The 72,089-nt window shown below is 42.4% G+C and overlaps 3 long non-coding RNA genes across 3 annotated transcripts; all 3 read right to left on the minus strand.

The window, feature by feature from the left end:
* Window positions 1–4,417: 4,417 nt before the first annotated feature.
* On the minus strand, window positions 4,418–25,097 carry LOC125933874 (uncharacterized). The gene is made up of 2 exons (XR_007461134.1): window positions 24,342–25,097; window positions 4,418–10,250 (listed from the first exon to the last, which is right to left on the minus strand). It is a non-coding gene; the product is annotated as an uncharacterized LOC125933874 (long non-coding RNA).
* A 27,308-nt stretch (window positions 25,098–52,405) lies between these two features.
* Window positions 52,406–63,267, minus strand: LOC125933875 (uncharacterized). The gene is made up of 4 exons (XR_007461135.1): window positions 61,963–63,267; window positions 59,108–59,193; window positions 54,512–54,868; window positions 52,406–53,780 (listed from the first exon to the last, which is right to left on the minus strand). It is a non-coding gene; the product is annotated as an uncharacterized LOC125933875 (long non-coding RNA).
* Window positions 63,268–65,696: 2,429 nt separating this feature from the next.
* On the minus strand, window positions 65,697–71,122 carry LOC125933876 (uncharacterized). Its single transcript, XR_007461136.1, has 3 exons — window positions 67,401–71,122; window positions 66,987–67,213; window positions 65,697–66,156 (listed from the first exon to the last, which is right to left on the minus strand). It is a non-coding gene; the product is annotated as an uncharacterized LOC125933876 (long non-coding RNA).
* Window positions 71,123–72,089: the final 967 nt, after the last annotated feature.

Below are 72,089 nucleotides of genomic sequence, written 5' to 3' on the forward strand. Positions count from 1 at the left end.
AAGGAACAATGACACAATGAAGGAGGGTAGACAACACACAGCAGCATTATAGCGGACAAGGTTGGGAAAGCAGACTAGGACTGTGAATGCCAAGCATGGAGTTTAGACTTAATTCAATGAGCAATGGAGGCTTTTTAGCAGTAGAACAAGATTATAGCAGTTCTCTTGGAAAACTAAACTGCTCAACGAAAAGACTCAGATTCCCAAAGGTTAAATAGTAAACACCTAGTTAGCGTCAGCGGTGAATCTAATATGCAGGTGTTTGGACTCCTGGTCTGTTCCTTCAGAGGAGGAAGTTTTCTGGCTTCTCAGAATTCTAAGTACACACTCCTCTCCCCACGAAGTCTTTGCCCTTATTGACTCCTCCAGCCTTTACATTCAGCTTGGGCCCGACATTCAGCAGGCCAAGAGGATGGATGGCTACTTCCCCTATTTCTTCAGTCCACTATTTATTAGATTGTTCTAATCACAAATACTCAAAAAATACCCATAATTGCTAAATGTAGATAATGGTCATGCTCTTTAAGACTCCTTCAAAAGTAGGAATCTAATGGGAATTAAAAGCATGTGGAGTATTGTGGAAATAACAAAATGACTTCCAAACACAAGTTAGTATTATAATAAGAAAACAAGAGTAAGAAATAGATTTTACTAAAGTTTTACGCTGTGCTAGCAATTATTTCAGACATCATTTTGTCTTCACAAACAGCTACCTGATAGGTAAGGAGACTCAACAAACCTAGTCTCCTCACAGACACATGGCACAGTCAGAATTTAAGGACAGATCCAACTCCAGACATTCAGCTTTTAAATAGTCTGCTATTCTTGGGGCAGGGGAGGGCGCCTGGGTGGCTCAGTCACCTAAGTGTCTGACTTCAGCTCAGGTCATGCTCTCATGGTTCATGAGTTCGGGCCCCCAATCGGTCTCTCTGCTGTCAATGCACAGAGCCTGCTCCAGATCCTCTGTCCCCATCTCTCTCTGCCCCTCCTTCACTAGGGCGCTCTCTCTCTCTCTCTCTCTCTCTCTCAAAAATAAATAAAAACATTTAAATAGTCTGCTATTCTGCCCTTGTCAATCATTTGCTAGAGAAAGTTCAAAAGAAGCTAGAAAGAGCAAGAGAGCTTATTTCTGTACAAGGACGACGAGCAGTGATTTTCTTGTGGCTGTGGAGGCCATTATAGCAGATAGTTGCCTGTTACCCAGAGCCACAGTGAGAACCCACCACCTCCGATAACGTTCTCACTGCAATCTTCCCTGCTATCTGGAAGAACAGGATTCTATTACACTGGAAATAAAGATCTCGGAGGAGAACAGAATGAGAGGGGAGTGGGCTGCCATTCATGTCGCTTATTTTAAATAAGCTCTTTGATGAGGCACCTGGGCAGCTCAGTCGGTTGAACATCATCTGACTCTTGTTTTTGGCTCAGGTCACGATCTCACTGTTTGTGGGACTGAGACCTGCGTCGGGACAGCCTGCTTGGGATTCTCTCTCTCCCTCTCTCAAAATAAATAAAGAAACTTTAAAATAAATAAATAAATAAATAAACAAACAAACAAACACTGTGAGGAACAAAGATAACCGGGAAATTCAAGTCAACAAACGTCAACTGAGCACACATGCTTTATGCACACCTGGGCTTGCATGCATGTATGTGCTGGCACAGAACTTGAGGGGAAGGACTGGAAAAGCAAACGGCCAGAGTCAACACGAAGCAGTGGGCTTTCCTGTTAACTTCTCAGGGCTGTTATATTCATGACATCAAATGCTGTGTGTTGGCTCTTTCATTTTACCAAGGCCCTTGGGTAGATTTTTTTTCTTTATGAATGGCATTATTTGCTAAAGCAAATTTAATCAAGAAGTTCCCATGGGAGCAAAATGATGAGCTTTTTAAGCGCACATTTTGTAATTTAACGTTGCCCCTACATCTCTCTTTACCATGTTCATTCATGACCAGGCAATGAACTTTAAATCCACTCCTTTCATAATCCATCTCTAGAGAGGAATGAAGGTTGGGTTTAATGAGAGGTAAGGCTCAAAGGAGAAAGCTCCTCCACTGGATTAAGCATTCATGCTAGCTGGGAAGGAATTATGGAGAAAAGGAGCCATAAGAAATACCTAATCAAGCGGGGCACCTGGCTGGCTCAGTCGGTTGAGCGTCTGACCTCGGCTCAGGTTCATGAGTTCGAGCCCTGCATCAGGCTCTGTGCTGACAGCTCGGAGCCTGGAGCCAGCTTCTGATTCTGTGTCTCCCTATCTCTCTGCTCCTCCCCTGTTCACACTCTCACTCTCTCTCTTTCCCTCTCTCAAAAATAAATAAACACTTAAAAAAATAATAAAATTTAAAAAAATAAAGCAACATGATAAATCCCAACAATGTGCCAACCCTTAGAATATTTTTTTTTAGGTAGAGATGAAGACTTAAAGGTAGCTTATTCCAGGATACTCAAACCTAAAAGAAAAATTATTTATTGACATAACAGAATTATCTAAGATCATATGAACAATGTTCATTTTTTTAAGTGAGACACAGATCTTTAACAGAAAAATTAAAGAATTATTATCATCAGTATGTCAAATGAGTTGTTAAAAAAAATAAAAAACATTCGGTCTAGGAATCACCAAAGATACTATAAAAAATGATTTACAATACCTCTTCCTTCCCTGCTTTTTCTATAAATAGTACTTTTACATTGGAAAGTTGGAAGGATTTACTATAGAATCATAGATCTGGAAAGAACCTGTCTAAAAATCCACTTTCTTCTAAACAGTAATGATTGCAGACCAGGCAAAACTCATTCCTATTTAACCTTTTCTTAGGAGACTCAGAAAAGGAGATACTACAGTCTTGAAAATGCCTATCAAGTCTATTCCCAACAACCTTGAAAGATCATTTTTAACTCTAGCGTGAGACCATTAAAAACTCAATAATCAGCTTTCAGAAAAGACATTTTTCCTAAATATTATCTTTGGAAAATATATTATTTTTTTTACCTTCCTCTTCCGGTTTAAAAAATACAAATTAAGGTATTTGTAACCTATTTTTCTAAAGCAAAAGAAAAAATTTTTTAGGTAAGTAAAGAGGCCAGCCAGTCCAAAGAAGAGCTTGAGAAAGACTCAGACAAGCATCAGTCTGGCTCCAAGGAGACCCTGTGTCTGCAGGAAGCAAATTAGGAAAGGACTAACTCACCTGGTGAATCACCACAGCTAATCTGCATCTGGAAATGGCAATGCAGGAATACTTAACACTCCTGTGCCTGATCTACAGTCAGGACCTTCAGCCTTAGACTTGAAAAAAACCCTCCACAGCCCAGCTTCTTTGCATCGGAGAAGAAGAAACACGAAGAGAAACCTCCCACTCTTCAGTGCCTCAGTGTGAGGCGATGCATGTTCGCTAAACTTAGTGTGAGTGTCATTTCGCGATATGCACTTCTATCAAATCATTATGTCGGATGCAGAAAACTAAGACAGTGGTACGTGTCAATTACATCTCAATGAATAAACAAATAAATAAATAGAACTGCGCTTCACCAAAATAGGTATTTCAAGAATCTTAACAATAGAAAAATTATAATATGAATAATAATTTTTAAAAAACCAGAAGACAGGGAAAGCTGGAGGACACGTGCTCGTTTTCTAATCTGCAGAGCCTGGAATCCATCAATACTGTCTAAAATTTGACTCTGTAGTTTTAAGAAATGACTACATTCAATTTTTTTTTTTTAACAAGTTTCCCTGAGAGCCAATTTTCCTTACAGTAAACATTTATCTCAGCTCCTGCCCCCCCTTCCCGTGCCCGCTGTCTCTGACGGCGCGAGAAGCTTGGCAGGCTGGAAGTCGCCCCAGAAGGAGACCTCAGTGAACGAGGGGCAGGGGCCGGTGGATAATACTGGGCAGAAGGAAGATTCTCAGTTGTGTCCACAGTCTTTCAGAACCTGCTCGATTTCTCACAGTCCCGGTCCACTCGTTCTGCATGTTTCGTTGGTTTTTCTGCCTCTTTGCCTCCTTTCCCCCACTGTCTCCCCATGCTCCTGGGATCATACCTCAAAAAAACAACTTGTACTCAGGGTGTCTGGGTGGCTCAGTCAGTTAAGTGTCCGACTTCAGCTCAGGTCATGATCTCACGGTTCAGTTCGTGAGTTTGGACCCCACGTCCGGTCTGGCACTGTTGTTGGCAGCTCAGAGCCTGGAGCCTGCTTTGGATTCTGTGTCTCCCTCTCCCTCTCCCTCTGCCCCTTCTCCACTTGTACTCTGTCTCTCTCTCTCTCTCTCTCTCAAAAAAAAAAATAAATAAATAAAACTTAAAAAAAAAAAAAAACCTACTTGTACTCAAACCCTTGTCTCAGGTTCAGCTTTTGGGAGAAGCCACTTGTATGGGTCTGCTCAGGTGGCCACAACAAAATAACTACAGACTGGGGTGGCTTCAACAACAGAAATTTACTTTCTCACAGCTCTGGAGGCTAGAAGTCCAAGATCAAGGTGCCATGAGGGTTGGTTGTTGGAAAGGCTTTTTTTCCTGGCTTGAAGATGGCTGCCTTCCTGCTGTGTCCTCACATGGCCTCTGCTCTGTGCACAGGGAGAGAAAGAAATCTTTTGTGTCTCTTCCTCTTCTTAAAAGGACATTAGTCCTATTGGATTAAGGCTTCACCCTTATGACCTTATTCAACTTCCTCACAGACTTCATTTCCAAATATAGTCACATTGAGGGTTAGAGTTTAAATATATGAATTAGGGTTTGGAGAAGGCACAGTTCAGTCCCTAACCACATTCTAAGACCGGATCTCACAGGGAGGAGACATGTGCTCCATGCTGCTCCCACAGGAACTCTCCATCAGAAGTAAAAGAGCTGCTTAACTTGAATTGGTAGAGGGTCAGGTGAGATGTCCCACTGTCTGCCTACAAGGCTTACCCGAGCTTCCTCAGAGATCACCTTCAGGAGCCACAGGTGAAGACTCAGGATCGCGGGGAACCATGGCTTACAGATCTCCAGCCCTTCTTACCATCTCAGTGAGAGGAGTAGCATCCAGGGAGTGACAATGACAGGAATAACAGGCTATCAATGTACTCTCACCGAAGAGACGAGGTGGCAATTTCTCAAAAGAAAGCCAAGAATAGACACTTAGGCTTCAATCCAAGCCCCAAATACCCAATAAATGGAGGATATAGTTCAAAATATCATGGTACCTATATATTCTTTTTCTCCTATGTGACAAAGTCACATTTTCCTCTTTTGCATAACACTAATAAATAATGACACGTAATTTCGAGGTTATGGTGAATACATGAGATTGCAGCTATTTAAGTGCTTGGTCCAGTTCCTGAGCTGGGGGCATCACTCAACAAGCATGACTTCTCTTTCCCCTTCCACAAAGATGGGTATCCTTCTCCCCCGCTGCACAGGAAACCGGGACTGAGACTGGTCTCTGGCTTAGCCTGAATATCTCATTCACAGGTGTTTTATTGTTGTCACTACCAGTTTTTAAAAACCACCTCTAGGTTCTTGTGTTTCAGATCAAATGTTGTCAAAATGAAAACAAATGAAATGAAAAATGTCCTTTCCCATGGACTTCTTAAACTTCCTGATTTCTACTAAAATGAAATTTGGGATACAAAGCTATCCTTTACCTGATTTGGGGGAGAAATCAAGTCTACTTCAAGTGTGTATCAGTGTGATTGCCCTACCTGGGTCCTGGATTGAACCAAGGGCTGTGTCTACTTTCAGACCTTAGGGTGGGGGTGGGTCAGGTAACACCTGTCATCAGAGAAGAGCCCTGCTTCACAGGGAAGATGAGGCACAGAAAGAAGAGAGGCTGACTCCTATTTTAGATGGAACAGAATTATCTCTACTGCTTCTCCTCTAACTTAGTTAATAGGGATCTCTGTTTCTATAAGTCAATCTCATTTTCTTTCTCTCTTTCTTTCTTTCTTTCTTTCTTTCTTTCTTTCAGAGGGAGAGACAGAGTGAGAGAGGGGCACAGGGAGAGGGAAAGAGAGATTCCCAGGCAGGCTCCACACCCAGCTCAGAGCCCCACACGGGGCTCAATCTCATGACCCTGGGATCATGACCTGAGCCAAAATCCAGAGTCAGATGCTTAACTGACTGAGCCACCCGGGTGCCCTAGTCAATCTCATTTTTTAGTTGATCTGTTAGCATCCAAAGAATGTCTCTTTTTCCTTTCCTATTTCCATGCTTCAAATTCCCATCCCGTAGTGATTTCTCTCCTCCACCTCCCCATACATCCATGTATTTCTCATATATCGCTCTCACTCTCCGAAGCCCACACTTGCCTTTTCTTTTCTTCCTATGGGCTTTGCTACACCAAAGCCATTCCAGGACTAGGCTGTCTCTGTGATGCCTTAGTGACAATATAGTGAAAATCTCCATGACAGCTGACTCCCTGGATGACACACAGATCTTAACTGATGTTTGGTATTCCGTTCACACTGTGCTTGGGGCCTCACTGAAAGGGTCTCTAGCTTTTAGAAGAGTGTTCTTTGGCAATCTCCACAAACACCTTGAACTTTCACCCTCCTCACTTCTCTAAAATGAGCAAGAGGAAACTCTTGTGATCCTAATGGAAGAATAACTTAGGCCTGGTAACGATAAACAAATTCCCCACACCGTCTGACCAGACAAAATATGCGACCCTGACTTGTGACAGTAGCCTGGGTGCTCCTGGCTCCTAGCAGCCCCCTCCCCTGGTGCCTGCTTGCTGACTTCCCTGGCTGTGAACTGGGACCACACCCTCACAGCTCACAGCAAACCGGAAGCAAGGGGAACCACTATGTGAAATGGGGTGAGAGCCCCACGCCACCAGAAAGTCTCAATGCCAGACTGCCAGCTTCGGCCCCGATGACATCCTGTGCTTTTGTCCACTGGGTGACTTGAATTCTCTCCATGTCTAATGGACGGACCACAGATACCATCTGCCCCATGCTCTCACCCAGTGAAAGAATTTTGCATGAACATTCCAGAAGCTTAGTCACCCAACTTCTGCTAGACTATTTCTAGAAGGCCTTGAGGGACAATGGGGACAGAGCCTGCTCCCTTTTTCACATCTCATTTTGATCTCTTCTTCTGCAAGCTGAACAAATAGACGTGGGTCTTTCCCTCACTCCAAGGTATACATGTTTTGTGAGTCCTGAACTCCTGGTTGCTCTATTCTTATTACCCTTGGGTTTCAAAGCTCGTTTCAAAACCAAAGGTGTTCATAACTCCAGCTAATATTATTGATAATATTACCGATACAGTATTACAGATACATTATTATTTGTCTCCATAGTGACAGGCAAACTCCAGGGGCTTCACAAGTGATTATTGACTATTCCTCATCACACACTGGGACACACGTTAGCCCCTATCTAGCTTCCACTTTCTGATTTTTCTCAAATAGCTGGGCAGGGACTGAAAAAAAAGTCACACTCATTTTCTTGCAAAATCAAAACACGCCTTAAAAATGTCAGATTTCCCAGGAACTGTGTTTTTGTTTTGTTTTTTTTTAATTTACTATTACACCATTCCTGAAAAAGAATCATCAGCAAGAACTAAGGAGCACTGAAATTTAATTCAACAAGGACTGGAGGGAAATACATGTTAAAATATGTGGAAAAATCTGTGTGACATAATGAGTCAGACACTACCAAGAATCACATTGAGTGGAGTAAACATGGAAACCAAACATTTTTAGAAGTTTGATTCTGTGTCCATGAGCTAAAATGCGGCTACACAAGTTGATCTTAACGAAAGCAGCAGACCTAAGCCCGTGTCCTTCTTCCTATATTAAGTGGGCAAATACTGGACTCTGGGATGTCTTTATACCTTAGAACCCCTGCATAGCAGGCTGAGAATGGGAGGGGCGGGGGAGGAGGCAAGAAGGAAGGAAAAATAGGAAGGATTAAAATCAGCAACAGAACTAACCAGACCTGCTTGCCTCATATAAATGGCATTTCTGCCAAGAGAACAGAAAATGATGATAGAGCGTTTCCTTTTCGATAATCCATCTATCAACTGCCTCTGTTGTGTAGCCACTGTAATGATTTATGCTGTAATTAGTACAACCTTCCCTAGCTATATTCTCTAATGTGAATTTGCAACAAAGAACATAATGTAAATACCCTAAAATAAGAAGGTTCTATGAGACGTAAGCACACAGCCAAAGTTACCATTGCGCACAGAGAAATAAAAAGACAGAAGAACCACTGTTTTCTCACTTCAGAGCGTGCAGGTTTTACACAGGGAGGGAGGGAGAGTGATCTGTGGGTTTGTGCTGTTTTTGTTTTGTTTTGTTTTCCAGAAGATAGCATCTGCTGAGAGCCTTTTAAAAATGGAAAGGAAAGCCAGAGCAGGTTTAGCCTGGACAACATGAAGAGCCGTTTTTCCTGAATCACAAACAGCAGCAGATAAAAAGGAGAAAAGTAACTAAAGGTCATCGCACACTCACGACCTTCTGAGTTTGAGGCTTTCCTTTTTCCTTTGGCCACTACGCTGAGACCCATTTACATGTTGTTTTCTTTGTCGAATCAAGAAAAACAGGCAAGCGAAAAGCGATGATTTGCCAGAAGCCCTGCTTGTTTAGTGTCATGGGAATTTGAGGTTGTTGTCTGGTACATTTGGAATGATCTTTAGGGTAACAGTAAAACCTCTACAATGTTTACGAATTTTATTTTCTAGTTTGGTGTTTCTACCATCCTCACTCTTCCAGATGACTTTCAGGCACACCTGGCCCCCTTCCCTGCTTACCTGAAAGTATAATGTTCTAATGTTCTAATGTTCACTGTCCAGGATGCAGCCTTGCATTAATCCGAGAATCCTATGAGCAGAGAAATTTTAAAACATAAAGGAAGCAGGGTTTTTCTCAAAGTCTTATTAATCATATTTTGAAAGGAGTCACCTGGGTGGCTCAGTCGGTTGTGCATCTGACTTCAGCTCAGGTCATGATCTCAGGGTTCTTGAGATTGAGCTCCGCATCAGGCTCTCTGCTGTCAGCCAGGAGCCCATTTTGGATCCTCTGTCCCCCTCTCTCTCTGCCCCTCCCCCACTCATGCTCGCTCGCTCTCTCTCTCTCTGTCTCAAAAATAAAAAAATAAACATTTTAATTAAAAATTCTATTTTGAAAGGGATAAAAGACTTGGCAAAATTTTCTTATTTTCTGGTCAAGTAAAAGGCAGGTCTTCGAAACATCAGATAAAATGTATTCAATTTACATCTACTGTGTGCCCAGAACTATAACCAGGCACTGTAAGAGATGTGGCCTTTTAAAACTACAAGACATGGTCTTTGCTCCTACATAGTTAAAAATGTAACTGAAAAAAATTATAGAATAATGAAAAGGCAGCAGGAAGAAGGGAAGTCTCAGGAGGAATAGAAAGTCCAGCAAGACCTTGAACCATTAGGATTCCTGGACAGCTACAGAGAGGGCTGTGGCCTGGGAACAGCGCGATTAAAAGCAGGAGGGAGGGAACGCTGTGAGTTTTCAGGAGTACCGGGTAAAGCTAAGAGGAAGCAAGCAGAGATAGACAATTAACATGTTAAAAGACAGCTTCCATTACTTTAATTCCAGGAAGGTGTCATTCTTCTGCTCACTAAGGCATCTGATGCTTTGAATAGATGTTTTATTTATTTTTTTTCTCATTTACCTCAAGTTCTATTTCCTTTAAGGTACAAATTCTTGGGGTGGGGGCGTTGTTTGGTTGGCTGGTTGGGTTTGGGATGGCAAACTGCCTGCAGGGCCAGAAGTAGAGCTTCCTCATAAGCAACGTGTGACCTCTTTTCCTGCAGAAACCACATGTGAGCAGCACAGGTCCTCACACTGCCCGCCTGCCCACCCTTACTGCCCTAGGGAATCATTATTGGGAGGTGGGGGTAGGGCTAAGACAGCATGAGAGCCAGATGGACTGGGTTTGAATTTTTCCATTTTAGGGATTTGGTGGGGATTTGCTTGTCAGGATTTTATAAAAGGTAACGTTCTATGAATAACTTCAACTCCATTGGAAATGGAAATAGTGCCAAAACCCATACCTGGAGAGAAGGACAATATTTAGTTCATTAAGCTTTGATAACATCCGTGGAACAATCTCCTTCTTTCTTAAGGCAGTTTATCTCTGAGGAGGCATCCTGCTTTTCTGTGTTCAAGTTAGAGCCTGCAGATTATGGCAACACTGTTGCTTCTGTTGTTCGGCTTGGAAATTCAAATTCCCTTTCAATTCTCTTCCTTTAGTGGAGCCAATGTTCAGGTACAGCTGTGAAACAACCTGAAGACAAACAAGGGGGAGGGATTTCTAAATGACAATAGATACTATTTACTGTCCTTCTGTGTCAGATCTCTGCCGAGTGCTTTACCTGCATTATCTCACTTAATCCTGCCCACCACCCTAGGAGGTAGGCATTACAATCCTCACTTTATAAATGAGGAAACTGACGCTTCTGGAGAGGGTGGATGTTTTCCAAAGTCACATTGTAGCAAATGGTGGAGCTAGGATTCAAGGCCTGCCCTAGGCCACCATGCCAATTTCAATATGGAGGGTGGGGGAAGGCAAAGGGAAGAAGGGCCCCAAGGGGTGTGAAATTGACACTTAAGGGAGGCGCTGAAAAGGTGGCACTGGTGTGAAAACAGGTGGCTGAAGAAGAATTACAATCAGAGTTTACGACTGGTGAGAGATACAGTACAGACGAATGATACCCAGAAAGTTAAATGCTTGGTCTCAGCCAGAAATCATTTGGGCCCCTAAATTCTCTACTCTTATAAATTATCTGAGTGGGATCTGCTCTGCATGGCTACAGATGAGCTGGGGAGAGAGGCCTTCTCAGAGAAGCCAAAAGACTAGAAACCGCGGGTGTTGCCCAAGGAGAAATTGTCTCCATTTTTACACGGGGGTGGAGACAACCTCCTATGTGGAAGTAAGATCACTAGAAGAACCAAGGAGCAGACCATCTTCAAAGCACATTAAATATCTGGAATATGTTGTCATTTTTTAGACCAACAGTGTTGAGAAGAAACCATTTAGAAAGATGATAATTTAAATGTGACAGCATGCTTTTCTGGTACATTAAACTGGGATGGTGCTGGGCCAGTATGTGGATTTAGGCAACTCTCCTGAAGTACTTAGGGTCTTTCCTAAAACCCTAAGAAGAAGTATCTTTCACCATCATAGGATGTTCAGGGACATGCAAAAAGGTTCTAGCCACATTTCCGTAAGAAAGGATTTGAACAGTGACAACGATATTCATGTACATTAAATATGTCTGCTGGAGAAGTCCAGGGAAAAACAGATGCTTTAGAGAAAAGCACTGTTAATGAAAGGCTGGTGTGATGAGTGAGACTTAGCACAAGCCCTGACTACTCAAAGGGAAGGTGCCAGCAGGTACAGTGCAAGGCAATAAACTGACACCCACCCTTTAAAACTCAGTCTCTGGGGGCGCCTGGGTGGCTTGGTCGGTTAAGCGTCCGACTTCGGCTCGGGTCGTGATCTCACGGTCCGTGAGTTCGAGCCCCGCGTCAGGCTCTGTGCTGACAGCCTGGAGCCTGTTTCAGATTTTGTGTCTCCCTCTTTCTCTGCCCCTCCCCTGTTCATGCTCTGTCTCTCTCTGTCTCAAAAATAAATAAACGTTAAAAAATAAATAAATAAATAAATAAATAAACAAACAAACAAAACAAAACTCAGTCTCTGGATGGCACGTAAGGCCTTGAACCCAAGCGAAAGGAATTCAGTAAAGAACATCTGGGTATCTCTGTCTCTTGGGATCCAGGACTCAGAATTTCAGCACAATCCATAGTCTTAGATATCTGCTCTCATTACTAGTGCCATTCAAACCCCAGGGAAACTTCACATTCTGGCCCTGTCTTTGAAAGACACAACAACTGTATCCAAATGCCACGAAGGTTGTATGGTCTATGCCACTGCCAGTTTCAGTGATTGACAATGCTTCAGAGCACAGGGAGGATTCAAGCAGCCCAAGTATTTAAGTAAGGGAAAAACAAATTAAAAAACGTGTCATAATCCTCTCTGATACTATGAAATAATGGATTCTTGCATAATAAAGCATATCGTTTCCCACTGCTACTAAGCATCCGTTGTCTTCCTTTTCTTCATGTTCCAAGTTGAGGTTCTGGAGGCACTGGCAAATTAGCACACCACCATTCACAACAGTTGCATGTGGAAGATGAGGGACTTCCTTCCGTATTCAATAGTTCGTGTTACTCTTAAATTATGCATATTTAAGTTTATACTCTTAAGCTATACATAGAGATCCAGACATGACATGCATGAAGCAAAATATCATTTCTTTACGCCCAGCAAGTAGATGGACATTGAACACCAGAAGTAATAATAGTTTTATTTTTATGGTCATATTTAAATGATTTAATTTATATGCAGAAAATTTTAATGCCAGCTCTATTTAAAAGATTCACTGCAATGTATGATAGCCATTAATTCCAATTGGAATTTTATCTAATTTCAGTACATCTTTTTTAATATTTCAGAAAAAAATTGTCCTTTTGAAAATATGAAAAGAGTTTTTTCAGGGTTTACATTTATTTTCATTTATTTTTTAAATGTGTTCAAATCTTTTATATTGTTAGTAAAACTATATTTTATCTTTTTATACTTTAGATCACCGAGGTTCAAAACAAGCTAAAATCATGATAGAAAATATAAAACAAATTCAGAAACATTAAAAGGCTAAAATTTAAAATAGAAGATTTGTTGTAATAAAGAGATATTTGTCAAAATAAAAGGATAAGAGGGACGCCTGGGTGGCTCAAGTCAGTTAAGCATCCGATTCTTGACTTCAGCTCAGGTCATGATCTCATGGTTCATGAGTTTGAGCCCCAAGTCCAGCTCTGCTCAGACAGTGAGGACTCTGCTTGGGATTCTCCATCTCTCTCTCTCTCTCTCTCTCTCTCTCTCTCTCTCTCTCTGCCCCTCTCCCACTTGTGCTCATGCCACTCTCTCTCTCTCTCTTTCTCTCAAAATAAATAAATAAAAACTTTAATATAAAATAAAAGGATAAGATACATTTTATATAACATGTTCATTTGATTTATACTCTTAAGTCTTTAGACTTCTATATGTTAGTCTCCATTTTTACTCTTCCTCTGGGCCACAAAAATGATGGGAGGAGGACTGCTATGCACCCTAAAAAGGAGAGAAACATATAGAAAGACTTTTTTTTTTAATGTGCAGAGTTGTATTTCTAAGACCCTAAGCCTCTCTGCTGTGCAAATTTTGCCAGAAGAACTTGGTAAAATAATGGAAATAGCTGTATCTCTTGGAGTCTCTCTCATGAGACAGCTCCCACACACCCGCATGGCCAAGAACGGAGGGAGGGGCTCTAGAAGGAAGGGCCTTTTACTGTTGACCAAAGGGTGAGATGAGCAAGTCCCAGGGGTCAGGAGGCAGAATTCCCGGCCATGGCAACTCCAAGGATAAATGCTCCAGCTCATGAGAGGTCAAGGCCAAGTCTTGCATGCCAAGTAGAGACACAGAGGCCACTCTACTGGACCAGAGAGGCCAGGACAGCTGGATTCCCAGCAACATCTGGGACTGGCAGCAGGCAGAGCACAAGGACAGCAGCCCCCCAGGCAGTGACTGTATTACAAGGGTCCCTCTCCTCCTCTGTCTTCTGGACGATTCCCTGAGCAATACAATAATCATGACACATCAGGGCTTGCCTCTTGAAAGAAATGGCTGTTAATCCATAGCACCAGAGGATTACTACCAGGAAAGTCACCTGGGTCAGGTGACTCCCATAAGCTAGTGAAATCTAGGAAATATTCAGGTTCTATACACATAGATGAAACTATTTTACATTAAATATTATTAATATATCACAATATCCCAAGGCTGGTCCTCAAGTAATGTAAAACTTAAAAATAAAGACATTATTAAGCAAGATTAATCCATTAAAATTTTTTCCTGAATAAAATAAAATACTATTTTGAGATACATAGTTAAAAATCTGGGCTTTTCAACTTTTTAAAATATGTTTTATTAAGAAATCAAAAAGTCTCAAAAGACAATTTGGTTGGTTAGGTTTTTTAAGACATGACAGATACGTTTTACTCTTTTAGGCTGTAAACGTCACAGGCACTACTTAACCAAAAGGAATAAACACACTTGAGAGAGATGCTGCATGCTCTAAATCAAACACAGCAAAGAAAAAGCAATGGGAAAGGATCCTTCCCCAGAGAACCATAAAATGTGTTATGCCTTGTCGGGGCAGGGGCTGGGGGCGGGGGTGATTCTATTCTTTTGCACCATTCCCTTAAAAATAAACTGGGAACTTCTCTCTCTGCCTGGGATTTTTGCCTCTGGGAGACAATTCCAGTTGAGAACTTGTGTCCAGTCATGAATGAAAGTGTGAGAACTTTCTAGAATAATATGTTCTGTCATTTCCATTTCACAAAGAAGCTTTAACTCCCTCAGCCACATTTAGGTCTGTCCAGTGATGCTGGAGGTCCATGAAGGAGGTGGCTTTTCCCAGATGGGTCCACCCTAAGCACATGAAGGGAACTGAAATAGACACAATCAGTGGAATTGTCTGCATGGTTACTATTTCTCCCCTGTTACAAAGGAATATTTTCATCAGACCATTTAAATAGGCATAATATTTATCACACATGTTAGCTCTCCTAGAACATTTTAAAAGGACTCTTCCAACCTTTTGGAAGACCAAAAGGTCTTCCTGACCTCCTTTAAACAATGATGCCTCTCTACCTAATCCTTAAGAGACAGAAAACAGAGATTCAGAGACATTGCCATATACTCAGGGTAGGCTAATAAATCCCAGTCTGCAAATACAAACAAGCCATCTGTCACCTGTGAGAGCTGGAAGCCAAAGGGACATGAGCTATCACAATCCACTGACGTTGAAGTCCAAACCACAAGGCAGCCTGAGTAAATTGGGGACTCAAGGCCACCCTGGAAGGGCAGCCACACTTGAAGCCCAGGTGACATTTCCTCCAACAGTGTCAGAAACACATGCTGAAGTCTCCACTGAGGATCCAGTAGGGTTCTGTATTAGGGCTCTCCAGAGAAACGAAACCAACTGTTACACACACACGCGCACACACACGCACACACAGAGCGATTCATTTTAAGTCATTGGCTCAAGTGATGGTAGGAACTGGCAGGTCCAGGACGGACTGGGAAGTTCCAGCAGGAGTTGATATTGCAGTCTCGAGGTCACAGACAGACTGCCAGCAGAATTCCTTTCTCTTCCAGGACCTCGGTGCTTTCTCAAAAGCCCTTCAATTAATTGAACGAGGCCCACCCATATCGTGGAGGTTAATCTGCCTTACTCTAAGTGCACTGATCGAAATGTTAATCACATCTAAAAGGTACTTTCACAGCCAGTATTTAGACTCGTGTTTGGCCAAACAACTGGGCCCCATGTAGGCAGGTTGACACACAAAATTAACCTCCACAGGTTCCAGCAAGCCTGGGCTCCCCGCCAAGATGCTCCAAGCTCTGCAACCCATTTGCCAGGTCACTTAGCAAGGGAGCTAATCCATCCTGCACAAGGACAAAGTCACCCCCCACGCCCCCTGGCACCATCCCAAACACAGGCAAGGATCCCAGAGCCCAAGACAGTGCTCAGCCGCCTCAAATCCCAAGGGCAGGTTTCTCCTCCTCAGAGCACAACACCCTGTCTGAACATGGAAAACGGGGTTCTTCTATCCCGTACCCATGCACGGACCCCAACAGCAGACTCTCCCTTCACAACTGCCTTGAACAAGAGTTGAACTGAACAATCAATGCAGTCACACAATCTACCCATCACTTTTAGTCTCTCAAACGTCCAAACAAGACAGTCTTAAATATTTATAAAGCACTCAGATCCCTGGATTGCTTAAAAACTGAGCACTTTCAGCATCCCAACACTTACACATACTAGCAAATATGTTCACTTACTCTCTAAGCCTACTCTAAGTTTTAGAAGTCAAGCCTTTCCCTACTGTTTTTGATAACAGAAATGACAGCAGAGTGAAAACACTGATAGAAGAAGATCCATCTCAGGCTTAGAAGCCACCGTGTGAAATGGGTCCAGGCAGCCACAGGGCTCATCAGGAGGCAGAGAACAAAAAACAAAACAAGAGGGAAAGCACAGAGCTCTCATCGCCTTAGAGCCGGAATCACTTTCACACACACAGGCTTCATGAAGAGTTCTGGAGGCTAAGGGAGAGGAATGTTGGTCAGCAGAGTGAAAAAAAATATGAACAGCATCACCACAAGGGATTACATTTTCCAAATTCTTAGTCATTCTCCAGCAAGACAACTGCAAGCCACTGTAGCATCATAATATGAGTTACTGCAGATCCTGGTAGCACGAGAGAAATTAAATTAGTCCCTCCATTCTTAGCACAATAGATTATTCACAGGGTAATGGACAGTTGCATCACCCAAGGAGCCTTGTTTTAAACAGGGAAGTGGCCATCATTTCTGCTTCTTGCTGTCTCTCCCCTAAGAGGGAAGCTGAACAGCAGGAACAGCTAATGTTGTGTACCTTGTTATCATCATCGGTAACTAACGTCTACCGAGCATTAAGGGGACGCTAAGTGCCTAGGAGAGACTAACGCGGCCAAGAGGGCCCTCGGCCTAATTTTGGCCCCAAAACATCAGCAAAGACCAACCACCAAAATCCATAGCAAAAGGATACAGCAGACTTGCCTCATCAAACCGAAAACTGCCTGATTACACAACAGGAAAAAGAAGTGGCCAGAAAAGAACTTGAAAGAGGAAAGCTGATTTTTAGAAATGTGTCATTTCTTTCCTTTACCCATTGACCTCTGCTGTAGGATGTTTTTAACAAAGGGATAATTATTTACAAAAATGGCCCAAGGCATGCTAGCGAAAAGACCTGAAAATTATTAAAGATTCCTTGCAGGACAGAGGAGGTTTTGATTTCTGAAGAAGGAAAAAGTTCTTCATCTTTCAAGTTGTAGTTAGAGTCCCTCATAAAACCGAAAACTTCTAATAACCCTGTTGCCACATCTTGAATTTGACAAACAAAGGAAATTTCCTTAAAACAAACGGGAAATCCGCATTCCTGTTTTATAGTGGATCATTTTGGCCTGAGTCAAATCCCTTTCATACTAACCATGTGACTTTAAACAACTCACTTAACTTTTGTGTCTCAGTTTCCTCATTTGTAACATGGAGATAACAATGAAACCAGACTCGAAGTGTTACTGGGAGGGTTGCATGAAATCACACAACTACCTAGCCCAGAACCTGGCACCTAGTAGGTACTCAGTGAATGTTAACCATAATTGTATCGGAAAAGAGCGCTTTGCAAGCTGTCAGGTACGACACAAACGCGGGTTACCTTCCATGGCATGAACGGTCACAGAATCAGCTTGTAACTGCTTCCAAATTACATGTTTCCCTTCTGTAAACAGACCCACGGGACAAAATGTGTCCCATCGTGGTGAGTTTCCTGTCTGGCCAGAGGAGGCTGAAGTAACAAGGGGGCAAGGGGGCGCCCTCCAAAGCCGGGGAGGAAAGTGAGGCAAGAGTGCAGCTTCCAAACTCCCTGCATCGTTGTAACTGAGTTGAAGGCCCGTAACCCCTGGAAAGTGATTCTGTCCTGGCTGAATGACATTGCTGGTACAGCCGTAAGTTTCATCTTGCACTGGTTATTAACCCTTAAAGTTTTCAGCCAGTCAACTGACAGAGAGGATAACTTGCTGGTAGCATTAGGTACTTGGGAGCCTACCATGGAACAGCAAGAATGATGGACTCAACGTTCAGCCATCTTTCCCCTTTCTCCCCTCAATACACACACTCTGCTCAAGGCTGTCAGTCCTATACATAGGGAGGCAGCCTGCTGTGATAGTGAAGGGAAGGCCCATGGCCAGACTACATGGATTCAAATGCTGTGTGACTTTGAGAAAGTTACCTCACTTCTCTGAACCACGGGTATAAGCAAATCATGGAAATGCTCATACCAGAGGGTTGTTGTGACGATTAAATGTGATAATATATTTTTTAAAATGTAGGTGATCAATAAACATTGGCTATTAGAATCACCATCATCTTCATCATCATCTGCATGGTTATTACACACATTCCTCCTTCCTGTCAGGGCATCCACCCGCAAGTCTGACAGCCCAGCATCCTCTCTGCAAAACTACCAAACCTTCCGTGGCAACCAGTAACACTAAGTAAGGAGAGAATAGGAGGCCAGGTGCAGACGGGTCACAAATGCACTACACCAGAGGCCTGGATTAGGACAGGTCACATGCATGCAAAAGGCCTAGCACGTGGGCATCCAGGGGGAATGAAATACCATAGCCTTTGAGGCACTAAGGTTTAACACACAGCACAAGAGAACATTCCTTGGGAACGACTAATCTGAGCCTGTTTCACAGATGAGCAAAGTAGGGTGCAGAGGTAAAGGACCTGCCCAATGGGTTTGCATCAGAGACAGGAACCCAAGCCTCCCGAGGTCTGTCTAGTCCAGGGCTCTTCCATCACTCCCCACCAGCTTACTGACAAGTTGTACAAACTCTGATCCAGGTTTAGGCAGCCGAGAAAGGCAGGTTCAGTGCTGAGCCTCACCCCCTGGGGACTCTCGAAGCTACATCTACCAGTAAGCTGACTTTCTTCCCCTCCCTCCCTGTTTCAGGTCAGTTCCGCTTTCCCTCCGAGGTCCCAGACAGTCCTGCCACAAGATGCAGCTGGAACACAGCTTTTGCAATAAAACGCGGGGCCGTGGTCAAAACCTACTCCCACCCGTCTCTTCTCGTCCTTACTCACCCACGGTTCCTCTCCACTCTGGCCCTCACACTGGGGCCTTTTGACCACAAGCCCTACAGACTCTCCCAGGGAGCCCTTATTTCCCTGCTTCTGTCCCCTTCTGCCCCATCATCTTTGTTCTCACCTTCTGCACGAATGCCTTTCTAACCCCCACCCCAGGCTCGCCACTTGGGTATCCCTCCCTTTTCCGGTAAATCTCAATAAAAGCATCCTGAGCTCAGCCTCCTTCTGAATCACTTCCACCCACTGCCCAGATGGGATTCAAGTACCTCCCTTGCTGGTTCCCAAATGTGTATTTCCAGCCCTGTTTTTTTGCACTCGCCACGCTTTTCACATTTCTGCTTGCACAGTACCTACAGCTCTTCGAGGGCAGTGACCATCTGCTGTCACATCCCTGGGACATAGCACGGTGCCTGGATTCTCAATAAATATTTGTTTGAGTGAATATAACACAAGTAAAAATATCTCGACTCTTTCATTTAGCTAAAACGGCCATTGTTTGCATGTTAGTGACTTAAACCCCTTTCACGTTCCTTCACTGATGAAATATGCAACTGTTCTTTTTCCTGTTCGCCTGACTATGATTTCCATACCTCCCCTCATGAGGCATGGTCTCTTCTCCCTTTTTCTCTCCTCCAAAATCCATGATTTCAAAATTAACCTCTCAGCTCAAAGAATAAAGAGAGACACAAGGTCACAAGTGTTGCAGGATGTGGAATATTTGACTACCCGGGAAGTACAGCCCTTGCGACGACAGATACACGGCAGTAATGGTAGAAGGATCTCACTGCATACAGCGTCCGCGCTGTGGCTGAACAAAGGTGCTCTTGAAAGCCCCATGGCCACACTCAGGATCACCCACCCTAACAGGCACTCCCAAGAAGCATGCAAGTCTCCTCTGGGGCATCCCTCCTGGCTCTCCTTCCCACTTTCCCCTTTTTCCTCAAACGTCCAGCCCCACCTACCCACTCTCACCCTCAGCTGCTTGTGGCCTTGCCTACTCTTCCACTGGAAAGACAGGGTCCACCGCAAGAGAACTCCTGCGAGCTCGCACGTCCGCACGCTGCCCTGTGCATCTACGTCTGTACCCTCGAACCCTCCTTGTCTCCTGAGAAAGGCCGGGGCTTCCACCTGCGCGCTAGAACCCAGGCTTTCCTGCCTCTTCTCGGACATTTCTTCAGCTGTTCTTTCCTCTCTCATGCAGCATCCATTTTTCCTTCTTAAGCTAGATGCCTCCGTCAGACACGACATACCCTTTCCTTCCCATCTTAAAAAAGGAAAAATTTTAAAAACCCAGACCTCTCCCTAGTTACTTCCACATTTTCTCCTTCCCTTTCTAGCAAAGTTTCCCCAGAAGTTTTCACGAGCAGTGAACTTAACCCTTTGCGTCGTGACTTGAATCTATGCCACTCATACTTTTACTCTCAAAGCTCCATCAAGGTCCCCGATGCCTGCCACATTGCTAAAACTATGGTTTTGTCTTTGTCGCATTGACATTTCAGCAGCTTTTGTGACAGGCTTTAACTATCTTTTTTTAACTCCTCTTCACTGGCTCTTCTCCAGTTTTTCTCCTACTTGTCCGGACAGTCCATCCTGATCTTCCTTCCTGGTTGCCCTTCATCTCCCAAATCTCTAAATGTTGGAGTATCCCAAGCTCGGCCCTAAATTCTCCATACTCACTCCCTTGGTAATCTCATCTAGATTTGTATTTCGAAATACCATTTCTGTGCTAATGATTTCCAAAGATGTCAAATAGGCATCTTAAATTTATCATGACTAAAACTAAACTAAACTCTTGATACATAACCCCAAATTAGCCCCTTTACGGTTAATTGCGACTGAATTCTTCAGTTGCTGAGGCCAAAACTCTTGGAGTAATCTTTAGATCCTTTTTCCATTTACCCTACATCAGCTTGGTCAGCAAACTCTGTTGACTCTGCTTATTTTTTGCCTTCATCAGCATCTTCTATTATTATTAAAGGGCTCTACGCCTCACACAACTTCGGAAATTGAAAAGGAACCACGAATACTATCAAGAATGCCAAAGAATGCAGAAGACCCCACGAAAGAACCACAACTCTGCCTGACCCTCAGAACCCTCTTCATTCCCTGCCTCCCCTGATGGTTCTCCCCACATCTGCTAATAATATTGCTTAACTTTTTGTTTTGAAGAAATTATGCATTCACAGGAAGTTGCAAAGATAGTACAGAGATCCCGCGTGCCCTTCACCCAGTTTGCGTTGAGGTTGCATCTTACGGATGACTATAGCACAACATCAAAACCAGGAAATCAACGTTGGGGTACATGTACCATGCCAGTTAGTAAAAAATGTGGGTTTCTGTAAGCACCACTGCAAGCGAGATACAGAGCTAGTCTATTGTCACAAAGGACTTCCCCATGCCACCACTTTATAATCACATCCACCTCCCCTCATGCCTCCCCCCTGCAGAGTACTAATCTGTTTTCCATCCCTTTAATTGTATCATTCTGATAAAGTCGTGTAAATGGAGCCACACAACATGTGATCCTTTGAGACTGGCTGTTTTTCACTCAGCGTTACCCATGAAGTCCTTAGAAGTTATTGTATGTATCAGGGCACCTGGGTGGCTCAGTCAGTTGAGCGTCTGACTTCTGCTCAGGTCATGATCTCATGGTTCATGGGTTCAAGCCCTGCATTGGGCTCTGTGCTGACAACTCAGAGCCTGAAGCCTGCTTCAGATTCTGTGTCTCCTCTCTTTCTGCCCCTCCCCTGCTCTCTCTCTGTCTCTCTCTCTCTCTCCCTGTCAAAAGTAAATAAACATTAAAAGAGTTTAAGAAATTATTGTATGTATCACTAATTTCTTCCTTTTTAATTGCTGAATAGTATTCTATGGTATGGATGTCCCACAGTTGTTTAACCACGTACTTACTGAAGGACATTTTGGTTGCTTCCGGTTTTTCACTATTACATAGGAAAATGCTATGAATAACCCTGTATAGGTTTTTGTGTAAACATAAGTATTCATTTCTCCGAGATAACTGCCCAGGAGTGCAATTGCTAGGCTGCATGATAAGTGTATATTTAGGGTTTTGTGTTTGTTTGTTGTTTGGGGGGGGGGTTGTTTTTGTTTTTGTTTTTTAGAAACTGCCAAACCACTTTTCAGAGCGACTGTATGTACCATTTTCACATTCTGGGATATTTCCAGAATCCAACCACTTCTCACCACCAGGCCAGAATCCCGATCCAAGTCATAGTCCTCCCTCCCCGGATCATGTTAGGAGTGCCCTAACTGTCCTTTCTACTTTGACCTGTGTTGTCTCCCTACCCCTTCTGTCTATTTTCACTCAGCTGCATGAGTGATCCCAGGAAGGTGAAAATCAGACTCTGTACTCCTCTGTCTGAGACCAAGCACTAGCTTCCCATGCCACCCTCAGTAAAGTCAAATTCCTTACCATGATATCCTTTGGTTTTCCCTGTTCTCTGACTCTATTCCCCCATCACTCCCCATCACTCACTCCCCTGCAGCTATGACAATGGCCTTCCTGCTCTGCCTACATGTGCCACACACTCTCTTGTCAGCACAGAGCCCAATCCGCTGTTTCCTTTTCCTGAAAGGCTCTTCCACACAGCTCATTCCCAAACTCCTCCAAGTCTTTGTTCAAGCACCCCTCTCAGTTATGCTTTCCTAGCCATTCTACCTCCCTACCAGTCTTCTGTGCATTATCACCGCATACGTAACTGACCTTGGCTATTCTCTCTCACCCTTCCCTAGAATGCAAGCACTTTGAAGGCAAGGATTTGACACTGCTGAATTCCCAGTGTCCGAAATGATTCCTGGCACATAATAGATGCTCAATAAATATGTTGTAAGTGGATGGATAGATGAGTAAACAATCACTGACTAGAAAAATATGATTGCCAGCATTTCATGTTTGTTCTCAATGTCCCTGTGTACAATGCCATTCAGAGCACATTGAAATGGAGGTGAAAACTGGGGCATCTGGGTGACTCAGTCAGTTGAGCACCGACTCTTGGTTTTGGCTCCAGTCATGATCTCTTGGTTCATGAGTTTAATCCTTGCATGGGGCTCTGAGCTGGTGATGCAGAGCTTGCTTGGGATTCTCTCTCTCTCCCTCTCTCTCTGCCCCTCCCCTTTTTCCTCCCTCCCTCTCTCTCTCTCTCTATCTCAAAATAAATAAATAAACTTTAAAAAAAAATTTTTAAAAATGCACCAAGAGCATTTACAGATATTTCCAGAAAATAGTAACAAATACATATTGGTAAATGGATACATCAACAGTGCCTGGGGATACCTGGCTAGATTCCTTGCATTTCTGCATCTCTAGAACAAAACTCTGGAATAAAACTCTGAAGTGTCACATCAGAACACACAGCTCAGGAAGCCGCAAACCCATTCCCTGATAACCTAGAGAACAAGGCACATACAATTCACTTCCACCCTTTGGTTGTCAATCCAAACCCAAGGACAGAATCTTTCATTCCTATGATGATTGTTTCTCAAAGCCTAAAAGAATGAAATGTCACCTCATTACCCACTGTATTACACTTTGAACTAACATTATGCTTAGTAAGAGAGAATTTAACCAAAACAACAGGCAAAGAGTTCACAGCAGGTGTAAGAAAGTTCAAAGCCAATAAGGAGAGCTTGTTAATAGGCTGACAGGTACCATTAAAAGGCATGGATGTGCTAGAAAATAATCTAAATAGGCTAATTTATACGTTGCTTACTGATGTCAATTGTTATTTTTTTTTGAGTGCTTGCTATGGAAATAGCCATATTATTATGTGCCGAGGTCATATTAATTCAACCAATCCCCCTGGATACTATGAGGAGGTAGACACTGTAATGGGTCCCAGATTACAGAGAGCTCTAGCAACACGTCCAAAGACACACTGCCAACGAATGAGTCCCCGAGCCTCCCAAGCCTCGGCAGCCTGGCTCTGGATTGTGTTCTGCACTTTGGCTTTTCATCTTGTGTTAACATCTGAGCTAAAATATGTTACCCTCAGCATCTTGTTAAAAATTTAAGACCACCCAAGAGGTAAAGGAAGAGAGAACTTAAGAGCTGAAGTAAGTAACCTACCAAGTGGTAAAGAGGGTTTCCAACTCAGGGGCCTGACCCTTTTTTTTTTTTAATGTTTATTTATTTTTGAGAGAGACAGAGACAGAGAGCGAGCAGGGGAGGCGTAGGAGAGAGAGGGGAACACAGAATCTGAGGCAGGCTCCAGGCTCTGAGCCATCAGCACAGAGCCTGATGCGGGCTCGAGCTCACAACTGCGAGATCATGACCTGAGCCGAAGTCAGACACTTAACCAACCCAGGGGCCTGACTCTTAAAGCCCATTTACTGGCCTCTTCTGGCCTCTCCTTCTACCTTTCTTACACCATCCCCGGGGAGGGGAGGGTGCTATCCACCGGCTGCCCACCCTCACTGCCTTCTCCCCACCCTGCAAGGCCCCCCCACCCACTACCTAGCTTCCTTTTCCTCCTTCCTTCAAAACACCTTTCCTTCAGTCATGTAGGAAAAGAAACAGATTCATCTATTGAGACTTTCCCTTCAACACAGGCTATTACTTACCTCAAATGAAGTTTTTATCTGTCAGTCTTCAGATGCCAAGATACGAATCTCAGAAAGCATCACGGAAATATTTTTGACTGGGGTAGGGGTGAGAGGTCTCTTTCTGGGAGACCACAAATCACATCCTCTGAACACTTGTCTTTGTCTACATGCAAAGCTGGCAAAACCATAGTAGGCCACACCGCCTGTGTGATCTCTGACAAGTCCTGTCATCTCTCTGTACCTCAGTTTCCTACACAAAAAGAAGATAAAAACAGAGCTATGTCGTGGGGGTGTGGGAGGCTTCACTGACCTGCATACAGATAATACTGCTCAGAAAGTTCTTGGCATAAAATGAGTGCTATGTAAATGTTTGTTATCATTACCACTCTTATTAAATGCCCTGTGCACTGTCCTGGTGTGGAGTAAGGAGGCTTTCTCCCCTCCTCCGTTCCCAAACTCCTCTCGTCTAAAAAACACTTCTTGCCACTGGTTTGCAAGAAAGCTTGTTTTCTGCCTCTTGGAGTGGAGAATTGGGTTGACTTAATATTCCTTGCTATTCATATGGTGTGTTTCTTCCTTTAAAGCCCTCTTTGCCACCAACACTACTTTGCATGAGACTACACAAAGAAAGATTCTTGAAAAGGAAGGTTTTGAAAGAAATGTTTTGGGCCTCGTTTTCAGGAATGGCCAAGCTGGTTGAAGTCTGCTTATTGTGAGAAATGTGACACAACCTACCACAAAACAAGAATTTCCACAGTACATGGAAATGTACTTGGTTCAAATGCAAAAAAAAAAAAAAAAAAAGGTTATTTTAGATTTATCAGCACTTGAGAGTAAATTTGCATTATTCTGAATGCTTTGCATGCTGCTCCTTAGGCTTCTTTTAAAAGAAATTTAAGAGAAGGAAAAGAAAAAAGAACAGTGCAATAAAAAAAGGGGGGGGGCCCTCCTTTGCTTATATAACTCCCGCTATAGAGACTTAGCAAAAATCAACTGCTAAGCAATGTTATCCCATCTCATTGCATAATCCACTGATAATCTTCACCTCACTTGATGGAAACTTCTATGCTTCCTCCTACTTTTTCATGGGACTGTTCATCTTCCTCATTCAGAATCTATTTCTCAAACCATGAATTTTAAATTATTCTCATTTAACTCTTGCCTCACTCTGTATTCCGAGAAAAGCTCTGAGACTTACAGACAAGAAACACATCCCATTCTCTATTCCCTTCCCGAATATACGCTTCCATAAGTCACTGCAGTAACTCCCACACTATAATATGCGTAGCAACTTCGCATGAAAGGATTTGCTCAGGAAATTATGAAAGGAGCCAGATAAAAGGTTAAATATCTGCATGGTTGGGGATGAAGAGGTTTTCCTAAACAAGGTATCCTATGACACTCTGCTTCCTGTGAGCTTGAGGGCAAGAACTCCTGCTCTCCGAGCAGAGGGATCAGTACCTGGCCAACAGTGACTCCCTTCAACTTGCACCAGTATGATTAAAAGATCAGCTTTTGTGCCTCCACACCTTTCTGCTCCCTTGTCTGGCCTGTACTTGACATAAAGACACTAGACTAAGTACTGTTGGAGCCCTGTGATTCTGCCCCACAAGTAAGACATGCTTAGCTGATGGCCCCATCTCAAATGATAAGTCAGTGCGCTCTGATTGGAGCCACCACCTCCTCCTTGGCAATGGTTCTCCCACATACCCTTGGTTGTTCCTTCTGTCTGCTTCAGTAGACTGCCCTCCTTCAGCCAACAAAGCACCAATTGCTTTGACATCTTGTTATCACACATCCTGTTCACAAGCACAGATAAGAGGACCTGGGTCCAAATAAGCAGAGTGCTGTTGCATTCTCTTCATTAGATTGAGTGATTAAGTTACCGAATTAGGTGTCCTTAAGTCCATGGTGGCCAGATCTACACAGTTGAGCAGGATTTGTGTTGCTGGTTGAATCCAGAGAAAACATATGCTAATTTTGAGTTTTGCATTTATTTTATCCCTGTAGTTCTCCTTGGTTCCAAGAGTTCTCTTTGAAGTCAGCACACTGGTGTTGATCATTAGTGCACTGTTTTAATAACATCGGAGTCATTAACCCGCCTATTTGTCAATTAATGTCACTCAGTTCCATGGCACAGACTGCACTAGGTCTAGTCAATTGTCTCAGAAATAACTATAGGTTACCAAAAAGACCAACTTAAGAAAAAGTGGCTAGATCAGCATAAATCCACCATCCCAAGAGATAAAAAGGGGGGGGGGTCATTTTTCTTGTGTAAGCAGTTGCATTGCATATAGAAGTGTTCCTTCAGGGGCGCCTGGGTGGCTCAGTCGGTTAGGCAGCTGACTTCAGCTCAGGTCAGGATCTCACGGTCCGTGAGTTCGAGCCCCGCGTCGGGCTCTGGGCTGATGGCTCAGAGCCTGGAGCCTGCTTCCGATTCTGTGTCTCCCTCTCTCTCTGCCCCTCCCCCGTTCATGCTCTGTCTCTCTCTGTTTCAAAAATAAATAAAACGTTAAAAAAAAATTAAAAAAAAGAAGTGTTCCTTCAGAGTGCCACTCACTCAGTATTTATAGGAAGCCATAGACCAGCACCTGTACTAACACCTAGTAGGTGTAATTATATACTACAGTGTCAAAAGTTCAGAGTCTAATGGTCACACGAGTACTGACATCACTATAACCAAAGCAGCTGTGGATTTTCTCTATGGTCTTGAAGCATAAAATGCAATGAAACTGGCTGTGCCCCCAGAGTAATTGTGACAAAGGTTAGCATACCATCAGAATCTATTATATTAATAAACTAGGTATAAAGGCTCTTCACCAATATAGATCATATTTGACATGAAAATATAGAGCCTGAAGTTGATAGTCCTCATATCAAAATGCCATAAGGGTGGATATGCTGGCCCAAGTGCATGGCCCATCCTGTCCCAGAGGCAGATATATCCATATCGTGAAGATGAATTAATCAAGGTCCCTTTGCCAAACGCCATGGATTACTCAAATCCTGCCACCAAATTCCCTGGTTCTAAGAATCTTTGTACCTTGCCGATAGTTGTGAGATTCACTTGCTGCTGATACCAGCACTCATTTATTAACTGAATTCAATAAATAGGCCTTAACTATCTAGTTCAAATTAGGAACCCAGTATCCTCCTGAAGCTTAAATTTTAGACAGCCATTGGTCAAAGAATTATATAAACACATATGAAATCCCACTTGTGATAAATGCTATGAACGAAAGGTATATAGTCCTAAAAGAGCAGAAAATAATCTGAAAATAACAGTATCGTTATTACAGTCATCAGGTAGAAATCAATCTAACATTTAAGTTTCAGAATCCTTGTGGGGATTAAATTTGATATATACAAAAACATATTTTTAACCTCCACATACTTAGATAAAACTAAGGATCATTTTACTATCAGCTAAGCTAGGTCGCAGAATAAGTAATAAATGAAATCTTGGTAACTAAATACATCAAAGATTCTCACTAAAGGCAAAAGCACCAGCAGGTGTGGCAGCCCTCCAGTGCAGCTCCCTCCAAGCAGTGATTCATCTTAGAATCCAGAGCATCTCAAGGTGTGGCTTCTAGATCACTATGGCAACAAAGGCCCATAAGGGTGAGGGACTTCAGAGTCTTGCATTGGCTCTCCTATGCTCCACCATAAGGGCGCTAACAAATGTGGGGCGACGTGGATGTTCAGTAAATACTTCTGCCACGAGAGGGAGAAGCATGGCTCTTGAATGTGCGATCTAACTTTTTTGAGACCATTTCCCACTGATCAAGTGGAAAGGGTCGTTCGAGCCATCTCAAAAAGTTAAGAGGATTCATGTGAAGCCCTTATTTGCTGCAAGGAGCCATAGAAAAGGCTGTGACTGCTATTTTTACCACAACCACCAATGATACCAACACCAAAGAGAAGAATAAAAATTGAATTGAAGCATGATAGCCTGGACTAGTTTCTGCCAATGGAACAGGCCAGCCGTTCTGGCTGGGCACCTAGGAATGTGCAGCACCCTAGCAACCGTGTCCCTTGGGGACACAGTAGGGTAGCTAGAAACAGCACCCGAAGCAAACAGGTACAGACCCTGGCCCTTCCCTAACCTCTTGGAAAGCACAATTTCACTTCTAGGTCCCTGCACATTTACTTAGTGAGCTAGTCTAAAATTGCCTAACTGGGCCAACAGACCCAGTTCCAAAAAAAGCTAAATATACCTACTTACCTAAGTATTTTCTGATTCTAAATAATATTATCCTGGGTCAGAGATGAGCTATATTACTTGTTTAACTGCCATTATTGGTCCCTGTTTGACCATCATGGAACCAATGGCCCTGATCTCAATTACAGACCCTTCTTTACCCAACCGAAAACCAAGAAACCCGTAAAGAAGCAATTCTGGTTCTCGTTATGGCTCCCAATTGTCTTTGGTAAGATGGAAACTCAGGTGGTGTTTATCTATTTGAGAAATACTGTATTTACTTGTACTCTCCTAAGGATCGATCCTCAGCACCAGTATGTCTGCTTAATATGCTTCGCTTATTGCTTTGGTGATGGATACAACCATTAGGTGCACAGCATGACAAATGTATATTTGGGTTTGTGGAAATGATGTCAGGCTTTTTATCATGAATTTTAGTTGTCTGTCTGCATGTGCAGCTATTCACGGCCGGAGCACAGAAGCAGAAGAAGCAGCGTGCGAGAATGTGAAAGGCAATACCGAAATAAGAAAAAGAACGTTCCTAGAAAAAACAAGTAGGAGTGCAAGAGAATGAAATGAAAGTCATTGATTAGAAGAAAAAGTCTCAGAGATTCCAAAGATCAAAGGTTTAAAAAACCCAAAGGCTTGGAAGATTAATCTAAGCACTACCAAACTGCGAAAAACAATCTATAAGACCAATTGAAAACCAGACGGCTGTCCCAGAAAATAGAGTAAAATTGAGAATGCTGAGAAGCTAGAAATGATATGGTAAACAACAGTGGATTTATTTATTTTAAAAAGGTTTATAGCCACAATGTATATCATTATTAAAAAGCACTACGATGACCCAAAGCAAATTAAAAAATAAAAACAAAAAACAGAAACACTACATGCCCGTTGTCTATTAAGAGAAGTTTTAAAACCTTGTAGGCTTGGGGCGCCTGGGTGGCTCAGTCGGTTAAGCGGCCGACTTCAGCTCAGGTCAGGATCTCGCGGTCTGTGAGTTCAAGCCCCGCGTCGGGCTCTGGGCTGATGGCTCAGAGCCTGGAGCCTGCTTCCGATTCTGTGTCTCCCTCTCTCTCTGCACCTCCCCCGTTCATGCTCTGTCTCTCTCTGTCTCAAAAATAAATAAAACGTTAAAAAAAAAAAAAAAAAAACCTTGGAGGCTTTCCTAAAAAAAAAAAAAAAAAAAAGCTTGAGAAATCACACAAATAAAAGAGATTCACTATGTGGCCTTTTTACTGTTATTGGTAGAGATTCCTTCTTAACTAGAATAGGTTATCTGGCTGTTTTTAGCTTATTTTATGAAAACTGTCTATTAATATTATGTCATATTGTGAAAATAAATAGGCTGAGGTGTTTCAAAATGTGCTTGTGCATGAGTGTTTTTGTATATATGTATGGGGGGAGGTGTGAGCAGTGTATGTGACTGCTTGTATGTGCACAGTGTGTTTATGCACATCTGTGTAACTGGAGAGTGTGCAGGTATGCGGTTGTGCATGAGTGTGTGCGTATGCTGTGGTGTGTGTGTGAATATGCGAGTATATGTGACTGCATGCATGAGTGCCTGTGGGGTGTGTGATTGTGAATATGTGCAAGTCGATGCAAGTATGTATGAGCGTATGTGTGAGTATGTCTGAAAGTGGGTATGTAATGATGTGTGAAAGAGTGTACGAGTGTAAATGTGAGCGTGGTGTGAATATTTGTGTGCACACGGGCACATGGAAGCATATGTAGAAGGCTGTTGCTAACGGCAGAACACTTCTAATAAGCAGAAGGAGTGAGGCCTTTCCATGGCCTAGAAGGAGACCAAGTATACAGATATCTAACGGGTAAATAGCATAGCAACTTGTTTCTTATGAGATCACTCAGACCAGAACCACATTCACCAAGAAAGTCATTTCCTAAATAGTCCCCTAGAGGCTGAGGCCTGTCTTCCCATCTGTCCACTCACTGCTCTTTTAATCCTTTATTGCCAAGAAGGCAACAAGATCTCCAGGAGTAGCCCTTATGAGCTCCCAGCCAGGTCTTTCTCATTTCCAGGCAGCTGGCCACCTCTCCCTGTTCACTCAGGCCCAAGACTTCTTCCAAGCCCTGATTAAAAACACTTTCATCCAAGAAACCTTCCCTACCCAACCTCCTCCCACACTGATCTCTCCCTCAGCTCTTAAGAATAACGTTCACATCTTGAATGACATATCGAACTGAATTAACCGTACAAAGAGATGAAATCACATGGCTACCTACACCGGCTGATTTTAATAATTGTAACAGTTAAGTTTTATTGAGAACTTACTATGTGCCAGGCACTCTACTAAATAAACCTTTTATATACATCTCAATTAATTGTCACAACATTCCTTTGACATAGCTACTGTATGGCTTTCATTTTAAAGATAGGAGAGTGAAATCCAGACAGTTTAAGTAAGTTGTCTGAGGTCTGTCTCTCTCTCTCTCTCCGTGTGTGTGTGTGTGTGTGTGTGTGTATGTGTGTGTGTGTGTGTGTTCTCTGTGGTTCATATTGAGTAAATTCTATTGCTCTGTCCTCAAATTCATTGATTTTAGCCTGTCTTCTCTACTCTACTATTGAGCCCATCCAATGAGTTTTTACTTTGATTATTATATTTTTCAGTTCTATAATCTCCATTTGGTTCTTTTTTTATAACTTCTATTTTTTTTTTTTGCTCCGATTTTCTGACTTTCCATTTGTTTCAAGAGAATTCATAATTCCTTGTGAAACATTTTTATGAGGCTGCTTTAAGTTGTGAGATCATTTCAAAATCTGATTCATCTCAGTGTTGGCATCTGTTGATTATCTTTTCCCATTCATGTTTTGATTTTTCCGGTTCTTGGTATGGCAAGTGACTCTCTATAGTGTGCTGGGCATTTGGGATATTATACTGTGAGACTCTGTATCTGATTTTACCTTCCGTTCTTAACGGGCAGGCCCTCCAGGTAAGGTGTCACACAAGATGGGATGGGTGTGTATGTTCAGATGCCCTCTGAGCCCTGCCAACACCACCTTAGCAAGAGTAGGGCACTGACTCACGCAGGCTCCTTGCAGTGGGGTGTTCCTCTGCAGCTCTCCTTCTGCCTCATTGACACCTTCTTGGTGAAAGCGGGGCGCTAACTCCTACACGCTGGACTCTGCTGCCCACAGGGGAACGGAGGAGGGGTCAGGGCAAGTGCCAACTAGCCCTGCCTCCCCCCATCTGATTCTGTCTTGTTGCTACTAGATGGAGTGGAGGCTCAGCTCCCCGCTCAGCCCAGTGACCCCGGGGAAAGCAAAATGCTCACTAGCCCCAACACGGGTGAAGAGGAAGTCTCAGGTCAGCACTGGGTCCTACTGACACCACCCTGACAGATTTGCACTGACTGGTTTCCACTGGGCAGGGCACGGAAGATCAGCTGGCCACTTGGTCCTGCCAACACCACCCAGTGGGAGGATGAATCAAAGCACTGCCTGCTTCCGCCATGCACAGGACAGAAGGTTATCTTCCCGCTCAGCCCTGCTGATACCTCCCTACGGGGTGACCAGGGCATGCTGCCTGCTCCCACTCAGCAAAGGGGTGGAAGATAGAGGGGTCATTTTCCACTGGTGTTTGACATTTGGCTTGAGTAGGCTAAATGTTTTCAAAATGCTTCCTGGCCCTTTGCCTAAGGGGAGCAGGCTCTTTTTGGAACTTTTCGTGGCTGTGCCTATGGGTGGTTCTGGTTTAGAAGCTTCTGAAGTGCCTGTACAAAATATAAGATGGCAAGAAAGTGTCCCAGGAACTCACCACGTGTCATTCCTCAAGTCCTGTGGTCCCGGGCAGCCCTTCATCTCTTACGTTTCGGACACTTCCTATGCTTGTTTATTGTATTGTGTCTGGAGATGTTTTGTTGTAATGGTGGGAGGGAGGGTAGAAAGCTTGTAGCAATGAGGTTACTCCCTCTTGGTGGGACTAGAACTACTTAAGGTATTGTAAACTCACAAATGGTGAGCCCAGAATTTGAACCATATTCCCAAGGAGAAGCTGGTATTCAACCACTGGCTAAGTTCACTTCAACTCTGACTTCCCCCAGGATCTCCCTTTGTTTCTGGAATGGACAGTCCCGACATCCCTGGAACCACATTTCTTGGCCTCAGAATTCACATTTATTAATTAAAAAAGGAAAGTGCAAGGTTATGTACATTTTAACACATTCTCTCAGGTTTGTCAAAATGGAAAGAGGACTAAACCCTCTCTTTATCTCCTTGCAGGGACTTCATATTCTCAGACTTCACAGGACAGACTATCTCCTTAATATCTGACTTTCAGAGAACAAATCGTTGAAACACATAGCAGGCCACTCAATGCTTTGACTATTTTTACTTTGAGCCTGCACATTTATATAGCATACGTCCTTATTCTTAAACTATGGATTTCATGAAGCAATGCGAATTCTGAGCACATTCTAAATACCTAAAATAAATGAGTTAATTATTGGCTCTGTGACCAACACAAGGATTTTGCATCACTACCAACCTGGTTTTCACAGATAACATTGTGGCTGGTGTCCCAAGCCACGCCGTGGCCATAAAGAAATGTTCCCGCTTACTTTGCACTGAATCTACAAAGCACACATATTTTTGCCGGCCTAGCATTGAAGCCTTTCCTCCCGTGTCAGAGTTATGAATTCTGTAGTACCGACGGCATTCCACCACACCAAATAAACAGTTAGTTGTGGTAGATGATTAGCAAGGGAATATTGCAGGTCCCATAGAAAAACTAGAAAAATAAAAAAGTCAAAAACCGGTCTCTTGGACACTCCTGTGGGTTCTCCCTGTGGACCAATTAACCAACACATTCAGATGTTGGCAGTCCTTATTTCCAGAACCGCTGGCCCAATTACTGGGCTCCAAACGGTTACATTTTATGGCTGAAATGATTTAGAGCCAATGTTTTCATTGCACAGTACGTGTTCCTCTTTAGGAAAACAAAACTTCCCAGAGAAGGACCACAACCGAGGCTGGGAAAGGGGAGACAACGCACGCAAAGGATCAAACGCAAAAGCCAAATGCAAATTAGAGAAAAGAACAGCAGTCTTTGGACTCCAGCCCTTATTCTTTTGGATTCAGCGCCAAATGTGTATTTAAAGACACCCTGAAATATCACCAATTTAGAATTTGTTTTTTGCCTTTGTTGAGAATGCTGCTCTGCCATAGGGTTTGTTGAACGATAAGTCTAATTCAATTACCAGAGGCCAAAAAGTAGCAGTCCAATATTTTGCTTTCTTAATGACTAAGTCAGATAGACTATCAGAGACCCTAGTCATTGTTTAATGCCCAACCATTAAAAATATCTGGAGTGAAGGGTGGGAGGGAGGTAGGTTTCAAATTTTAATACAGATGTGGACGAAGCCTCAAACCTGTGTCAAGCCACCTGCTGAGGAGGAGAGTTCACTCGCTCTCACGAGTTTCGACCTATTTGGTTTAAACAAAGGAGACATCTACCTTCTTGATGTGATTGCCCAAAACCATTCTTCCATGAACAATGTCTTATAAATGAGTTTTCTGTTCAAAGTTCCATCTTGGGTAGTTAAGAAATGACAAGTGATAAAAAGGGAACCTAACTCCAAGAGTGGGACAGGTGTAACTGCTGTAAAAGCATTGTTCTCAGTGGTTTTCAGCGTGGGGAGAGAGGGATATTGCCCTCCGGGGATCATTGACAATGTCTGGACACAGTGGGTTGCTACAACTAGAGTGAAGGGTGCCACTGGTATCTAGTGGGTAGAGACCAGAGACCTAGTTAAAGATCCTTCAAGGCACAGGACAGCTGCCCACAATAAAGAATTATCCAGTCCAAAATGTCAATAGTGCCAAGGTTGAGAAACGCCATTTTATACTTTCATACAAATTAACAATCAGATCCTTTCAAAAGTTGAGCAGAAGAAATAGAAAGGGAAGGAAAACTTCCAGACTCATTCTACGAAGCCAGTATTACTTTGATTCCTAAACCAGACAGAGACCCAGTAAAAAAAGAGAACTACAGGCCAATATCCCTGATGAATATGGATGCAAAAATTCTTAATAAGATACTAGCAAATCAAATTCAACAGCATATAAAAAGAATTATTCACCATGATCAAGTGGGATTCATTCCTGGGATGCAGGGCTGGTTCAACATTCGCAAATCAATCAACGTGATACATCACATTAACAAAAAAAAAGAGAAGAACCATATGATCCTGTCAATCGATGCAGAAAAGGCCTTTGACAAAATCCAGCACCCTTTCTTAATAAAAACCCTTGAGAAAGTCGGGATAGAAGGAACATACTTAAAGATCATAAAGGCCATTTATGAAAAGCCCACAGCTAACATCATCCTCAACGGGGAAAAACTGAGAGCTTTTTCCCTGAGATCAGGAACACGACAGGGATGCCCACTGTCACCGCTGTTGTTTAATATAGTGCTGGAAGTTCTAGCATCAGCAATCAGACAACAAAAGGAAATCAAAGGCATCAAAATTGGCAAAGATGAAGTCAAGCTTTCGCTTTTTGCAGATGACATGATATTATACATGGAAAATCCGATAGACTCCACCAAAAGTCTGCTAGAACTGATACATGAATTCAGCAAAGTTGCAGGATACAAAATCAATGTGCAGAAATCAGTTGCATTCTTATACACGAACAATGAAGCAACAGAAAGACAAATGAAGAAACTGATCCCATTCACAATTGCACCAAGAAGCATAAAATACCTAGGAATAAATCTAACCAAAGATGTAAAAGATCTGTATGCTGAAAACTATAGAAAGCTTATGCAGGTAATTGAAGAAGATATAAAGAAATGGAAAGACATTCCCTGCTCATGGATTGGAAGAATAAATATTGTCAAAATGTCAATACTACCCAAGGCTATCTACACATTCAATGCAATCCCAATCAAAATTGCACCAGCATTCTTCTCGAAACTAGAACAAGCAATCCTAAAATTCATATGGAACCACAAAAGGCCCCGAATAGCCAAAGTAATTTTGAAGAAGAAGACCAAAGCAGGAGGCATCACAATCCCAGACTTTAGCCTCTACTACAAAGCTGTCATCATCAAGTCAGCATGGTATTGGCATAAAAACAGACACATAGACCAATGGAATAGAATAGAAACCCCAGAACTAGACCCACAAATGTATGGCCAACTCATCTTTGACAAAGCAGGAAAGAACATCCAATGGAAAAAAGACAGTCTCTTTAACAAATGGTGCTGGGAGAACTGGACAGCAACATGCAGAAGGTTGAAACTAGACCACTTTCTCACACCATTCACAAAAATAAACTCAAAATGGATAAAGGACCTGAATGTGAGACAGGAAACCATCAAAACCTTAGAGGAGAAAGCAGGAAAAGACCTCTCTGACCTCAGCCGTAGCAATCTCTTACTCGGCACATCCCCAAAGGCAAGGGAATTAAAAGCAAAAGTGAATTACTGGGACCTTATGAAGATAAAAAGCTTCTGCACAGCAAAGGAAACAACCAACAAAACGAAAAGGCAACCAACGGAATGGGAAAAGATATTTGCAAATGACACATCGGACAAAGGGCTAGTATCCAAAATCTATAAAGAGCTCATCAAACTCCACACCCGAAAAACAAATAACCCAGTGAAGAAATGGGCAGAAAACATGAATAGACACTTCTCTAAAGAAGACATCCGGATGGCCAACAGGCACATGAAAAGATGCTCAACGTCGCTCCTTATCAGGGAAATACAAATCAAAACCACACTCAGATACCACCTCACGCCAGTCAGAGTGGCCAAAATGAAGAAATCAGGAGACTATAGATGCTGGAGAGGATGTGGAGAAACGGGAACCCTCTTGCACTGTTGGTGGGAATGCAAATTGGTGCAGCCGCTCTGGAAAGCAGTGTGGAGGTTCCTCAGAAAATTAAAAATAGACCTACCCTATGACCCAGCAATAGCACTGCTAGGAATTTATCCAAGGGATACAGGAGTACTGATGCATAGGGGCACCTGTACCCCAATGTTTATAGCGGCACTCTCAACAATAGCCAAATTATGGAAAGAGCCTAAATGTCCATCAACTGATGAATGGATAAAGAAATTGTGGTTTATATACACAATGGAATACTACGTGGCAATGAGAAAAAATGAAATATGGCCTTTTGTAGCAACATGGATGGAACTGGAGAGTGTGATGCTAAGTGAAATAAGCCATACAGAGAAAGACAGATACCATATGGTTTCACTCTTATGTGGATCCTGAGAAACATAACAGAAACCCATGGGGGAGGGGAAGGAAAAAAAAAAAACAAAAAAAACAAACAAAAAAAAAAAAAGTTGAGCAGAGAGCAGGTTTCCATAAGGTTTTATCTCATCTGAACAATGTGCCTAGGGTGGGAAGGAATTAAGAAAAGGACAGGAGGTAGCTCAGAGGGCGAGCAGAAAACTATAAAGAGCAGTGACTGGAATTGAACACAAAACCTCCCTACATTTCAGTTGGGCTTAAAAACTAATTATGTCCTGGAGCCTTATTAATAATCAGTCTTGTTACCTCGTCTCTGTTCTAAGAGATAACTCGGCCTCAATCCTGCTCCCACAGGTGTTCAAATTCTCCATTAACTTCTTTACATGAGGAAACAAATTTCCCTTCTTTCTCACCCTCTTGGGGCTTCTTTCTGGACATTTACATCCTAGAATTCAGCTTTTGATATTCCAGACAGAAAATAGACCTTGTTTATAACAACCTTTGAGTATTCTATTTCAAAGTCAATTTCACATTCATCACCCCAAATTCTATATATTTTGTCTATGAAACAACACTGGGAGGGACATGTCAGCCAACTTTGAGAATTCTCATGATAGAATGGGTACAGCCTGTCTTGGTTCTTTAAAAGTATTGATACACATCTCTATCTGTCAGATCAGAATTCCCCATATCGTATTTCCTGAGAAGAGTAATCTCTCATGTGTTGCCTCCAGAGTCATGCATTCAAATAAAATAATGATGTTATACTAAAAACGAGTAACTGAGTGTGGACTCTGGTCCTGGCACTCTGCCAAATGTCGCACGTAACATTATATTATTTTCTGTCCACAATAAGCCTATGAGGTTAAACTCATTTTTCCCATTGCTCTGATGGTGCACGGAAGATTCCCATCGTACAGGGAAGTAACTTGCCCAAATTTCATGGCTACTAGTGAGCCTGGGATTTCAGTCCAAGTCTTTGTTCAAAGCCGGTGCTCTTAATTAGTATGGCCTACTAGTGGGTAAAACAGAGTTTAAGGAAGAATTCTTTACTGTAGAATTTCTCAGACCCTTTAATATGCCATCTCTAATCACAAGCGCTACATTTGTCTCCCGGACTAATTTGTCCCATGCCCCCTTTTTCACCAGGAAGCATCCTACATGACCAATTCTGCACAGAACCTGTTTAGAACTACACCATGTTCCCCACCTGGAAGAGGCTGGTCAGAAAAAAAATCTAAAGAGAAGCTCACACAAGTGAGTTGTTCATTAAGGGACTGGTGACCACAGAATCACCACCAAAAAGCTTTGTGAGGCAGTACAGGTGTCACAGAGCTGATGAGAGAAGATCATTTCCCGAAAGAGGAGGCTAAAGAAAGTCGGACGGCTCTCATAGAGTCTTTTTTAGAATTTAAATGAAGCACCCCCCATCCCAGTCTTCATCAGGGTAATACAAATCAAAGCCACACTGAGATACCACCTCACGCCGGTCACAGTGGCTAAAATGAACAAATCAAGAGACCATAGATGCTGGAGAGGATGTGGAGAAACAGGAACCCTCTTGCACTGTTGGTGGGAATGCAGACTGGTGCAGCCTCTCTGGAAAACAGTGTGGAGGTTCCTCAAAAAATTAAAAATATATCTACCTTATGACCCAGCAATAGCACTGCTAGGAATTTACCCAAGGGTTACAGGAGTGCTGACGCATAGGGGCACTGGTACCCCAATGTTTATAGAGGCGCTTTCAACAATAGCCAAATTATAGAAAGAGCCTAAATGTCCATCAACTGACGAATGGATAAAGAAGATGTGGTTTATATATACAATGGCATACTACTTGGCAATGAGAAAGAATGAAATCTGGCCATTTGCAGCAACGTGCATGGAACTGGAGGGTATTATGCTAAGTGAAGTAAGTCAGGCAGAGAAAGACAGATACCATATGTTTTCACTCATATGTGGATCTTAAGAAACTGAACAGAAAACCATGAGGGGGGGGAAGGGGAAAAATAGTTACAAACAGAGAGGGATGGAGGAAAACCACAAGAGACTTAAATATAGAGAACAAACTGAGGTTGATGAGGGGTGGAGGAGAGGAGAATGTAGGTGATGGGCATTGAGGAGGGCACTTGTTGGGATGAGCACTGGGTATTATTGTATGTGAGCCAATTTGACAACAAATTATATTAAAAAATAAAAATAAAATTCTTTAAAACTTGAGAAATTTTAACCCCAAAGGACAATAAAACATTTCTTTTATATTTAAAAATAAAAATATAAAATATAAACGAAGCACAATTTTCACCCTTTGAGCCTTGTGTTGAGGTCTTTACCAATGAACAGCTGGAGAGCATTAAAAGCTTTGTGAATATTTTCTTACCTTCTAGAACAAAAGATGTTAAACTGCCAAGGGAGGTTTGGTGACTTATGAAGTATCCTGCATCATGATTGGTTCATCATTGGTTGGTTCATCAGCTGCAAAATTGGTTCATAAAGGCCAAAAATGAAGTGTTACTACTGAATGAATTTCCACATTTTCATAATAACATTTTTAACTTGTCATGCTTTTCAAAACTTGCCTCTGCGTTCCTCACTTTTATAGTCAATATTTAAGCAGGATCATAATTCTGGGAGGATTCAGACTCTGGGGAACAAGGGAAAATCGGGTAAAGAGCATTATATCCCATAAGTCACATATACTTTAGGGAAGCCAAGAGGAGAGACAGTCAGCAAAATAAAACCAGATGTGAATTTGATATGATGATACCAGGCCTTCCAATAGGAAGAGCACTTTCAAATACACATTTTTTTTTTTCTTGGAATCAGTTGCATCATGGAATAAGTGAAACACTGAGCATCTCTTGCCCAAAAAGAATTACATGAAGCCCACACAGGGCTTTTTCAAAATTCATTTACATTTGAATGATGCAAATTGTAATTTAGTATAATAAAGTCTGGAACTGAGAGAGAGAAATCATAGGAACAACTTGACTTCCAGTCAAGTCTAATCCTAGTCCTCATCTGAACATGCTACCTTCAGTCAACATGTCCCATCAGAGATGTTTTTTCTGTAAAACAAATCATATCCTTCCTAATCCTGCCACACCCGCCCGTCAGTGATAGGATCAAATGTGGTCTACAGATGTGGTTATTTCCACATAAGGTATTCTCAGAGATTCCCCGTGAACAACAGATGTTTCTGTCTGAAGCTTCTTTGTACGACAGATACAGCATAATCATGCCACAATAAGAGTGAAGCTCTCTACGATATGTTCAGGTTCTGACGTAGAATTAGCAGAGTAACAAGTCTGTATCAACAAAAGACCGTATCTTTGCGGGACGAAACACTATTCACCAGTCGTAGACTAGTAGACTACAAACAACTATAAACACACCTCCCTACTTTCAAATACAAATAGGATAACAGCGCAAGAAAGGTTGTCTGATCTTTCCTCAGAATAGTTAACTCGTGTAATTTCTAAGCCTGAATACGACAACGTGGGGAGGAGGACTAAGGCATCACAATGTGGGGAGAGCTTGAAGGGGAAACGCCATTTTGCTTCACTGTGCATGTACGTTCGGTCACTGCAGCAGGGTACTGCCCCCTGAAGCTGAACCTATATTTGGCAAAAACACTTCAATAAAAAGTATGATTTTATAGTCTCTTTATCAACTTTCAGACTTCAGAGAGTCTTAGATGTCACCTAGCATACCCACCCAGCGCCCTCCAGTCATGACTTGGGTCTTAGCTGGTGGGCAGTATGGCTCCCTCTAACAGAGAGGCAGCTAAGGATGCATTGAAGTAATTATATCCTGTGTTGTGTTCCTACTCTATGAAAATACTTCCATGAACGAAAGCAGAATTGGACTTCCACAAAGTTCCTCGGGAGCAGCACAAACTGAATCTAGTCTTTCTTTAAAAAGACTGAAAGGCACACTACTCCACCCTGGAAAGGAGCTGTTCCCCTCAGAGCCAAAGTTGGTCCATTCACGCAACCTTTCCTCACGCGATGGCTGTGGAGACTAAGCATCCTGGCCTACCCTCTCTCTGATACACCCACCTCCCAACCTCTGGTTCCTCCACCCACCCTTTCGTGTTTGGGTTTTCTCATTTTCCTTCCTTCCCTCCTTTCTCTTCTCAAACCACATGCTCCCAGATGTCGCATAGATGAACACTACTCATTCTGAATCTTCAATGCAGATTTCTGTTTCCAGCTCAAGTCCTAACTGAACCACATGCACAGATCAGACACGTCTCAATCTCAAAGTGCCAAAGCGGCATCTTTCCTCTGCATCCGCTACCTCAATGAATGGAATTTACACTTTTGAGTCCTAATAAACAAACTTCCCCGTCAATACGCCCTTCCAATAAATCCGTTTCCTAGAACATCCTTGAATTCTCTTCCCTCTTCTCCATCCTCCCCCTGCCACTTTCACTCTGGTCATTGCCATTTCTCGCCCATTTCCCTCACTGTGGCCAGAGCGATCTTCCCAAAACCCAAGCATATCCCATCATCTTAATCACACAAAAGAAACCATATCTAACTAAACTCCCTTTCATGTCATGTAAAAGTACACTTACTGACCATATTTTATAGACAAAAAATATGCACATAAATGGCATCCTTTTTTTTTATTGAAGTATGATTGATATACAATGTTAGATTAGTTTCAGGTGTGCAACATAGTGATTCAATATTTACACACATTACAAAATGATCACGATGATAAGTCTAGTTACCATCTGTCACCATGCAAAATTGTTATAGTACTGACCATATTCTCTATGCTGTACTTTACATCCCTATGACTTATTTATTTTATAACTGGAAGTTTGTACCTCCTAATTTCCTTCACCGATTTTACCCATCCCCCCCACACTCCTCTCCTCTGGCAACCACCAGTTCGTTCTCCATATTTATGAGTCTATTTCTGTTTTGTTTTGTTTGTTCACTTGTTTTGCAAATTCCACGTATAAACACCATACGGTGTTTGTCTTTCTCTGACTTCTTTCACTTAGCGTTAATACCCTCTCTGTCCATCAATGTTGTCACTACATTGTATTCTGTTTAAGAAGAGGTTTGAGTTAAACAAAAGAAACAGTTGTCAGAAAGGAAGAGAGGCAGCTTTACAAAACATTTCCACACAGCTCATCAGTTCTAAGCTGTTAGTTGACGGTAAACATATGGGAGGAAACTACAATATAAGAGAGAGATTTAAGAGCCCCATAAAAAAATACCCATATTTTAAATAAGACATTTCCCAGACCCTCATACCTGGGTAAAATCAAAGGACATGCTCTGAGATGCCTTTCAGTTTTTAAGAAAGAAGTTAATCTTCCATTTCCCCCATCAATAACTCTGTGGTACTTTTACACCTGTCCACTCACACACATTACAGGGGGGTTCAGATCGAGTTCTCTAGCAGGGATAAATGCTCTGGGTTGAAGAGTTTGAAAGGATTGTGATTCAATCACAGAAACAGAAAACTACCTTACATCCTCTTCATGAGGAAGGTTAACTTCTGTATTGTATGAATTGCCCATCATGAAGAGCATCACATGAGAAATGAAAGTGGATTCTGTTAACAGAATTAAACACAAAGCAGAGTGATTTAATTATACATTCGTAGGCTCCTCAAATTGGCTCTGTCTTTTCTTGGCTCTTCCAGTTTTCAATAAATACACACTAAGAGTCACAACTTTGGAGTTTCTTGACAATTCCCAAACAAAATATTTAGATTCATTCATTTCTCTAAATTTATTTAGAGAAAAATGTTTAAAGGATGATGATGGACTGGACCTAGCCACATTCCAGGTAAGCAGGATATCTCAAATTTTCAAATTCACTTACTTATTTTTGACAAAATCCACAGTATATTCTCATTTACAGTAGTGTAAAATTAGAGGAAAAGTTCTTTTTTAGTATTGGTATTTGACCTTGAAGGTTAATAAACTCTCTAAAAACAAAAACAAGGGCGCCCGGGTGGCTCAGTTGGTTAAGCGTCTGACCTTGGCTCAGGTCATGATCTCCCAGTCCGTGAGTTCAAGCCCTGTGTCGGGCTCTGTGCTGACAGCTCAGAGCCTGGAGCCTGCTTCAGATTCTGTGTCTCCCTCTCACTCTCTCTGCCCCTCCATCTCTCTCTCTCTCTCTCTCTCTCTCTCTCTCAATAAATAAACTTTTAAAAAAGCAGAAATATTTTGATTGAGATTTTTATTTTTCATTGTCCTTCCATGCTTTGGAATCTTATCAAGATCCTGTTATAAATCTGCAAACTCACAGGTGTTGCCAGCAGCCCCTTAGATAAGTTGATCTTTGCTAAGCATAATTTTAAAGAATCGTTTTTAAAATGGGCCCATTAGCAGATCTTATTTGAATTCAATTTTCATAGTTCTGTTAATAATCAGAACACATGCTTTGGTTGCCATATCTCAAGCTCTTCAACCTCCCCAGAGACTCGTAAGGGTGGATACATTTATGGCCAAGTCACTACCCTGCCTGACTACCCAAACAAGATGATTTGGGCCAAAAGCATATAGAAGAATGAGGTTTGGTTCTCTTTCAAAAAAGGAAAATTAATCGCTATACTTTTTGTTCTAATTATGGGCATAACATGATTTCTTTTTATCCTCACCAGGAACTTGGAGACTATTTCAGATGCGACAGAAAACTTGAAGAAAAAAAAAATGCAATAGGAGAGCCATTCTGAAACATGACATTAGTACAACGTCAATTCCCTACCTAAATGCAACCAAAAAGATGAGGACAATATCTTTCTACAGTGGATAAAAATAAATAAATAAAACTTGTGAGTGAAAAGGAAAGCACTCTGAGAAGATGCATTTACAGAGGATTAACCTCTGCAAGGCTAATAAGATAGGGAAGGAAATGATAAGGAATTAAGACTGCATTTCTCCCTGCTGAGCCAGAGATAACTGCATCACCGCCAAGAATTTGTGTATGTGTTGCCTTCTATGAAAATCTATAGATATTTTTGCCCTATTTTTATGCATGTAGAATATGAACATTTTAAACACCACAAAACAGCCTTAATTGCAGATATTTTATTTAACTTTAACCTTTTAACAGGATCCATGCTCATTAAGATTTCATCTCTATATTACAGCTCTCCATTTAAGGCCCCTGGTACGTATGTCAATCCATGGCTATCTAGAGCAGTAACTGAAAATGTCAAAAGTGTAATTCTTCATTACAGCAGAAATAGAATTATAAAAATTAGATCTTCCAATTACAAATGACATTTACCACTCCAATCGAGGTTAGCCTTACATGTGGTTGGGGTCAGAGGGCGAAGGAGAATCAGCCTGTACTCCAAAATAACCCCAGCACAGGTCTACCATTGAGGTTTTGTTTCCACCTTTAGTAAATTCTTCCATTATCTTGGTTCTGAGTCATAGTAGCCACAATAATAGCTGTACTTTATTTCAGATTTTCTGTGCACCAAATACTGTGTTCAGCTCTTAACAATTGACCTAAAGGAGTCCTGAAGTCTGGACTAAAATCAGACTCCACATATTTGAACCCTGGCTCTTGGGAAAACTCCCTAACCTTGCTAAACTTCTGTTTTCTCAAGTGTGAAATGGGTTTGATTGTATCTATATCATAAGATTGCTGTAAAAACAATGAGAGAAGATGACCAAGAAAATTAAGGATTTTTCCTAAGATCACACTCAACTAAAGAAATGGAAGAATCCGATTCAAACCTAGTTCTGACAGCTCCAAATTTCCAAGTTCCCATAACTTTCCACTGTATCACACCACCGCTGAGGGTGGCCAGGATGTCATGCAGACAGAAGGTACCGAAGAGGAGCAAGACCAACACGAGCAGTATTTCTATTCCTGAGAGGAAATCCAGACCTGTGAGGTCCTGGGACAACCTAAAGCAGACAGACCCTGTTTGATGCTCAAACTATAGGAACTTCTGTTGGTGACATGTTGTTGGGTTGTACATACCACGGGGGTGGAGGAGTTTCTGACCAACAGTGCCTGACACACCATAGGAAATACACACACACACACACACACACACACACACACACAGGATTGAGGGTAAATAATGAGTCAACTAATGAACTCTAAGAAATTCTATCTAAGAAAGAGAAATACTCCTTCTTGCAGTGAAACATTTCACATCCCTTTCCCAACCTCAGCACCCTTCAAACACCCGGATACCTACATTTTATGACAGAAGATGAGGGGTACAATTGAAGCTGGGATGAGTTATGGTTCCTCTTGATTGTAAGCTCCATCAAAGTGGGATGATCATCAGTTTTTGTGACCACTGTACTCATACCAGCCAGCACATGCTGAGTTAACACTCAGTCAGTACTTCTTGAATTGAAATGAATTGAATTGAATTGAATTGAATTGAATCAAATTGCTACTGTGATCTTCCTCCACAGCACACAGATATTTGACCCTCCTGTTTTGTCTTGAACTCTCAACGTCTAGCAGTATGTAATTTGACATACATTTGGATCCCATCCACATTAAGCATCTGCGAGGCAAAGACCCAAAGCCACACAGATCAGACATAGCAACTCAGGGAAAATGGCAACATCCCACATCAAAGGCATGTGCATTCGTTTAAATGGCTCTGTTTAATATATAAGATAATGCAACTTGAATGGGGAGGTGTGATATTACATGATACTAATCTGGATTTAAATTTTTTTAATGCTTATTTTTATTTTTGAGAGAGACAGAGAGCAGGAGCAGGGGAGGGGCAGAAAGAGAGGGAGACACAGAATCTGAAGCAGGCTCCAGGCTCCCAGCTATCAGCACAGAGCCTGATGCGAGGCTTGAATCATGAACCTGAGATCACAACCTAAGCCAAAGTCGGACACTTAACCGACTGAGCCACGTAGGCACGCCGATACTAATCTGGATTTAAGATAGACTTTCCTCCTTCATGAAATCCAGAAAGAGTCTCACAGTGGCTTTTTCTTTGTAAGACATCACAGTCATCTGAAGACTTGACTGGGACAAAGGATTCATTTTCAAGGTGGTTTACTCACAAGTTGGTTCTCTTTGTAAGGTTCAGTTTCTCCCTAAAGAGACCTCTCCAGAGGCTGCAGCCCCCTTATCATGGTGCCTGGCTTCCTCTGGCTTTATGTGGTCCAAAGAGCAAGGTGGGAGCTGTGATCTTGTATGACCTAGCCCCAAAGCCACATGCCATCACTTTGCATCTTTGATACCATTTGGCAGGTTACCTACCACAGCTTTTCTCCCTAAAGTTAAGTTGAGGAAGCCAAAATCACATTGTTCATACGGCTATATAATTTCTGTAAAGCTTTTCAGAAATACACGTCAAAAACCTTAACAATGTTTATATTCTTTGACGGAATAATTCCACCTCTCAGAATCCATCCCAAAGAAATAGTCACAAATGCCAAGAAACACTTGTATTATGAGAGAAAAAGGGTTTTGTTGTTGTTGTTGTTTTATAAATACATAAAAGTTATAAATAAAAGACCCAGAATAACAAAATGGTTAACTAAATTCAGGTGCATCCCTTGATGCTAAGATTCACCTTTTCCCGCATTTTCACATCTCTGAACTTGGAATATGTCTTAGAGTAGTTAGCACCTTATTATCCCCAGCAGACACGCAGTAGGCAAAGAGTAGCTGTCAGTGCCATGAACTTGGTCACAGATGTTCATCTTCTCATTACCTCAGCTGAATCATGTACTTTGTTGGTACCACACACGTTGATTTCACTGCTACTTAAAACATCTTCCAAGTAACACTTCGATTCAGCACTGAGATGAAAAGTTTTGTGTACACAAAAAGGCATGTAAACAGAAGGGCAGGGGTCAGGTTTTTTATTAATGAGGCAAATATTCATCACAGGAGGAATGATCACTATTCCAGATTTTGTTCCAAAGCAAGCAAATCATGTAGGTACTTAATAAAACATAGGTAGACGAAACTGTGTTACATTTTGTTTTGTGAGGCATGCACTGTGTATGTATCTTTCATATGCCACACAACGCAACTGAAGGCAAAAGAACTGCCAAATCCCTGGATGAGATCAAAGAAATATTAAAGCTTTAAAAGGCTGGTGTGACCAACAAATGTTTCATGTAAGGTGACCATTAAGGATTTGTGTCACAGCTTAATTCCAAACAATTTGGGGGCGTCTGGGTGGTTCAGCTGGTTAAGCGTCCAACTCTTGACTTAGGCTCAGATCACGATCTCACGGTTCATGAGACCGAGCACCGTATCAGGCTATGCACTGAGTGTGGAGCCTACTTAGAATTCTCTCTCTCCTTCTCTCTCTGTCCCTCCCCCATTTACTCTCTCTCTCTCTCTCTCTCTCTCTCTCTCTCAAAATAAATAAACATTTTTAAAAATAATGATGATATTTACAAATATTAAAAACAGAGATGGAACTGTACCCTCCCAGCACTTATAACTTCCTTTGTAACCCGTTGCTGCTATCTACCTAAACCTTTTTTTTAATCCGTTTGTATTTCATATCTTTCTTCTTCTGTGAGAAGTACATTCTCTAGATTCACAAGCTTCAAGTTCTCCCTCCTGCATGGTGCTGCTGGATCAGGCCAGTGCATGTCAACGCAACCTATATTCTTCACACTTTTGTGATCTGTAATAAACCTTTTGCAGGCTTTGCTATTCCAGCCACAAATGCTGGTTTATTAGTTTTTTTCTCCAAATATTGAAACTCTTTCAGAAAACTTAAGGACTTTTCCAGTACTTAATCATTATTCTGACCTCCCCACCCTAAGCCATTCTGAGAGCAGATCTACAGCAGGCCAAGTATATGCCCAACTTATTTATCCAGTTGTGACATCTTTCCATGTTTTTCCTATATGACAGAAACTAAGAGGAATAAAAGAGGAAATACATCTTTTCCTGGGCATTTGAGTGATCAAAGGGCCTTTTACCTGGCATAGTTTGCAACCATGGGCTTTTGGATAGTAACTTTAACTTAATTTAATCTTTCTCTCTGCCTTGGATCTTTCTAAGTTTTATTGCGTTTGCAAAATCCAGCTCTTTCTTCTTTTCTCCCTCTCACTCTTCTTCTACAGCCAAAACAAATTGTGATCAATTGCCAGAGGCAATCTTGGATCGCAAACAGGAAGCAGGATGGATCCCCACTTGCCATGTTTGGGCTCTTCATCATCAACGCTGACAGAAGACTTTCCCCAAAGCAGCATATCCTTTTGTCTCTGCAGTTAGCAAGTTTCCACCCTTGTGCCTCATACATTCTTCTGTCACTTACCAAATCTGATGTGGCCCCGCTGCAGATGTGGTAAGGGTATCAGAGTATCACCCATCAATTCTACCGTCAAGGCGACCATGCCCCAAACTACGCTCTCCCACTGGCACCACCGATCAGCCAAGTCCCTAAATCCAAAGTTACTTCCAGAAGTTGTTTCCATTTACTTTCTTCTACAGGTAAATTCATCTGACGGTATAATTTCAACCCATTTAGGCATTTAACCTGCAGCCCATAAGCACATTCGACTGCCTGTCTGTGTCCTACTCCCATCCCCAACTAGTTCAAATAATAAATACATAAAATCAGGCTTTCATGCTACATATTTACTCCTAATAATAACTATGTCTGATTGGTCTGAGATTGAAGTTCAAGACTTATTTTGCTGGAGCTAGACTTTTCCCAGAGACTTGGACACAGAGGCACAGCGGAGTAAGACGAGATGCAGGGGCGCCACAGTAATAGAGAGCTCATTTCAAATCAGAGACATAGCACATCTGCTTGGTGCAGGGAGAGGCTCATCCAGGACACAGATTTGGGGGAGGAGGCAGAAGGGTCTGCTAGAAGTGTCTCGTCACCATTACATTAAGACCTAGACTTTGTAAAGTCAGAATTTGCCAAAAATAGTCATAGAAGGATATATTTCATTGCTCTGTCATGTGTGAGACGTTCATTAGCATTTCATGCAGGCAGGCAGAAAATTTCTGGAGAAGCGGAGAAATCACATTCCCAGCTCATTCCCCACGAAGCACTGCAAATTTGGCATTTCTGCGCAGGAGGAAACCATACCCTGCTGGCAACAGACTCATCATCAACCCAACTCACAATGAAAACACAAAGAAAGCAAAACACCCCTGCATCTTTATTGCTCTCAGTACCTGGTAAGTATTTATCAGACTCAGGAACATTTCCTGGAATCATTACATCAAGTCTCTTTTCACCTGAAGTACCATGCTCCCTACCTGAATTCCGTTCAAGTCATTGGAACAGAGGTATAATTAGCTTCTTTAATGATCAACATACCAGGAATCTGCAAAAGTGGGGAAGGAGAGGAGGAATGGCCTTATTGTGGCCAGAGCCCCGGGGGGGGAGGCTGGGTGTCATCTGTGCCTCGGCCCCATTCGCTCCACCCTTTTCCAGAGTGGGGTCCTCTCTAACCTAACAGGCTAAGCTGCCACCCAGCACCAAGTGATAAACAGCCTTGATGCTGAATTTGACTTGCACCTTTGAGGTTATGTTGGTGCTCCTTGCTCTGCAAGTCTCTTGATTATCTATGGCAACACAGAACTGATGAAGTGCATGAAGGCCAGCACTTCAAATATTTGACCTCACTTTCCATCATACCTTTTAGCAGAACTGATTAACAAGGAACAAAGTGGGCAGTTTTAAACTTTACCTCTTCCTCCTTTAATGGCCCTGCTTCTGGTGGAAGAGTAATAAACAGCGGCGATCTAAAGGCCGTGTGTCCAAGGGGACAGGCTGGATAATCAACGTCTGAATTCTGAGGAGTCCGTTATGCACCTGCACCCACCCGGAAGGGGAAGGCTTTGTCTCGTGGTGGCCTGGAAGGGCCAGTCTGTGGCCTGAACAGTGCTTTGCATTACAAATTTATGCCGATAGAGAGGACAAAATAAAAAACTATTACACTGTCTTAAGTGCATGTCTTTGAATTGACTTTCTGTCACCTGCCTCTCAGCGACCTCATGTTGCTGCTGGCAGAAGACTGACTGCCACTGTCACTGTCCCCTCCACGCTGACATCTCAGATCATTGCACCAAACCTCACCACCCTGTCTTTTAATTCTGTGTCAGGATTTATTCTGCCTCATCCAGTCCTAACAGTTCATCACTGAAAACAATAAAAATCAAAACGAACGACCCGAGAATATTAGTTAGTTATCTAAAAACCAAGTTTTTTACAGAACATTCAGTGACATGGGGAAATGCTCATATATAATGTTAAGTGAAAAAACCAGGAGACAAAATTATGTATATGCAACACGATCTGATTTAATTATATGTATATGCATGTGTGTATAATTCCACAATATTAATCTATTTTTTAAGTGTTGGTTTATTTATTTTTATTTTTTATTTTTAAATGTTTATTTATTTTTGAGAGAGCACGAGCAGGGGAGGGGCAGAGAGAGAGGGAGACAGAAGATCCAAAGTGGGCTCTGAGCTCAAACCGGAACCGTGAGATCATGACCTGAGCTAAAGTCGAACACTCAACGACTGAGCCGCCCAGGCGTCCCCACAATATTAATCTTGATCATTTCTTGACAATGTCGTTAAAAGCAATTTTAATTTCCTTCCTTATGCTTTCAAAACTTTACTAAATTGTGCATGTATTATTTTTATAGGCAGAAAGAAAATAATCTTTTCAAACTGCTCTGCAGATGTAAACTATTCCTCAGCTTAACCCTGTATTTTTATTGTTGATTCATACTATATTCTACTGCACTAACTTCACAACCCCATCAGCTAGATTCCCAAAGTTCCACCCGCATGGCTCAACTCTGTAGCATCCAGAATGCACATGAAGCAAGCAGCTGACTTATGGGTGACTTCTCAAGACGTCATGTGTCAGGAAGCAGAATGAGCCAGAAGAACTGGCTTCTAGTCCCCATCCTTCCCCTAATAGTAATGCAAGGACCTTGGAAATCCCTCTGAGCCAACTTCTCCCATATATGAACTGAAAGGTTGAGCTGGATGACCCAAGGGCCCATCTTGCTTGAAATTTCTGCTTTTCATGAGCTGCCGACCTAACTGCAGCAGAAGGTTCCAGTCACCATGAGTGTGAGGTTACTGCAAAGAAGCTCATGAGGCAAATGATTCTCATTCAACAGGAAGTGGTGAAAGCCAAGAGTCATAAATATCCAAATATATGTGCTGTTTTATCTCAGAACAAATCTCTCAGGCAAAACAAATCTATTTTGCCTGAGAATCATTTGCCTCAAGAGCAAAACTTTGCAGTAACCTCACACTCATGGTGACTATTTACATTTACAGATGTAAATACAGCCCAAATATCTACAGTAGTGAAAATGGAGGGTGAAGGAGGGGTTCAGAAAAGAGATCAGTAAGGCAGTCTTTCAGAAACATCAAATTATATAATGTCCCAAACATAGACAAGGAGTTCACTGCACACCCAAAATTTAAGTATAATAAAGTCTGAATTCACCTGAATCATTAAGTGACTCAAGGATAAATACCAGGAATGATTACAATAATCTGAATCTGGACATTTAGTCATAGAAAATATAACCTTTAACTTGGATGAGATTACTGACATGTTAATTTCTTTTTTTTTTATGTTAGTTAATTTCTTAAAATTATGCAAGTCATACATAAATTCACCGTAATATAAAATTCAAACAACATAGATGAACACAGGATAAGAACATGAAAGTTCCCCTCTGGTCTTACCTTCTGGCATCCCACATCTCTGCCCACAGACGACCTACATTGTAGACCCTTTTTGTTTTAAATGTGCATATCTTCACACGGTTCCTACCTATCTCTCCCAAAGCACTACAAGAATATCTATAAATATCAGATGTCTTTGTTCTGTCACATTTAACCAAAAACTTGACAAATTTCTTATTAAAATGAAATCATTCCTTTTCAAAGAAGAATCCATTCTTTGGATTCTACAATGGATTCTAGCCATTTTTCCCTATCTGTTAATCTTCCTATCTGTAAAATAACAAACAAATCAACACGGATATTAAAGGAAGAAATGCTACTGGGACAGCAAAAACAGCACAGAAGCCTCTCTGTGTGCACAGCTTCTGACCTCCCAGACACAGACATATGCAGACCTTCACTAGCTCAGACTCTTGAAGCTCCGAAGATGCCCCCAGCTTAGTTACCATCTGAAAACACATCCAGTCTGTGGGAGCTTCTGGAAAACAGTATCACAGCCCTTCCTTCTCCACCCTTCCTCTCAGTCTCAACTCTTCCTTCTCTGCAAAACTACTCCCAGGCAGAGCTGCAGTACAAGAAAAATCAGGTATTCTGGAGGAGCGAGAAGCCCAGAGATGCCTCTCAGATTAGAGATCAGTCCCGAAGCTCTCATTATTTAAATGCTGACATGGAAAATGTATTACTGGAAGCCCAAGTTTGTGGAAAATCTGAAACTCGATGAAGGTTTTTTAGCGATCGCTTATGTGTGGAGACAATAGAAAATGAAATAATTTAAAAAATGAAATATAGTTAACCAAACAGCACACATCCAAAACATTATTGAGCTCAGAGAAGGGAAATGATGGAAATGATGCTTTTTCTTAACACAGAGGAAATATGCTGTATCTACTAATAAGAAATATTTATTGAGTGCTTACTATCCTAAGCATTTTACATAAGTTAAACACTTTAATTTCACAACAAACCTACAGGAAAGTATTATTATCATCTCCATTTCAAAGATGAGGAAACTAAAGAACAGAGAGCTAGTAAGCTTCATCTCCAGGATCTGGGCTCTCCCTCCCAGTAGTAAAATGGCTGCAGCAGTGTCAGCCCTCACATCTCCTCTCTATACCATCCAGAGGAAGAGAAGGTCTCTTCTAGAATTCACACTCTCATTGGCCTGATGGTGTCACATGCTCTTCCCATGTGGACAGGGAGACTGGGATATGCCAATGAGACTAAGCCTAACAGAGCCACCTGAATAGGTAACTGGAGGCAGGGTCAATGTCACCGAAACTTCCTGGCTGAAAATGGAGGTAGTAGGAAAAGGGAGATAATGGATCCTGGAGAAGTGGCCTTCTCTGAAATGTCTACCATAGTATTCATCAACCAGAAAAAGCAGCACAGAAAATTTCTCCAATGGTACCATTATAAACATCCTCCAACTTGAAACTATTAACTCTTATTGGCACTATTTGTTCTGGAACAGTATGTCCTCCAGCAATTACTTTTTAAACAAAAGTCAAATTTTTATTCTATCCTTTGTTCCCCAGAATCAATTTCTCCCAGAGACAAAGGTAGATTTGTAACACATGCTGGGCACTCTCAGGAACATAGGCGATAATACTTTATCGGAAAATTTGACAGTGCAGAACCAGGACTACCTTATACCTTTCGATTAGAGGAAAAGGATGATTTCAAATAAGAAGATTCTTTCTACCTAGTCGTCTTTTATGCATGTGTTATTTCACCCCTGAGTTAAGGACTTAGTGCTTTGCTTACACACAAGCAAAGCACACAACTGAAATCAAGAACTGTATGAGTCCTTATGAAGTACTCAGAACTATCTCTGCTTTTATTCTAAACAGATAATTAGCTACCCAATTTCAAAGATGTTCTCAAATGAAGATGCCACCGTGTTCCTCGGGAACACATTTTAAAGTTTAATGATCTTTACTATCAGCAGGACGCCCGTATTGAAACTACCATTGAATTCAATTTGATACAATGAATATTTGTTGACTATGGAGTACCTACTACGTGACCATCCTGAGGCTCCCACCCGTGTCTCAGCAGAAAACATCCTCCCCATTAGCCTTCACAAACCAGAAGACCAGGGCCAGTTGTCCACAAGTTAATCAACATATACGCATTTGAGTAGCCGTGCTAGGAAAAGTGACATGCAAACAAGCGTAAACATTGTCTTCAACCTCACCTCCCCAGGATACTTGTTTGCATTTCATTTTCCCGGTCCTCATGTTTCCATGGCTTTCCTCTGAACCTCCTGCTGGTTTTCCACTGCTGTGATAAATAGATATCTCACAATTGAACTCGGAAGCAACCAAATGGATCCTAGGAAAAAAAAACAGTGGCTTATTTGGGGAAACAGATTCCCAACCACAACCCTTTTACATTAAGTTGTGCTTAAATGCAAAAGAAAAATAAATACAAAACACTGAAAGAGTAAACATAACAGATATCAACTAATAATCCAGGGAGCAACACTCCATATCATTAGTACCAGGCATGACTAATCTGATAAAGCCCTCAGCTCACACCAGCTGTCCATAATCAGAATAGACTAGCAACCATTCCCAGGCCTACAGTGGGCACACAAGCTGCTGAGAAGGGCTGATTCTATCAAAGCCTAAGCAGCTCCAAAGTTCATTCGGTTCTGCTCCTGGACAAGCTTCAAAACCATTTTAGACCTCTCCAAGGGGTGGTAAAGCTCCAGAGCAGGTGTATTAGGGAGTGATTGAAGTCATCTCATTTAATGCGAGAATCCCTTTACAACCATGGCCAGCCATTGATCCAGCACGGTGGAGCAGGGCAGGGCCACGCCTGTGACCTTGGCCATGTTCCCAGTACTGGGAAGCCGTCCCCACCACAGTGTGTCCAACCCTCCTTCCGGTGACAGGGCTTCAAACAGAGGAAGACCGCTCTCATGGGCCCTAAGTCACAGCTCCCGCTGTCTTCTTCATAGAATATCTGACAGCCTGCATACAGTTTGCATCTCTCTCTCCTTGTCACTTTGCTTAAGCAAGTTCTGTGATACAAAATCTAGACTTTTTGCAAAAACTTACCTACTTCCTTTTCTGTCATATTCCTTGTGTGAAAGGTGTTTATATTTACTTTGTACTCACTCCGAGTTGAACGAGTGAGTGCACCAGTATACATCATAAGAAGTCTTTAACCTGAGGATGCCCTTTTTGTCATGAATCAACATTTATGCTGCTTTGTGCCTATTTAAACTATGCTCTGCCCGTTTCCTCTGCCTTTGAGTCTCTCTGTATTTCGTCTTCTCCACTCAGCCCTTCTTGCCCTGTGGATTAAGGTCAGGTAGCAAATGCCTCTCTTCTACATCATCTAATTGATCGTGCTGGTGTGACATTTCAATCTCTGCTTCATCGGGAGAAGCAGCTTCATGTGACATGGCAATGCTGTGGGGGAAAAAACAGAAATAGAGAAAGCCTATTAACCTTCAGAAAATGATAGTACATTTTGTGCTTCTTTTACCACCCGATTATTTTCTAAGCAGTAAAACCTTCAATTCATTAAGCCTTAGGTGGGTAAGTGATGCTTTATCCAACAGAGAACATGAGATACCACTTTTAAGTGATTTTCTGACATTCACACACACTGGGAGAGATTGGACCGATGACCAACTATGAAAACCACAGACCTGAGTTCCCAACACTGAGGTGCTCTGTCTACACATTTCTACATTGACATTTACGCAAAGAACAGCAACGTGTAACTCCAAAAGGCAAAATTCAGACCTCATCTGAAAGACCTGGGATTATAACCCAAAGTACCCAATATAGACACAGTTTCTACTGTGTGTGGAAGCTTTACTTAACTCACTTATCCTTACAAACATCCTGTCAACATCTGGAAGATGGGCTCCATTTTACAGGTGAGATCCTTGAGGTGTGGACACCTGTGACTTGTTGAAGCTTACGTGTACAATGGAACTAAATTAAAAACAAATCGGTCACTGAATCAGCATAACACATCAAGTGTTTCTCATAATCCCTCCTCTCTGAGATCTAATATTACAAAATGAACTTCTGCTTTTACCTACCCGAGATTTTGACAAGCAATTAAAAGCAATAATCACGGGGCAGGCTGGGTGGCTCAGCGGGTTAAGCGTCCGACATCCGACGTCAGCTCATGATCTCGTGGTTCAGGACTTCGAGCCCTGCGTCAGACTCTGTGCTGACAGCTCCGAGCCTGGAGCCTGCTTCGGAGTCTGTGTCTCCCTCTCTCCCTGGCCCTCCCCTACTTACACTCTGTCTCTGACTCTCTCAAAAATTAAACATTTTTTAAAAAAAATTTTTAAAAAGAAAAAAGAAAAGAAAAGAAAAGAAACAGGAGAATAAGGATTCCAAGAAGGCTGCCAACATATGCTCTGAAGGATATGTCATGAGGACACTGCCTTGCAGCCAACCCTGACCTGGGCCTCAGTGGCTTGAGGGCAAGAGAGAAGCCATCATGTTCTGCTCTTCACGCAGGAACACACCACAGGGCTGTCGTAGCATCTGCTGGTGGCCACTGGTCCGGCTGCTGCTTGCTGCAGAGACCTGACTCCAAAGACCTCTCTCCACTGCGAATATAGGACCATCCGAAATATGGAAGCCCTAAGACAGTATCCAATTTTCCAGTATCTCTGGGTTGAGGTATGAAAGCCCATTCTTTTAAAAATGTTCCAGGGAGAGGGAGAGACATTTTTGTTTTCTTTCTGGTTTTCTGAGAGGATTGAGAAGTTTCCCTCTGAAATTTTTGTCAAAAAAAAAAAGAAGAAGAAGAAGAGGAAATCCTTGGGTTGGGGATGCTATTGTCCTTCTGAAATTCTGTGGGTAGTTTCGAACCTTCACACCACTTGCTCCCGTATTGATCACATGAACATCGTGAACCTTTTTTAGGTAATCAAGCACAGAACAATTTTCTAATCTCTGCTTTGCCATTTTCTTTATAATTGTAGGCTAGTGACATATGTTCTCTCATCTGTAAAATGGTGATAATATTAGCCTACTCCAGGGAGATTTTGTGAGAATCATAGAAGAAAAGCCTTTAAACCCAGTTATAGCAACCACCCCCATAGACAAAAGTTGCTAAGGGATTGGGGAGGGGTGGGAGGGAGCACAGAGGGAGTAGGATGATAGGAGGAAACTCCGAGAAAGCAGCCCAGCCCACTTCTCCCCCAGTGATAGCATCCCAGCTTATTTTCCCCTAATACAAACTCTCTTTTACGATCTCGGTCTTCTGACCCAGCAGTTTCTCCATCAGACCTCCTCCAGGTCCCAGAGACTATTATTTCCACATTAAGTACCCTTGTTTAAGATTTTGTTTGAGATTCTCACATTTCTATATATGCCTTGCTGCTTTCCAGACTACACAAAATATGCTAATGCCACGGTTAAAGATCCTTTCATTAAGAAAATTATAGTAATGTGGAATCTGTTGATTTTTCACCTTGGACATCAATTATATTACTGTCCATTTCCTGTTTTAGTTTTACAATGGTTGACAAGCTCCTAAGCCCCATATCAGTAGTAAAGGCAAAGCTGGTCTACAGGGCTGACCATCTGGTAATTCTTATACAGCCAGCCAGCCTCAGAAGTAAAAGTATTATCCAACATTGGAGAGCTAAGGAAAACAAAACAAACAAACCTCTGAACCCCAATATGGCAGAATTTTGAAAAAATAAAACCATACCTTGGTTGGATCTTTTTTTTAATGTTTATTTGTTTTTGAGACAGAGAGAGACAGAAGCGCAGAGAATCCGAAGCAGGCTCCAGGCTCTGACCTGTCAGCACAGAGCCCATCGCAGGGCTCAAACCCACAAACCATGAGATCGTGACCTGAGCCAAAGTCGGACACTTAACCGACTGAGCCACCCAGGCACCCCTTGGTTGGATTTAAAAGGAAATTACCTAGGGGAGCCTGAGTGGCTCAGTTAATTAAGTGTCCGACTCCATTCACCTCAGGTCATGATCTCACGGTTCCTGAGATCAAGCCCAGGTTCCTGAGATCAAGCCCAGTGTTAGGCCCCACCCGGAGAGTTTGGAGCCTGCTTAGGATTTTTCTCTTCTCTCTCTCTCTCTCTCTCTCTCTCTCTCTCTCTCTCTCTCTGCCTTTCCCCCTGCTGTGCACACACACTCTCTTTCTCTCTCTCTCTCTTAAAATAAATAAACATTTTTAAAAAGAAAAAGAAAAAAATGAAAAGAAATCACCTAAAGAAAAGAATATTTCTTTCGGTCCACTCAAATTCATAACATCTAACTCTACTGAAAGCACTTAGTTTGCAGTGAATGTGTATCAGTGATTATAGGTCAAGCCATTAACAGAAACTCAGGATTCAAATGTAACAACTTAGAATTTGCCTTTTTTTTTTTTACCATAAATGTCAGTGTTCTCATAGAAACAAAAACAGAAGACAAAACAAACGTCAGGGTTTTCAAATTATTGGAATATGTTTTAATAGAAATCACTCTAAAAAAGTTAACTGTATTTGTATATGAATTGAATGTGTATTAGGGGAAGGTAACTGTATTTGTATATGAATTGAATGTGATTACCCCACTTTTTAATTAAATTTTAGTATCTATGGTGAATTTGATCAAGATTTTTAACCATAAATATAGCTAAATAACAACTATTTCTAGAAACAAACCCAAGACAAAAGATATACTCCTCAAGTACAAAATCTGATAATTTTTTAGTCTAGCTTCGCAAGCCTCAAAAAATGACCTAGACTGGATAATTATATATTCATTCCCCTCTTCCTTTCCAACTACCTACCTGCCTTGTGTCACAAGCCAGACTCTTCTACACTTGTGACCCTTTTCCTTTCAAAAGACCGGTGGTCCTACAGTAATTTCAACCCCTCCCTCTCTCTGCATTTCCATCCACCTTTTCAACAAGTATCAAATTAATGATCTGTTCATCTCTAAGTCACCATTGAGGCACCCCATAAATCAACAGATGTGCTTTTGATTCAATACATTACCCTCTCTCCTTCTCTGCTAGACGTATAAAAGAAATCATTCAGATTAGGGAAATTATTTCCAGAAGAGAATCATCAAAACGGTGTTTCACAGCATTCAAAATCCACATCAGGTCTGTAAAACTTTGGTTGTAAAGTATTGGTTAAGTGCTACCATTGCAAGATACTATTTGAAAGTAGCATAGGCCTATGTATATACACAAATGCATATAATATGTGTATTATAATATAATATGCATTATTTGCATATGCATATATAATAACTTAAATCAAATGTAAAGACACAAATATAAACGATGGCAGTAGAGATTTACATGCGTGTGTGTTTAATATTTTTGGCAGCTCAGTATTCCCATCTCCTTCCTGTAGGACACACATTTTCTTTTGGAGAATTACTTCTTTCCCATTATATTGTATTGGCAGAACAGTAAATCCAATGCCTCAATCCCACTGAGAATGTCACATTAACCAGCTTTCCCCACACTTCCTTGGAAAAGCCAGAAGCCCAGAATATCAGCTGTTGTCTTCTAGGATTTGCATCTTATGTGAGAGACACTGAGATGGAAAAAGCTGTTGGAATTCCATAGTTCTCACCCATGGTGCCTGGACATGATTGTTCCTGGTCTGGAAACACTCCCAGCACCCAGAGCAGCCTTAAGTAATGACTTACCAAGCCTGAGTCTCAGCTTTCCAGTTGATGTGCTGAGTTCCTGATAAATTTCCCTTCTTAAATTGTCCAAAATCATCTTCTGTTGCCTGTAACCCAACGACCCCAATCATTACAGTTACTTACGAAACAAACACTGAGTAAGAACACACATTAAATATATTATTTACATTCGGGGTGATTAGTATATATGTATAGATGCATTTTGTTGATCAATGAGTAAAGAGGATCAGGGAAGTTGAATTCTCAGGCAGGAAGGTTTTCATGAGCTCTGTCCAGGAGAATAAAAGCTGAGAAAATATCTTTGTGTGTGTGTGTGTGTGTGTGTGTTTCAGATACCATACATATATATAACCAGTGGTATGTTCTGAAATTTTATTAATACCTTCAATGGAACAACAATTAAAGTTGGCAGCAAGGATGTTCAGGGAGAACTCCACTAGCAAAAAAGTCAGTTGCCTTTCTGTGTTGAAAAATTTTGTATTTTATGCAGCCAGTTAAAAGAACATCTCATCCAACTATTCAATATATGTGAGTTTACTATGCACAAATGGCTACGGATATTTATCATCCGCCCTTTGTGATCTTTTTTAACAGCTACTAACTATCCTGATGTGCCCATATCACCCCGTTAGGAGATTTCTTCGCTTTGTTGATGCAGAGCATTAACTTAATGTTGCAGAATTTAAGGTCTTCTCTTTTATAAACTTATCATATCCTTTTTCTCCCTGTGCAGTTAAGTCTGGTTTAATTATCTCCCAGAAATCAGTAAAGGTACTGTTTTTGCCTTTGCTTGCCCTTAATCCTTATCTGATTAAAGTGTCACATGCTTAATTGGGCTGTGTGTACCTCAGCCTCTTCAATTCCAAATATCGAGGGTGGCAGCGGGACCCCTAGGACTGGCAAACGGCTCACAGATAAGCAGCAAATGCGAGTAGTGCACAAAATACCAGTCCCTCTTCTTGGTGCCACCCTGCACTGCCACCCCACCCCACCCCCATCTCTTCTCTTTCGCCCATCCAGCAAGGAAAGAGGAGAGATTTTCAGAAATGGAGAGGGTGTTTGACACCTATTACTCTCCGTTCAACAGGCTGGGATCTTTTCAATCTTGCAAGTCTTTGAAAAGAGTTCAAGTGCTATTTGATTGAAGCCTTGCAGTACTGACAAGACAGGGCTCACTAAAAACCTCAGCACCTGAAAAGGAAAAAGAAAAACATAGGCCCCTCTCAACACATATTTTTAAAGAAAGTATGGATATTATTGTGATCCTTTTACCAGTGAGTGAACTTTGAAGATGCCAACAGAGAGAAGGAGGGGAGGAAGGAGGAATGAGAAGGAGAGGGTAGGGGCAGGGAGAGAGAGAATTTCTCTTGCTTCCAAGTGGGAACAATATTCCATCAAAGTTCTTTTCCCACCAGTAGGTATATCCCGGGCCTCCATGACAAAAGGCACAACTGTGACATAAAGTTGGTGGAGGAGATGACTGGTTTCAACATTACCCTCAGAGCTGGTTTCCTGTGGGGCCATCATAACAAAGCACCACAAAATGGGTAGCTTAAAACAACAGACATTTTTTCTCTCAGTGTGGAGGCTGGAAGTCTGAAGTCAAGGTGTTGGCAGGGCTGGTTCCTTCTGGAAGCTCTGAGGGAGAATCCATCCCATGCCTTTCTCCTCACTTGCCAACAGCCCCTGGCATTCTGTGGCTCACAGCTGATTCATTCCAATCTGTGCCTCTGTCATCACATAGCACTCTCCCTGTGTGTCTGTGTGCACAAATGTGCTTCTTCTTACAAGCACACCAGTGAATTAGGACCCACTGTAATCCAGGATGACCTCAACTGAACTTGACTATATAAGCAAAGACCTTATTTCCAAATAAAGCCACATTCACAGGTACTAGAAGTTAGGATTTCAACATATCTCTTTGGGAAACACAAATGAACCCACAATACCCTCCATAAAGAAAGTAACCTTATGCTATTTCCAAGCTATTCAGTGTTCATCTTTGTATGTTCAACCGTTTCTAGAACCCGCAATGGTCCACAGTCAGTGGCGACTACTCATGGTGTGCCCTTGCATGGGTGTGCTGCCATAATTTAATTTAAACGTTATAGAGTAGAAGACGATGTGCTGTGAGTAAGAGGTAAGGAACATAATTCATCTGGATCCAAATAAAGGTGTTTGTTCACTAGAACCCATAAGAATTTTTGCCTTGTGGGTATATCAGAGGAGTTCAGGGCAATCAATCAGTCTACCAAAGTGGACACTACTGGGGCAAACTGGTGAGCAGTGTGGGGGTGGAGAAGAATGTTATACACACAGGAGGCATGATTATCCTGTGACAGAAACTGCACTGTAACTGTTATGCTGTTCTGAGACTCTCAATCTCTTCCAGTGTGCCATCAAATCTATTGATGCCAAACATCTTAAGAACCTCTGTTTTCAATTGGAAGTGTAGATCAAATGTTCCAATGTCATCATCTCTCCCACTAAATAATATCTTCATAATTTACCTATTGCTTAACTCAGTTGCATTGTCTAAAAACGAAAATCTCAGACTTAAAAGGGAAATTATTTGTGGCAGCTGAGAACTTTTTCAAATTTATCCAGTGATTTGTTTAATGGTTATAGGAAAATGGACCCCACTCAGGGCTTGGATAAAATCACCCAAATTCACCAGAAAAACATTGTTCTCAAGAATATACATCTCAAGGATGCATCTACAGCTTCTAAAGAGCCCCTAGGAGGATCTGCCCAGGATACAACCTCCAGAAATTGTTGGGGAATCAGAAATCCCATCAACAAGGATTTGTTCTGAAGATGAGTGAAGAGAAATCTGACACAATGGAAATACTCACCCCACACAAAAGTGAAGATCTTAGAGAGATTCCTTTATCAGGTATTTTTCCAACCAAGAGAGCTAGAAGTAAGCTCAGGAAAGGCACCTGCCGGAAAAACACAAAATGAAAGGCAAAGGTACCCAACAATGTCACCTCCTTCATATCTGTCCTGGAGGGCAGCCCTGTGACTCTTCTCCCCACGGAGCTTCTGGACAGCATGTTCCTCAATGACATTTTACATAACATGGATGATGGAGGGGACCCAGGAGGGAGGATATCTGCACAAATACTCTCTTAGAGGGAAAGTTACATTCAGTGGGGGGAAATGAGGGAAAGAGTAGAGATCAAGAGAAAAGAAAAGTGTTCTGCTTTTGCCCCAATGGTCAGCTTCTCCATCTCTCTTCCACCCTCTTCTCTAACCTGCTGACTGCTGAGTCTTATGTGTTTGATCCTGCAGGCCAAGTGAACATGAGGTCGAAAAATGGGAGCCCAAGGCCCAGTGGCCTTCCACCCCTGTCCACAGTCCACGGCAAAGCTATGAAGAAGATGTGCCCCGTGCCCTGCTGAGACTCTGGGTCAGGTGCAGAGATTTCACCAACTAAAAGCCAACCTATGAGACTCATAAGTTTACAGAAGGGAGAAGGACCCCAGACATGTGAACAGTGCTGACGCTCTCTCTCCTGACCACGCCTTTACTTCTCTGTCCTTCAGAAACCTGCTCCTATTTTGCTCCACAAAATACTCTAGCCAGAACTTTCAGGCCATTTTGCTGAGGCTATACCCAAAATAACACATCCCCTCTCACAGGACACTCTAATGCTGCCAAATTCGTTGTGCTTTTCAACATAGAGGTGCAGCAAAGCCACCTTGGGGTCAAGACCGCTGGCCACATTCCTAGTCTTTCCTAGACACACACTTGGACCTCTCACATCCAGTTCCCTTGGAGTTATATAGCTACAACATTGAACTCTAACAAGGGGATATAAGGGATGTGTACCACTCATAGGTCTGGTCCATGGAACTTCTGTGCACAGTAATCTGTGCTCTTTCCACATCCACTGTCCTCATGCAACAAACGAAACCACTTTGGAAGCCACACAGAGAGGATGGCAGAGCCACATGGCAGAGCGACAGGGTACAAGGAGGCTGGGTCTCTGAATCACCACTATGAAACTCTGATTAAAGAACACCTTTTTGGGGGTGCCTGGGTGGCTCAGTCCATTAAGCGTCCAACTCTTGGTTTTAGCTCAGGTCATGATCTCACAGTTCATGGGTTCAAGCCCCACAACAGGCTCTGCGTTGATGGCACAGAGCCTGCTTGGGATTCTCCCTCCCTCCCTCCCTCCCTCCCTCCCTCCCTCCCTCTACCCCCCCCCACTCATGCTATCTCTGCCTCTCTCAAAATAAATAAACAACAACAAAAAGACACCTTTAAGGGTATTATGTAAGCAAGTAATAAACTATTATGTGTGAGCCATTATACATTCTTTACTCCAATTTGTTTATTACTGCAATGAGTCTACCTTCATTAACATGTACCTTCTTTCTGAGGTGCCTACCACAGAAGCTGTGTGCTTTCTGACACTGTTTTTCACTAAAGCATTTCATTGGGCAATTGTGCTTCTTAAAACACTGCAGATGGCATAAGAAAGTCTTCCCCTATTGATAATAAAACCTTGTTAAATAATAGATGTCTATATTATCGTGCAGAGGAAATAGGGCAAGCTGTAGAGTCAGACTGAGTTTGATCTCTTTTCCACAATATTCTGCCCAGGTGATTAATATCAACTCACTTTATCTTTCTGATCCTAAACCCTTCTGTGTAATTGGAACAACTAATTATCCCAATTAATTATTAGGATAGAGTTGCAAAGAGTAGACTTTAAGGAGTAGAATCAAGGCACTTAATACAGTGCCTGGTACACAGTAGATTCTCAACAAATAGAAGCTATTCTTATCACTATTAACTATATTTACTAGTATTGACTCGATTGTACCCTTTAGGTACAGGAACAGTATCTGATTCATCCTTTTAACTCAGCATAAGTATGAGTTCCTAGAAGACATAGGTTATATCTCATTTATCTTTGTATCCCTACATCTAAAACAGTGATGGTTACTTCTGAAGGCAAGCTACTCTTAGTATAAACATTATTATTCACTGTCACCTCCAAAGCATGGACTACATCTATAAATCTGTCTCTGGAATCTACAAGGGTGACCTGCACATGATAGGCCCTCGACAATAGTAATTAGTAAACTGATTTCTCCAAAAAATAAAAATAGATTAAATAAATAAATAGACTCATTTCTCTCTGGTAGGTAGTTACTGTGATTCTGGTCACGGGGACTGGTGGGAGGCAGTGGTCTCTATAGAGCAGGTGGGTCTGTGAGGGCATCTGGATTCCAAGTCATTAGCATTCTGGAGTTCCCAAGCCCCCTGTACCACATATGTGGCATTTCTCCCCACAACCACCAGAACATTCTTTCTGAGTGGAGCATTCTCGGGGCACCTGGGTGGCTCAGTCAGTTGAGCATCCGACTTCAGCTCAGGTCAGGATCTTGCAGTCCATGGTTCAAGCCCCGCGTCGGGCTCTGTGCTGACAGCTCAGAGCCTGGAGCCTGCTTCGGATTCTGTATCTCCCTCTCTCTCTGCTCCTTCTCAACTCACGCTCTGTCTCTGTCTCTCAAAAATGAATAAGAACGTTAAAAAAAAAAAGAAAGAAAACAAAAAACAACCAAATGCAGCATTCTCCAGTTCCTACTGTGTCATTACCTCAGCCTACCTCAAAAACTTGTCATGAAATTCATCCAGTGCAAAAACAATTTACCGAATTCAAGTTTTTCTGGAAAATGAGTCATATTGCTGTATCACCAATGTACCTTACATAACAACTGACAAATAGTTACTTTCCCCCTAATTTTCAGAATCATAAGTAGAAATCATGCCTGTATTTTTGAAGTTCTAATTAAAAAATACTGCACTATATAATTTTTTAAAATTTTTATTGAAAAGTAAAAACAGTACTAAAACCAAGTTTATGTGAAGTGATAGACACATATGGAGGGATGTTGTTACTGTTATTGTTATCACAAAAGTCATCTCCAGTCTTCTTCGTTGTCAGCACTCTTGTGTTTTTTATCCTTTTCCCTCATCTGGTGGGGGATCCTGTGTCACATTCCTTCCTTGTGTGAGGCACGGCCATGTTTTACTTCAAAACATTATTATTCAGACAAATACTCCTTTATATTACATAAAAACAAATATCTTACATAAAGACAAATATTTGTATTATTATATTGTCTGGGTGTTTCTTGGAAACACACTCCGAAATGACTCATTTCTTAGAAAATAAGGTAATAAAGCATTCCACTTTGTCCAAGACAAGACTGTATCACACACGAGTAAGGCTAGCACGTAATAAGTCACATTTCACTTTCTCAAGATTGTTTCAGCAATGAGTAGACTCATAAACTGCCTTTGCAATGAAAAACAGGAACTGGGAGGAGAAGGCCGGGCAAGAGCTTAAATGAGAAAAATAGGTTGAAATTAAACTTTGACGTAGCTGGGGGAAATGTAGTTCAATTACACTGCATATAAATAATTGCCCTGGTTACACATGTAAAGAAATTTGAAAGAAGGCACAGGTCACGTTAGAAGTGTCACCAGGAGGTACCGCCTTAAGGCTTAAGGTCAAATGATCCTCAAACTGACATTTACCTTGAGGCTTTCTCCCTTAGACAAGGCCAGTCCTCCCCTTTGCAGGCTGTGATATTTCATGTTGTCAGCACAGTGAATTTGGCTCTTAAGGATTTAAGCTCAGGGGAGATCGAGGGACAAACAAGAAAGCCAACATACCCATTTACACTGAGCCGTGCAGTTTTCAGGACCCTCTCTCGGGTCTCCTCCGGCCAGCCCAGGGACACAGCCTGAGAGCCGTGCATTTTGTGAGCCTGGCTTCAGAGCCAGTTACGTGACTTTTGGTCCTTTCATCGCCACAGCAGAACACAACTGCCTTTAGGACTCAATGCATTAAGTTGCGGGGAGATGGGGGTCTTCTGCCTTCCTAGTGTGCCAACCTTGACCTCTCAGTCCGTCGTCTTCCTGCCTCCCACATGGCACTTGTACTTACTCCCCCATCTCTTCCTGGATGGCACATTCTTTCTCCTCCTTCATCATATTGATCTGGTCAAACAAGGTTCTTGAGCTTCCTGTTGATAGTATGTGAAATGCTTTATTTTCTAAGGTGAATCTTGCCAATATTTGATCTCAAGGACCACATGATGCTTTTATTCAAGTTTTCAACTCTGCTAGTAAGAAGTAGTGTTACTCTTCCCCAGGGAAGAATATATGTGGACTGCTTTTTGATGGTATCATCTCCAAATCCTTAGCTTTCAACTTCCATCTGAGGGACAAATATTCTTACTATTAAATTGGCTTCATAAGCACAAATTTCTTGCAAGGGAAGTCTGGAATAGGAGATTTTATAACTAAAGGAACATCTGGTACCCGGGGCACAAGAAGGTGAAATATTGAAATAACAATAGACTAGAATTTGAAGCACCTGGGTTCTCAACCCTATTCAGCTTCAAGAGCTCTGGCTCTCCCTCTCCTTCCCCCCCTTCTCTCTCCCTCTCCCTCCTCCACCCCCTCTGCTCAGGTGAGGACAGCCAGAGGCAGCTAGTATCCACCAGCCAGGCATCAAGCCCCCACCAGGAACCAAATCAGCCAGCATCATGATCTTGGATTCCCAGCCTCCAGGGCTATGAGAGATAAACATTTGTTGTTTAAGCCACATAGTCTATGATGGAATCTTTTAGGACCCTGAGATACCCAAAGCCCTATAGTTACTACCAGATTCAAACCCTGTGCTAAAAATAGATGCCAAATGAAATTACAAAAATGTCTGAAGAAATTGCCCGCAGGGCAGCCTACTAAATGCCAATAGTCCCAGAGCTTGGGTGCTGCTACTCTGAAGGCAGAATTAAAAATTAATTTGTATTAGTAATACCAGCCCTCCTCCCGAAAACGTAACAATTACCTAGACGGTCTGATTCAAAGGACGGGCACTCCAAAGGGCACCCTGTGCAATAGCAATCTCCCCGGCCCTGCTGGGCCACCATTCACAGGTTTGTTCTTCTGGAATAAGTACTGCTTTCCTCCTGAGGCTCTTTCAAACCGCAGATTTCACTGAGTTGGGAGGGAGAAGCCCATTGGTCCAAGCTGATCGGTCTGATGCAGCTGCCAAAGCAAGAGAGCCCCAGAGGCCTGGAGAGAGAGTGGGGGTTGGGGTTGGGGTGCTGAAAAGAGGGAAGGGAGTAGAGGAGGGCCACCACTGACTTCTTCCTGTGCTGACACTAATCCTACAGTAGAGAATTCCGCTCCTGGCTTGAGCTGGGGTGCTAAAGCCATTATTTATAGCTTACAGCCTCCCAAATCAGGCGGCACTACTTACACGGGAAGGCAACCAGAAGAAGCAGGGAGCCCATGATGGTGGAGACATTACTTACTACAGCAGATGGTGGCCATGTGAGCTGTGGTGGCAGCTTGTTCAGTGTAAATTCTGTTCTGCTTTAATGGCATCTGTTTCCAAGCTAGTCTGAACCTCCGGATGCTGACACTGCTGCTCCTGAATCCAAGTCGGTCACCGGCTCAGCATCCGGACCCCTCAGCCTTCAGGCAGACTGCACTGAGCTCCGGCAGAAAATGGAATCTCCCCTTCCTGCGTCGGTAAAAGAGCCATCCAAGTTCACTGCTCCAACAGGAACAATTTGGGCTGAATTTAGTCTTGGGCAGCGATGAGCAAAGGCATCAAATTCCATGAGCCTCCATTGTGTCTCAATAAGAAATGCACTGGAGGAAGAAAAAAAAATCTCTGCACGTGTCCTTACTCCCATGGGGAATATGCAACTCCATCTGCTACTTTCCACGCTAAGTGCTATGGATGGCAGTCATTTCTAAGAAACCATAAAAAAATTTTTTTTACAGACCACACTTGGCATTTTTACCTCCATTGAGCATATCACGGGGCACCAGGCAGAGAATACTATGGGTCACAAAATCTCATTGTCTTTAGATGTATCTATATTCAGGAAGCAAGCCATTCTGCAGGTTCCGTCTGGAATATCCAGATAATGAAGGTACTGCATTGATGAGATGTTTCTTATAACATCTCTTTTATTTTAATCTGTTTACTTCATTTCCCATGTGTTGACCCACCTTTCATTTCAGCTTCTTTGGCTCCATCTTGGGCATGAGATTTGTTCAAGTGTGGACTGGGAGGAGGAAACTCTAAGAGTGAGATCATAAGTTTCACTAAACCCCACTGCCCCAAAACACAATGAGCCACTTCTGGCAGCCTGGCCAGTTGGACAGGAAGACCAGCGGCTGAGGAACAGTGCCAAGCTTTAGCTGAGTGCTCAGTGTTGAAAGGTTTCATGCAAAAATCCTGGAGCAGAGAAGAGAAATTTTCAGGAACCAGAGCCCCTCAACTCCATCCTGGACTAGTGTTTATTGGATGGTCTCTTGCTTCCAGCAACCCAGTCTCAATTTCCATCAGGCACATAGAAATGAGCACAACTTTCCACCACCCCATCCTCCCCACCCTCCCAAAGCAACCCAGGCTTGCAACAGGCTCTTATTTCTCTCACTTCCTTTCTGAGCTCAAGCCCCCAGCACCCTCTTTTCCACACACAAGGTAGGTGACAAATAGCCAGGCTCTGGGGCTGTCAGGGAAGCAGAGACACAAAAAACAGACACCTGGGTGTGTGGGCCCACCATGGGGAGAATGAAGGGGACATTCTACGTGCCCTTGGAGTTTAAGGTCCAGGCACTACAACGTAAGAGGGACCTCTGTCCACCTTGGCCATTTACTGACAGAAACCCTAGCCTAGATTGGGTAATGGGAATCCAGGATGACACAGAACTAGAATTCAGCTCTGCTGCAACTCTCTGCCTACTCCTCTTCACTGACTTCTTGTGCATGGGATAAGAAGAGAAAGGAAGACGACCTTGGAGCAGGAAAGTTTGAGAACCTCCAGCCCCAGGGTTATCTGAATCAGAAATTGTGCACTTTTAATCTGTTCTGCCCACACTCCAAACAAGGCATCTGGTGGGCTGCTCCAAAGACATGTCCTCATCTTGCTGAGCCAACTCGGAATGCGGTGCGGCAGGAACAGAACTCAGCTTACCTCTGGACCCCAGGGCCTCTCCTCTTGCAGCCTGGGCAGGCTGCAGCTACAAAGGAAGCATGTGGAAACTTATAAAAAGGAAGCTGTGGTTCAGCATTAGCAGGCAGCATACAGAGATGCAGTGCTGAGGGCTTGAAGTTTACCCACAGCTGGGATCCCTGTCACACCTCCAAAGCCACTGTTCAGAAAGGCTGGTGTGAAATAAGGTAGATTTCTCTGCCTCTCCCTATAGGGTTTTGAGAGCTTTAAAGCAAAACAAAACAAAACACAAAAAAGCAAACAAACAAAAACAAACAGTTTCATCTTCTTTAGATTGTGGATCTACTTATAGCACAAAACCTAGATTTTAACCCAGGGCCATGCCACCTTTAGGAAATGCAGTCATGGTGAAATCCAGCCTTCCAGAATTTTTCATGTGGGCCCTCCAGATGTTGTTACTTATTTGAGCCTTCTGTGTACAAAGACAGCAGTAATTACTCTTTGTGATCCATGCCAGGGATCTCAAATAGATATGGCAAAGTAGATGTTATTATTCCCATTTTATCGTCAGATAAAAAGAGGATAAAAATGGCTGGTTGCATGATCTGCCCCAGGTCCTACAGCTGGTAACAGGGCTGTGATTCAAAGCCAGGTCCGAGTCTGGATCCTGGTTTCTTTCTGGGGTGATGCTGTGTCCACACACCTCCAGTACCACTGGTCAGAACTCACTCAACTCCTGATTCCTCCCCATAAAGCCAAGCACAGAGAACCCCCAGAACACCCACCCACCTCCAACTCTCTTTGACCACTGAGACTCAGCAAAGGGGAGCTCTGCTGGCACCATCCCCCCAAAATACCAACCAGAGAGAGGCAAAGTGCTCCTTTTCCTTGAGCTACCCCAGTTACCTACATACCTCCTTCTCATATGTCAGTCAGAATGAGCTCCCCTTGCTGGCTGCTATCAAGCTGGTTTCATCTTTCTGTAATATTTATAAATTTACACCGTAGGCTATTATGTTTACCCTAAGTTATAATCCCAGACAGAGGAAATACAGACTGCTTAATGTTTGCTTCAGTATCAAGCAGAAAATCACGCAGAATTAGGCACTTAATGAAGATGATGATAATGATCTTGATGGAGGAGGAGGAGGAGGAGTGGGGGGGTGGGAGGAGGAAGAGAAGGAGGAGAAGAAAGAAGAAAGAAGGTGATAATGAGATAAAGGCCTGGAACGCTCTGTCCTGGTAATACATCACCAAATTATCCATAAAGATTTCCTAACAGGCTGCAGCACAGGACTCAGTAGACACGGGCATCAGAGTCTGTGGACGGGTTTTCCCTGGCAGTACCAGATAAGCGTTTGGCATCTCCTTCTCCCTCTCCCTCAGGGCACTGAACGAGGGGGCCGAGAGGCTCAGAGGCTGCAGGAGGCAGCTGCCTCAGGAAGAGGGCCTGTTAGCAAACAGAAGCATCACCTGCTCCCCGCAACAGGGAACCACACATCTCTGAGTCATAATTCACCAAGCTCAGAGCCAAGCTGACAGGAAGCTTGGCTGGAGGAAGAAACCAACAAACCTTCACATCAGGTGCAAGGACTACGGGTCTCCCTCCTAACATGCTGGGCACGGCTCTAAGTGGGAGAAGCTAGGGCAGAGAGCCAGTCCCCCGGTGAGCCAGCTGCTTGTCCTGCCTTCCCAGAGAAGGCTCTGCGTCCCAGTGCCTGGCCCACAGAGTGGGATCAATGCCACAGTACAGGGTCTCACCCACTGCACAGCAACAGCTAGAGCTGTTCACACAGGATGGGACTTCTTCCGGAAGGCACTCAGAGCCTATCTCGGGATATCTTTTAAAATGTTCAGAAACTTTCCCCCAGGTTTTCTGAGCAAGTCAAAAATCACCTTGATCTTCTAAAGCAATTAGACTTACGTGATTGTAAATAAAGAGTCCACGGAGCTCATACACAGAGTCAATATATCACTTATGCCAGACTAAGAGCCGTTGCCCTGATTACATCTTGCATTTAGGACATTTGCTCTATATTGCCCCCGTGGCTTGCTGAGTGCTTTCAGGGAGAATAAATAAGACTTTGAAGGAATAGCACAGGAAATTTATAAATTGGAAGTCTTTTTTACTTTTAAAATAATTTTACACTTAGAAGCAATTGTATGTCAATGGCTTGTAGTCTTTTTAAGAAGCTGTACATTTTTGGAAAGGAAATCTACTTTAATATGAACACTTCCTTGTTTGCTTTAGAAACAGGACACGAAAATCAATCTACAGACATATTTCAACTATTTCTTGTCATTTTTGTTACTCTATTCCACAGCTTATAGAGATGAGGACTGGAAAAGGATAAAAATGTGCCATTTGACTCATCCTTATTCTGTTTTAATTGCAGGCAAAGATGAGAGTTATAGTGAGGACATTTTATTACGATTCAGAAAGAAAAAGGTTGAGTGAGTTATGAGCTGTATGGGATGGGAGCACGGAAAGATTCATGATGGTTCGGTTCAGAAATACCCATCATTTCTCTGTATGTGGTATTGCAACAGATAGATAACCCTCATGTCAGTGATTTCATCTGCTCAAACAAATAGCATTGGCTTGCTATAAATATTGAATATTGTCCTTTATATTAGAGGAAGCATTAGTATTGATACTCCTTTCTCTGCATTTGAGGTCAAATGAAAAGATTAGTGTGCCAGGTCCCAAGATGAGGAACTCTGACCATTGCTTCTCTCTAGCACCCACATCCAGGTCCTAAGCCCGCCACGTGAGGTTAGGAGTGGGAGAGAAGAGGAAAGAACACACGGTCAGGAGCCAGCCTGAGCCCAAATCCCGACTGTCCCACGTACTAGCACTAAGACCTTGATGAGCTGCTCAGTCTCTCACTCTATGCCTCATTCTCCTCCTCTGGAAAGTGGGGCAGAAATACGGCCTGTTGTGTGGATTGATTGAGTTACACAGAAAGCACTTA

Source organism: Panthera uncia (genome assembly GCF_023721935.1).
Source record: "Panthera uncia isolate 11264 chromosome A1 unlocalized genomic scaffold, Puncia_PCG_1.0 HiC_scaffold_16, whole genome shotgun sequence".
In the NCBI taxonomy this organism is placed as follows: Eukaryota; Metazoa; Chordata; class Mammalia; order Carnivora; family Felidae; genus Panthera; species Panthera uncia.